A 72,089-nucleotide genomic window follows, 5' to 3' on the forward strand; every position below is an offset into this window, starting at 1 on the left:
GGCTACTGCCCCCCAAGCCCTTTTCCCCAAATACACCTGATAAAAAATTTGAAGAAACAATTTTGTTAAAAGTAATTCAATGATCGAATAACAAAAACTCCCTTATGTATGGTCATTTCGTTAAAAATAGTTCAAAGATCAGATAAGAAAAACTCCTGTGTTGACACCCCCCCCCAAGGCTGGCACTGGCGTTGTAAGTATTGCTATGGCGGCATATATGGTTCTTATGGAAGGTATACTTGTATAAACTTCAGAGAGGGCTCATTTGAATAAAAATTAAAAGTTGTAGTTCATTTTCTGAGAGTGAAAAAAGATCAGAGGGCAACTAGCTCCTCCCGCCTTCCACGTCCTTGGGTGTATCGGATGGATAAACCCATCCAATAAAAATTTCAGGTGACCATTTTGTTAAAAATAGTTCAACCATAGGACATTAAAACTCCAGGTTCGACACAACCCCCAGGGCCGAGGGATAGGCGTTGTAAGTTATACTCTGGGGATATATATGGTTCTTATAGAAATGATGCTTGCATAAACTCCAGAGAGGGCTCATTTGAATGAAAATAGAAAGTTCTAGTTCACTTTTAAAAAGTCAAAAGAGACTGAAGCTTAATCTTGTCCCACACGCCCTTTTTCCCCAAACCCATCTAATAAAAATTTTGAGATAGTAACTTTGTTAAAAGTAGCTTAAACATCAGATAATAAAAACCCCGAGGTTGACACAAACCCATTTTTTCACTTTGATATTGTTACTTTGATATCAGTTTTGTTACTTTGATGAATATTTTATTTTTTTTAAGTTTGATTTTGAAATAAGGATTTTTTAAAAACTTGAAATTTTTTGCAATCAAAAACGAACAAAAATTAATAAAAAAAAAATTTCCTAAAAATTAGTTTTTCAAAGAAAAGTAAAGACCATTTTAAACTTAAGATCAGCAGATACAAATACCTTTTAAAATTCAAACTCAAAACGACCAGAACTTACTATTAAAGAGTAAATGAAGCCCAAAACGAACAGAAATTAAATAAACATTCATAGCAAAAACATACAACAAGTAATAATATCAATGAATAAATAGATCTTAAAGCGAGTAATGCTTAGATTGAATATGAATATCAAGCTTAAAACGAAAAAAAATATTTTTGCTATTGAAGTATAAATGAAACTCAAAACGAACAGAAATTAAATAAACAATCAATGCTAACAAACATACAATAGATATTAATGTAAATTAATAAATAAATCTTAAAACGAGTGAAACTTAACTTGAATATGCAAATCAAGCTTGAAATGAGCAAAAATCACCACAAACAAGAGTTTGGGTATGACCTTCTCTCACTGTAAAAGTCTAAGACTTACTGAGTCATTGGCTCTTTACTGAAATGTATATGCGTCTTGAACAGTGTTGGAAAGTATAAACAACATCAAATTGAATATTTGATGTATAATGTTATTAATCGTTGAAAGATCCATCAGTTCAATAATTTATTTCACTGTAATTGTACTTTTATTTTAAATACTGCAAGAACTGGAAAAGAAAATATTTGCAATATAATCCGTTTTCAGTTAAGCGCCAATGACGCAGTAGGCTTTTGGTTTTTATTTACAGTTAGGAAAGGAGGCAGTATCCAAATACTTGTTTGTAGGGAAACTATATTTGTCTTTAACAACTTTAAAAAGAGCTAATAAACTAAACTGAATATTTGATGTATAGTGATATTAATTGCTGAAAGCTCATCAGTTCAAAATGTTACTATAATTTTAATGTTTATTTTCAATATTAAGTACAAAAGAAAATATTTGTCATAAAATTGGTTTTCAGTAAAGCTCATAAAATTGGTTTAAAGTTTTGGGTTTCATTTATTCTTTAATAGTAATTTCTGGTCGTTTTGAGTTTGAATTTTAAAAGGTATTTGTATATGCTCATCTTAAGTTTAAAATGGTCTTTACTTTTATTTGAAAAACTAATTTTTCGGAAATTTTTTAATTAATATTTAAAAAGAATAAAAAACATCTAAGCCAGCTGGATAATTTGACAGAACTAATTAATAGTGTTACACGATCAAAGCTGAAATTTCTCTTGAAGTAACATCTAATCGGCCTTGTTTTTTTAAAATTGTTTCAAGTCAAAAATTTAAGTCCTCGTCGGCCAAACGTCTAGTGCCAAACGAAAAAAAGGTCGTATTCGGATGGGATGGGAGGACGTCGTAAGGACAGATTTAAAGGAAATGGGGAATTCCTGGGAGGGTGTAGAGAGGGAAGCTTTGAATAGATTTGGATGGGAGGGGAGTTTCAGTACCTGGGTTGGTCTCAAGCGACTTGATGTTTTAGTGAGTTGTTGACAGTAGTAGTATTTCATGTCAAAATCGAATCTTCGCTAAGTAGGCCTGGATTAGCGTGGGAAACTCTGAGCAGGTAATTTCATTCCTGTCATTACGCCACTTTCTTTACTCTTTCCAACATTTAATGTATCCAATGTAAGACAAGTGGTCAAAATCACCGAAGTTTAGATGGAGTTGGTGATTTTCAGTTTTCGATGGGAAAGAGTGGGTTTTTTCCCTTGTGAAAAAATCATTTGTGCACTAAAAAGAGTACAGTGCTCAAAAACCGTACTCACTTCCCCTTGGATACGGCCTTGCCTGAAAATCTAATAATCTTTAGTTGTCATCCTTGGGGATCAATAAATTTGTTATGTTTGAGTTTTTTCAGACGAAAAACTTGGTAAAATTGAACTAATTAGCTTCGCTTATTCATTTACATGGCTCAAAGTGGATACACTCACAAAAATTTATTTTCCAAAAACTTAATAACCTGAAAAGACCAAAAGAAAATACAAGAAAATCCTTGTTCTCAGCCAGCTAACATGGGATAAACGGATAAAAAAGCATTTCTGTTTTGATGACCTTGGTAATTTAAAGTGTACCTAATCTTTTAATTTACTCTATTTGGTGAAATCGATTATCTCAAGGTCATGTGTTTTAAATCAGGTATGTATAAATGCAAGGGGAAGGGTCTTTTGGACCATGTACCGTCAAAATACTAAGATTTTAGAATTTCTTATTTGTTACACATAACAAATAAAAAATATTCATATAAAAATACATATTACATATGAAAATTTAACTCCCCTCCCCAGGAAACTCATTACTTATTCCTCCAAAACGCTCATATATAATTTATTGGGTCCTCTTCCGTATTACTATCACCCTTTCCGAAACTAATTCTTGTCTACAAGTTACAAGTATTACAAATATTGATGGCTTTAAGAAATTCATAGAAAAATTTTGTACGGATTGATAATGCTAAAATTAACACTATAATAATTTCACCCCTCTCTCACAGTCTGAGTTTTCAGCTTCTTCCGTCAACTTTGAACATGCGTCATTGCTGGCTGATGCCTTAAACCCAAGCTACCAATTTACATCATGTTCCCGAAAATGATATTTCACATCTTTGCTACTATTTGCCAAAGCTAACTATTGTTATAATACATGTTTGTTTAACCCTATTTTTAGTCATTAAATGGTCGTATTCCTTTGATGCCAAACTTACAACAACACCCTGTTTTAATGGTCTCTTTTTAGCAACATTCAAGAGTTCATTTTAGGACATTTGTAGATTCCCAAAAATATTTCTATTAGAACTGACTGGTTTTCCAGCTTTGAACTCACTTCCAAAGTATAAATCCACTCCTCTAAGTTATCAAACTTAAAACTGAAAATATCGTTTGCCAATTGATTGCTTCTATAATTTTTTCTAATATAAAAAAAAAAGATTTAAGGACTATGATTTTGGGCAAAATCACCTTTCCAATTGACTCAATCATTTTATCAGGGTTCTTTAAATAGTTCCTGACTTTCGGAAGAGTAAGTAGTAAGTATATGATAAGCTATAAGAATACAAAATAATAAAGTTTTACTTCAACAAGCTTTTCAATTTTTATTAAGATAAAAAGAAAATGAAACGTCTGTGTTTCTTTTTTTAGTTTCTTGACTCAGGAGGCGGTTTCTTGACTGAAGAAGAGAGGCCATACAAGAAGTAGAAGAGCTTAGATGAGCAGTAAATTCGTTTAGCAAGGGATGAGCAAAAAAGATAACAGATTCAAAAACGTTAAGGGTTCGATTTCTTTTAAAATATGAAAAGGGGAGATAAAAAAGCATAAACAACAGTTTTACTGAAAATTAATTGTACTTAAGGTTGAGAACCCTTGATTTTTGTTTAAACTTTACAATTAGAAGAAGCCATGTCTGTTGCAACGACTTTCTATGTAAAAATGAAGGCCATTGCACAAAAAGATGGCAACAGGATACAGACTTCACAGAATTAGGATCAAAATTTACTGCTCAACTCTCTATTCAACCTAAAAAAGAAAAAGGACGTTAATCGATTGGAGATAAAAGATGAAGATGGAGATAAAATAAGCTTTTTGAATCTAAATATATTTGGAAAACTTTCCTGAAAATGAGAATAAAGGTAAAATAAATGGAGATAATATTTTCTGATATGTATTTTGATAAGGCAGGTTTGAGTTGGGTTCATTTGAGTTTCAGAGGAACTCTTTAGTTCAGGGAGGACAGGGGCAACAAAATTTTCACAATTTCCGGTCAGAGCATATGGAACTGATTGTTTTTTGTCCTGCATTCAGAAGGCTCTTTGACTAGTTGGAGGATATTCTGTAGCAAGCAGATAAGAATTTCTGAAACAACGAAAGTTTCAACTTAGGGGATTCCAAAAACATGGTCACGAAGAAAAATAACGGCTAATTATTCTATTATTATATACCGCTTATCGTGAAGAGCATAGGAGAGAGGATACAACCTTGTCGTACACCATAATTGATCTGGAACCATTCCGTCAGGTCTCCATCATCAGTTCGTACGGCGGCTAGCTGGTCATAGCATAAAGCAACAATAATACTAATAATCTTGTATGTGAGTTCAAAATATCGTAGTATTCTCCATGGTGATTCCCTATGTACAGAATCGAACGCCTTTAAGAAATCAATAAACGCTATTAATATTTCAGTTTGCCACTCGTTTGATTCTTCTATTAGAATTCTTAGGCTGAATATCAGATCAACACGAGATGACCGAAAACTGCGTTGCTCATCTCTCAGGATCTCGTAAATTTTCGACTGAATACGATTCAGGAATATTTGACAGAGAAGTTTACTTTCTATGGAGTGTAGGGTAATACCTCGCCAATTGTTGCAATCCACGGTTCGACCTTTCTTAAAAAGTTTTGTGACGACTCCTCTCTTCCAATAAGTCGGGACGCTCTCGGTTTCAAAAATCTGATTCAAATTTCGTAGAGAGACTTCGTTAAGGCCGAGGTGCCATATTTTAATACTTAAGGCTGTGCGCCTTCAATTCCGGCAGCTTTGCAGTTTTTCAGGTTGTGGAGTACGGTTTTCACTTCCAGTACGCTAATGGGTTCAACGTTGATTCCAAGATTGAAGAGCCGAACACCGGGCGGAGGCTCCAAGGGATTTACAGGGGGAGAAAAATTTAGTACTTCGTTGAAGTGTTCTCTCCATCTGTTATCAATATCTCCTTTCCTCGTAAATAATTCGCCAGTCTTACTTTCAACAGTGCATGCCCACTTTCGGAAGCCACCAGTAATCTCTTTGGTTATTTGGTACACTGTTCTACTATGGTCTTTGCTGGCAGCCGCCTCAGCTTTGGCTGCTTTTGTCTCCAAAAAGCAACGTCTTTCATTCCTTGTAGACCTCTTTACAGCTTTGTGGATTTGTTTATATTGGGCCATGAGTTGGTCTTTGTATTCAGTCAATTACACCCTCAATACGGTCAGGCTGGGTATCTGGACTGATCGTCCTGACGTTCCAAAAAGCAAGGTGAAAAGATTGCTTCGGTGTCAGGAAACGTATACGGGGGCGGTCCATGGTTGCGTCTGTGAAGTCAAATCAGATCTGAGACAGTTCGTTGACGATTCGAAAATCGTTGTTTTTCTTACGGGTACAGATGATTGGCCTGTCACACAACCCTCCTCCTTTCCTGGCTTGGAACAGGCTGATCCCCCATACCCCGGAAGGCATAAATCCTTACAGGCGTACAGACGGAGTTAAAAGTATCTTTCTCTAACTGAAATAACCAATTCTCTTACATAGAATTATCATTCTCTTACTTAAGTGCCTACGAAGTTTTGCAAAATTAGTTTACCTTTTTTTATTATAATAAATATGAGAACAGAATTTAAACACAAGTGAGAATTGGATTAAGGATTGGTTGTTAGACCGCAGTCGTTTTCAGGGAGTAGGGGTTATTTAAATCAAATGAATGGTGACTTAACAACAAAAAAGAGTATGGTTACTGCCCGTTTCGCTAACGGTAAAAGTATAAGGCCTATTGCGTATTTGGCGCTTTACTAAAAGGAATTATATTACAAATACTTTCTTTTGTTCTTATTACTGCATTAAAAATAAACGAAAATTGTAGTGAAACCAGACCAGTAAAACTATTTACCAATAGGCTCACTAGGCCCTGCGGCTTTCACTATTCGTGAAGTTTTTGGGACTCCCCGAAAATGTTGCAAAAACAGAGCGGCAAAAACGCTTGGGCCTAGAGGCCTTGTGTAATCCTGGGCTCATCCTGGTCACATCAAGGTTTTCCATATTTGGCGATGCTCTTTTATCAACTAGATTCGAAATCCTGCACAGATGATCTCAAGCCTATTACTTCCGATTCATTATATATTCATGCCTACAAATATTATGCTACTGCAGGAAGGCAGCCCATTATATATAACGTAGCTTAGAGGAGGTTTTTAGAGGAGGATAAAAAATCCCCCCAAACCATACCAAACATTTTGCCAAACATCCTGCATTGCTGTTAGCAGTCATAATTTTGGTTAGGGAAACTCGTGTAAGGTCCGCCCTAATGCCACTATGATGCTATGTAAGCAAGATTTACCTGTCGGTGATAGGGACAGAGAAAGGAACATATGATGGAGCAGAGGCCTCAAACCGTCTCAGACTATCGGAACAGTTCCAACCTTTTATATTCAGCCTATACTCGTCAGGAAATTCATCAGGACTCATCCTGACGGTGGTTTGTCAGGGTGCCACCAAAAAGTCTAATGCTTTTCTAATTTTTTTTTTGGAGTCTAGGCCTACTCTTCATCTGTTAAAAAATACAGAAAAATTTATTTGAAAATAAATTAAAACTTTGTTCAGTTGTATATTTTTCCAATCTTACTAAAAACCTATGCAATTCTACTGTATCTACATAGGTGAGTTCAGTGGAACCCATTGAATGGAAGGTTTTGCCAAGAATGGACTAATGGAAAAAAGACAAAAAACTCTTTATTTTCAACGAACATTCAGTAAAAAATCGATTCATCTCAATTTATTTTCTTCACCTGACGGAATTTGTTTGACGGAATGGCACGAAAATGATTTCAAAGCTTATCACAATTTTTTCTATGTGGCATTCAGCTATAAGATGCTTGTAACAAACCATGGTAATTACGTCAAATTTTAAATGAGCTGAAAAAGATGTGATGACTCAAATAGAGAATATCCCAACCGAGTCCAAAAAAATAAACTAACGAAAAATTGTAAAATAAAAGCTCAGTACTGATTCTAGTTTACATGCATTTTACATTCTCGTGCATTCTCTTCGGGGAACTTGTGCACTGATTACGCTCCCTGTTGGTAAAAATCCCAGGGTACTTTGTTGCATCCTTATGTTCCTTATAGAAAATGGTTTTGATAAATCATGCTTTAAAAATTGTTGAAGTTAGATTAACAGTTAGTATCACAGGTGCATAACTTACAACGAAAAGTTAAAAAAAAAAAATGAAAGTTGACACACTTCTTTAAAAATTCTGAAATTGTGTCTTTATTCATCATTCCTAAGATTCCTAAGACTTCGATTGATCTTTCTTTTGGATCCTTATAGAGCCAGTTGCAAAGCGTTTCTAAGAATTCTGCATAGTTTTAATACTTAAATCATATTATAACTTGTTTCTACTTAAATCATTCAAAGCAGAGCAGCATAGTGTGGAGAGGGCAATGAAGTCAGGAATGCTAAAATCATATACAAAAGATGGGCTGTTATATCCTTGACTAAAGTGATCCTTGACTGAGCGGTGATGATCTTAACTAGAAGGACATAGGAAAATGATCGCTTATTGCTGATAAGAGACTAAATGGAAACTAGGTAATAAATAAACAATCTTGGAAGGAGTTCTCAGAGGTGCAAAATCTCCTGTACTTATTTATTTTCATCTGAAATACAAAAATTCAAATTCAAAATCTGAGTGCAATGACTATCAATAATTTCCATCACGTCTATTTTTTCTTAGAAAGAGCTATTTTTGAAAAAAAATCGATCCTGCACTGCTTTGAACATTGTAACCATAATTCCTAATTTTTCCATCATTCCTAAGATTTCTAAGACTTCGATTGATCTTTCCTTTGGATCCTTTTGGTGCCGCTTCAAAAACGAATATCCTCTATAGATTCCAGGTGTTTTTTTAAAAGAAGAAGAAGAAAATTAAAAGCATATTCAGCAAATATGCAAGAAGAAACAAACCAGAAACACTACCAGGAATCAATCCCTTAACCAACAAACAGGATGCACAACCAAAAATGCAATCCCCAAATATATGCTTATTCATTCTAAACTGTAATGTAGTTCAGGCCAAGAACATACATCAACTACAGAAAACAAAAATTATTGCAGAATTGGCAAAAATCTACATCCCAGATGATATGCTCATTCAAGCAAAAAAAGATCTTGCTTTACTTTTAACAAAGCTGAACATTGATACGCAGTCATATGAAGAATAAATCAACAACACAACATTATCAATACTCCAATGGAATGTAAGATCACTCACAGAAAATAAGCTAAATGAACTAATATCATTTATGAATAATAATTTGATTAGTATTGCTTGCCTCCTGGGAACTAATTCAACCCAAAATCAACAAATTAAGTCTCTGGGATATACAATCCTAAGACAGTATAGATCTTAAGAGAGAAATGGAGGGGGGGTAGCCTTATTAGCTAATAATAATATAAAATTTTGTCGCATTAATTTTACTGATTTTGAAAATGATTTTGATGTGATTGGTACCAGTGTTTGGATGAATAATTTAAAAACCTTTATAATAAGCTTGTATAACCCTAATGGTTAAACTACAGATGCCAAGGATTTCATTAATTACGAAACTAATTCTAATATGTTAAATAATATCATTATTTGTGGTGATTTCAATGTACACAGCCTTTTGTGGGGGAATAAACCAGCAAATAAAGCTGATAAATTTATTGAGCATATGACTTCAAATAATAATGAATTAGCTGTTGCTAACCCTCCAAACCTGAATACATATTTCAACCCCAAAAGTGGCAAATTCTCCACAATTGACCTACAAATTGTGTCATTAAATTTTTTGAACAAAATTTACATAAATAGAATGAATGGTCTTTGTACAGACCTCTTTAATATAGTTTCCTCCCTAAATGAACCTGCTGAACCTTCCTCTCATACCTCCAAATATATTAACACCAAAGCATATTGGTCTATTTTCCGAAATAAACTAAATGATGAAATTACAAGTTTCACCCAAAGTCCATGGATTTCTAACATAACAGTTGACACACAAGCAGAAGCTTTGAGGTCTTTACTAATAAATACAGCTAATCGTGCTATCCCCGGGACAGTAACTAGGAAAATATTCCATAAAAAAAATCCTAAACCATTGTGGACCAATGAGTGCGTAAAAAAATGGAGAATAAAAAAGGCAGCTAGGACCGAATTCATAAAAAAACCATCACCTTCTACATGTTTAAAAAAATTACAAGCAGAATCTAATCTAAAAAGGGCTATAATAGATGCTAAATATAAATACTGGAATAATTTTGCAAATAATCTCTCCAGAGAAACGCATGAGCCAATTATACACAGTTATCAGCCACATCTGTGGGAAAAAGACATCCCCCAACCCACTCCTTCATGAGCTTATACATAATAATACCCATTATGACAATGATAATGAAAAGGCTAACCTATTTGCAACTCTTTTTGTTAATAAGCTAACATCAGAAATCAAAGCAAACTGTCCACAATTCCTATGAATCCAAGTTACCAACCACGCCCAGGATACGAGTACATAACTAACCCATTTTCAATCCAGGAACTTAATAATGCAATACATGATATTAGAACCAAATCTAGCAGCAGCCATGACAATATACACCCTACACGGATGAAGAATCTCACATGATCCGACAAACAAGAACCGCCAAAATGTTATAATCAAGCTTAGGAAGCTTTCATGTTCCTCAATATATGGAAATTTTTATCCCTCCTACCAATCCTAAAAGAAAATGAACCAAAAGATAACCCTGAGTCTTACAGGCCCATAATGATTACATCTGTTATGGGGAAAATAATGGAGAACATGATTTATCACAGACTCCTCTGGTTTGTTTAAAAAAATAATATGATCCAACACACTCAAACTGGATTCAGGAAATACCATTCCTCAGCAGATGCTTTCATTTTGCTAAGAAATGCAATAAATGAATCTGTCTCAAATAATAAAATCTTAATGGCAGATTCCCTAGATTTTGAAGGGACATATGACAATGTGAACCGCCAAACCCTTTTAAATAAACTTGCAAACCATGAAGCACCCCCTAAGCAAGTATCTTTTATTAAATCATTCATAGAAGTGAGAAGTTTCACTATTTGTGTTGGTTCAGCCTATTCACCCCAAAAGACAATATCCAAAGGCCTACCTCAGGGAGCAGTCTTCAGTTGCCTCCTATTTGCTCTATATCTCTGGGACATGAACCTACACCACACAAATCTACAGTATGATGATGATCTGGTGCTATGGTCATCTGGCAACACCTTTCAGACAGCACAGTCAAATCTGCAAAAGTCACTTTTCCAGTTTGAAAAATTCTCTCAACATTCAGATTTACCCATTGCACCCATCAAGTCAAAAATAATCCAATTTCACCGGAAGCTAAACCATGTTAACTCAAAAATAACTCTAAATAAAACAACTATTCGAGAAGATAATAATATTAATTACCTATGTCTCATTCTTGACCAAAAACTTTATTTCCACCTCCACATTTCAAACACAATAAAAAAATGCTATAGAAAAGCAAATATACTAAATAGACTTCTTTCCACACCCGGTGGTTGTAAGGAGAAAACCTTACTCCAGTTTTATAAATCAAATATAAGACCCCATTTTGACTATGCCATCAACGTCTGTGGTACATGTGCAAAGACCCAGATGCAAAAAATTGAAAAAAAACGAAGTGATACAATACCTCTCATATTTGGTCTTGGAAAACCCACAAGCACCAAGTTCCTGCTTATGGATAGTGGATTAACAACAAACAGGGAGAGACGGCGCTTTCTCTTGACAAAACATCTTACAAGAATTGAATCAAATAGCTCACACACCTTACATAATTGGTTAAGAAATCCAGCCATGTATAGAGGTATTGCAGATGAATTTGCCAATATTCAAAAGAAGTTCCCTGTACCAGCAAAGTCTATTGCACTTACTTTCCCTCAATCCCCTCCATGGAATTGGTCATTTCCCATAATAAATACTGAATTTTCAAATTGGAATAAAGATTTAACCCCCATTGCTTTTGTCCAGAAAAAATTTGCAGAACTTAAAGCAATTACCTATAAAAATCACTTCCAAATATTTGTTGATGGGTCAAAATGAATGAAAAGGTTGCAAGTGGTGTCTTCTTTTCTCACCTGAAAATTGCAATGGGCGAGATATTATTTAATAATTTATCTATAATGTCTGCTGAGTTAAATGCCATAATCATGGCATTAGAACACCTTAAGCAAAACCAACCTTTGATTGAAAATTCGAATAATATTATCATCTATTCCGACTCTTTATCAAGCCTTGAGTTGCTCACTGTCATGGCCACGCTGGCATAAGTGGTAATCATCAGGTTGATGAAATAGCAAAAAATGCTATAAATATTGACCAGCCAAGTGGGAGACCAATCCCAATTAGAGATATTTACCGATGGAGGCTATCAGATATTAATTTTAATAAGATTAATCTTATCCTTTCCCTCTTTCCCAAAAAGTATCTTTCTAAAATTTATCATAGAATTCGTTCTGGCACAAATGGACTAAATTTCTTTGCATTCTCATATGAGCTTTCTAATTCAAGTGGTTCAATTCCCCTCTCCCCTCTTTGCAGGCATGGTAATATGAATAATGAAACAATTGACCATTGCCTATTTGAATGTAATATGCTGACGTCTGCACAACATACCTTGCTTTGTAAACTGTTAAAATACTTCAAACACCACAAAATCCCACTATCAGCCAAGAGCCTAGCCAACTATACCTGCACACAGAGCATAGAAATCGACATCTATCAACTGATATTTGAACTCCTAGAGTCGAAAGATCTGCTGAAAGATATCTGAATATATCTAATAAATATGAGGCAATCAAGCCAGTAGCTCTGTAGCCCACAGAGTGAAGAAAAAGGAAAAGGGCTAAATAGTTTTGCTGAAAAGCCCGCCTGCTGTTAAATTGAAGAAGAAGAAGACAAGTCAAAGTTTGACTTGTGCTCGGACAGTCAAACGAGCACAAGTCAAAAACAGCAACAAGTCCAAAAGGCAGACTCAGGTTGAAATTCAAGGGAGAAGGACCACTCCACTCCTAGGTAGGTGCTTCTAAATAGCAAGATTTAGCTAAACTAGAATTTTACCAAAATGGCATCCAGTGGTAGAATATGCTCACTTAATTTCGGGTAAGGTTTACATTAGCAGTCTCTTCAGGTAGGTTAGCTAAAAATAAGGTAAAATTCTACTTTAGTTACTTTTGACTATCTTGGAAAGGGGTTGAGTTAGGAAAATGAAACTTTCAGGTATGGGTCTACATGCTAAGGTAGCCTATGTCCCAGGAAGGTACTTTGAAGTACCTATCTCCACTCCTCCTCCCTGTATATAGCATAGAGAAAACAACAAGTAGTCATACAGATGGCTTTTTATAGCATAGACCTACATGATTTCATTTATAGAGTAGGCTAGCCTAAATAAAGTCATACAGATGACTTTTTACTATATCATTCTACTATAAAGCATCATGAATAAAGTCATACAGATGACTTTTTATACCTCCTGCTAGTGCATAGAGAAAACAACAAAAAGTCATACAGATGACTTTTCATAGCATAGGCCTACATGATTTCATTTATAGAGTAGCCTAAATTAAGTCATACAGATGACTTTTTAATACATCATTCTGCTATAAAGCATTATGAATAAAGTCATGCAGATGACTTTTTATACCTCCTGCTAGTACATAGAGAAAACAACAAAAAGTCATACAGATGGCTTTTTATAGCATAGGCCTTGTACTATATAATAGTACAAGGTATAAAATGTTATCTGCATTACTTTATTCATGTTTGCTCTATAATAGTGTAAGATATAAAAAGTCATCTGTATGACTTTATTCATGTTTTCTCAATAATAGTGAGATATATAAAAAGTCATTTGTATGGCTTTATTTTTGCTGGCTCTATAATAGCATGAGGTATAAAAAGTCATTTGTATGAGTTTATTTATGTTTGCTCTATAAAAGAATGAGGCATAAAGTCATCTGTATGACTTTTTATCATTCTACATAATAGGAGAAAGCAAGATATTGTCTTCTGTTTGACTTTATACTGCATTCTATATAAGAGCAAATGACAATTTTCTATTGCTCAGATATAAAGAAAATTTTTCCTATATTGTCATATGTAGGTAACCCATGAGAACCCCTTTGGAAACATGTTTATCAATAGCATGTTTGAATTTTGAAGCTGTCTTTTATCATGTACCTACCAGGTTCTACACACATACCGGTAAATTTTTACCAAATCATATTATTGACTTACAAATAAAGTGAACATACCACTCAATGCCTTTTCTTATGATCTTTCCAAATATAATAATGATTTCTGTTGAAAATGGATTTTACCCCCACCCCTATAGGCTATATACCAATTCAGGGTATATATTTGCACATTAGGGGGGTGGGGGTAAATTTTATTTTTTATGTAAATGAGAGGTAAGATTAAACTTTCCCCCACCCCCCTAATTTGCAAATATATACCCTGAATTGGTATATATGGGGGTGGGGGCTAAATTCATTCCCAACAAAAATGATTATTATATTTGTAAAGAGCATAAAAAAAGGCATGGAGTGGTATATTCACTTTATTTGTAAGTCAATGAAATGATTTCGTAAAAATTTACCCACATACCTTCATTTCTGCATGCATGTTAAACTTTGATTCAGGATGCAATTCTAACTAAAGAGGTATGCTCATTTCTTAGCTACCTGAATAGTCTATTAATATTAACCTTACTCTTAATTTCTTGGTCAATAATAGGCTATGAACTGCTCAATATTTACAAAAAACATCTCAAGGTGGAAAGTTTCCTAAGCATGGGATATTATGGTTAGGCTGATCAAAAATGGATATTGGTTTACTATTCCCACTCCTTATTAGGAAACACTATGAAATAGGTGCACTAAGATACTTTACAGTGATATCTGGCAGCTCTGGATAGCCCATACCCCTTGACTATCCAGGTATGGAACCCTCTTGCCCCCCCCCCCCCCAATAAAAAGGTAAATTTGCTGGTGGCACTATAATTTAGCTAATATGAAAATTTCATGGTAACTATGCTCTTTCATAATTCATATAAAATACCTTTGGGGCCCCTTTAATGGCTCAATATACAATTTGTAACAGAAGCCATTATTGAATTATGTAAGAGCATAAAAAAAGTAACAAATGATGTTTTCATTTTCATCCTAGCTAAATTATAGTGCCACCTGCAAATTTACTGATAAAAATTCTAGAGCTACTCCCCTGGCTGCAAATGAATGCATTGAAGAAGAAGAAAAATCTCCTGAAGAGCTGGCAAATATTGGAATGTGTAACATCCATGCTATGCACAACTCATTCATGAAAGGGCTCCAGGAATTTGGAGAGGAGTCAATCAACTTTGTTGATTGACATTCTATTTGCTTAGAAGTTAGAATTAGAGCCATTTCCATTTTATACTTACCGTGGCCAGCAAGATGAATGGATTTTCAAGAATGCCGGAAAAAGATGGTTGACCAATGCAATAGTTTCATTCAGCATGTCTTGACAAGGTGACTGACTTTGGGTACTGCTGTTTTGTGAGCAATTGATCAGGGTTCTAAACCCTATGTTTTCTAAAAGCCAGAATATTATTTGTACCTTACTGAAGAAAATTCTTTTAAATGTTTTCACTTTTATAACTTTAAGAAATAAAAAGTTAATTAAGATTTTAAGGAATATTATATAGCAAGCATATTATTTACTTGCTTAAAAAAAATCCTTAGCATAGTTTGGTTTTTGATTTGTCAGCATATTTTTACTCTTTCCCTTGCCCCAAAGCAAAAAAGATAATTAAACCCTTGTCTACATAAGTGTTTAAAAATTTGTTTCTTGACCCATCCCCCTTCTTTTACTGAAGCTTGACTCCATCACCAGGACAAACTCTAGTTAAAATGACTGATCAAAATCAAATGTTGAAAGTATTTGGAGACATGAGAACTAGGCCTGAAGAGATTGCATCTAGCTTCATGTGCACTTACTGGGTTTGTGGTGACCTTAAGGCCATTTTTTATACCAAAAGTAACTCTTTCAGCTTTTATGTGAGACATAATGTATAATAAACTAAGATGATTTTGCTGATGTTTTATTAAGCTAAGATGATTTTGCATGTCAATTTTGACTACCTCTAAAAAACAAAAATGGTGCTCAGCAATTACATTTGATATTGGCAATGAAAGAAGTATTGTATCAATTTTGAAACATTTGGAAACATTGCTCCTCCAGTGGCAGATTTTAGTGTAAGGATATGGCACCAATACACCACTATGTTAAAGCTGTCAAAATTTTCAAGATTCAAACCTTCAGATAAAGTTATACTTGATATGAACTGCCATTTGTGGTCCATCTTTGCCTTATTCCCTATGCCAGAGGTATATCTTCTTCACTAAAAGAAATACTGACAACTAGGAACATATGAGGGACCTTTCATAACAAAAGAGTCTCAATACAATGTATGATTGTCCCACAACTTGAGAATACGCCTTGTAGAGTTTTCAAATGAAGGCCAACAGGAGGGAGCTAAAGCAAGGAATATGGATTGTTCCACCTGAGTGAAGACTCAGATATATTTATTTCTATATGTATCATTTTGCACTCTGTTAAAAGTGATTGCAAAAATTTTTCTGCATAAATCTTCCAGACTCTTAAATTTTTTTTTACAATTATGACTGGCAACCAGGGCATACTAATTACAGCTAAATTGCACAACTGTAGCCCAGGGTCTTTTTTTTCAACAAACCTCTTGACTAAGTGATTTATTCCCATTGATGGTGCAATTTCCAATCTATTTGTATATGGGAACGCCTGTTTTCTTAACCTAGTCTGTCCCTTCAACTAATTGACTGAAAATAACCAATACTGATCCATGATGAAACTCTAACAGAGCAAGTAAATCTAACAGTAAATCCATTATGACATTACAAACTGACACAGACACAGTTGTTTGGCTGCAGTTGTTGGCAGCATGGATAAATATGTTCAAACGGACAGCGTCACGACATCCCCCTCATCACATGCAGATTTTACAAAAATTTTGACTTTAAAAGAAAAGCTAACGGATGTGTTAATGCTAATTAGAGATTTTTTGTCAATTTATGAAAATGATTCAAGAAGTCAACTTACAAATTATTCCATCACAAACAAGGTAAATAACACCTTAGATTTTCATCATCAAAACAGTGCATTGTCCCCAAGCTCAATGAATATTAATGAAGGAAGCGGAGGATTAAGTTCATCAACTTTAGCATTGTCCCCAAGTTCAATGAATAATAATGAAGGAAGCAGAGGATTAAGTTTATCCGCTTTAGCCACTACGAGTGACATTAACCCGAGTTTAGAAACTGTACCTAACCCCAGTGTCCCCTCTGTTCAACCTAATTATAATCCTGACCTTGAGAACTCAATCAGAGATGCCCGAATTTGCTTTGAAAGTACTGAAGTGATTCTGACTAATAATAAGGACTTCTCTGCAAATAATTGCAAATGTGCTAATATAATTTTAGCAGGTATTTGCAAATTAGGTGACAAATTTCATTTTGGAAATGATCGTGGTCCAAGCAAGCTGCAGGAAAAAAGCATTCCTGATAATAGTGTTATAAGAAATTGCAAGTTTTTTAAGCAAGGAAATTGTAAATTAGGTCCAAAGGTCCCCTATAATCATGGATATATTACCCGTAACTTTAACTTCAAAAAACAAAATGAAGCTAATCCAAGAGTTTGTTCTCAATTTTTATATAACAGGTGCGACCAAAAGAAGTGCTCGTTAGTGCACTTATGTCGTTTTTACCTCACTGGCAAGTGTACTAAAACAAAGTGTAATTTTCACCACGTTCCTTTATGTAAGTTAGCATCAAGTGGGCGTTGTTTTGGATGTTATAGCCTGCATATTTATGTCCCCCCTTCCTTTTTATGAAATAAATCGAGCTGCAAACAAAAAACAAGTGCACAAACTTGGGCAGTCCCAGCTGTTACCATTCAAGGTAACAAGGTAACCCAACGTTTTTTAGGGCGACGCCGAAAGTATTCACGACCCCCCCCCCTCCCCTAGTTCGTGTTCCATTCGACTTTCAGTCTTATCCCCCTGCATACCCAATACAGCGCAGTATACCTCAGGAATCCATCCCTCAAAATAATCCTCCGCCCCATGTACTTACGCCTGCCCAGTCAGTCCAACCCCCACCATCACTTTACTCAATTCGGACCATCCCCAACCCCAACCCCCCTCACTCATTTTCCTCCCAAAAATCCACTTCCTTTTGACTCCGTTCTTCTCCGTGCGTCCAAGAAGTTACCGACCAGTTCTGGACTCCACCCATTATTTGCCGAAACAAACCCAACCCCTCCCCTCTCAGACACCCCCCACCGTACTTACCTCCCTCAGCATCATCTTGCCCCCCCCCCCCAACCCCCATATAAAGAATTACGTGACATCGAATTACGTGACTCTAGTGTAAACCAGTGTTTTAGTTCTAACTTATGTCCCCACAAATCCCTACTTAATTATATCCCCATAATTTGTCTGCTGTCATCCTTTTCTCTCAAGCCTGGTCCATCCCTGCCTTTTAATCCTGCTTCTCAAATGAGTCCAAGCCTTCATCCCAAAAAAGTTGCTTCTCCTCTCCCAGATCCACGGTCCTTCTACCCCCCACTGCCTCCTAAAAGTAACAAACAAAAAACTGCCCTCTTTAGTAACCGTTTTACTTCCCAAAGTTGTTTGTTACGAACGCCGAAAGCCGAAATTTTGACAAATTGATCGAGTTACAGGGCCTTTGTCAAATACACAAAATTGATGTAATTTTTATAACTGAGGTCCAAGCACAGAACCCCGATTTATTGAAAATGAATAACTACTCCCAATTCATAAAATTTCGTCCCCATGATCACCCCCTAGGTAAAAAGGGAGGTGAAATACTATTATTTGTAAATAATTATCTCTTTCCTGAATTAATTCATACTCCCAACCTTTCAGATTACGATGATATCGTTTGGGTAAGTGTAAGACCCAAAGTTTTACCACGCCCCTTTAATTTGATTGTGTTTTGCTGCTTCTATTATTCCCCAAATCAAAACGCTGCACAAAGACAGCGATTCTACCAACAACTGCATAGTAGTGCCGACTTTGTCCTATGCAAATTCCCGAACGCCGGTATTTTCTTAGTAGGTGATGCTAATGATCTAAAGTTAAATCCCCTTTGTAGTTCCCTAAACTTAAAACAAATAGTAAAAATACCAACAACAAAAGGAAATTCAACCCTTGATTTGATGTGCACCAATATGCAGGCTTTCTATACCCCTCCTGTCCCCTTGCCCCCGTTAGGAGGAAGTTACCATTTTTGTTTATTAACGAAGCCTCTCAATAGCTTTAATCATACTTTTTCTGTTACTGAATTCTCTTATCGCCCAATTTCCAATGATGGCCTTTACACATTTGGATCTTGGATTACCAATGAAAACTGGCTGGCTCTCAAAGGAAAAAATGACATTAATTTTAAAGTCTCCGAATTCCAAAATCTGATTAACACAAAATACATAAAGTCCTTCCCTGTGAAAAAAGTAAAAACATGTTCTAATGACAAACCATACATTAATAGCCAATTGAAAAAACTAATTAGAATTAAAATGAATCTACTAAAGAGTGGTAAAACATCCAAAGCGAACTCACTGCATAAACATATAAAAAATACGTAAATCTGCTTCCTCATATTACAAATGCAAAGTCCAGGATTTATTTTCTACAAAGCCAAAACAATGGTATAATAGAATAAAGAAAATTTGTGGGAAAACACATAATAATATAGACTTCCATTTCCAAGAAGACCCTTCGGTTACAGCCAATGATCTGAACAGGTTTCTTTCTTCCATAGTTCAGAATCTCCCTCCCCTTTCTTTTGACACTCCTTATGATTTGTGCTCTCTCAATTTTCCCGCTATTTCGCCCTCGGATGTGGAGGCAAAAATTAAGAACATTAAAAAGTGTAGTACATGTCCATTAAACATTCCGATTGTACTAATTAAAGCCTTTGCCAACAATCTTTTAGAGCCTTTGTCCTTACTTTTTAATGAAATTACCTTTACTGGTAAATTTACAAATTGTTGGAAATTAGGTTTTATTACTCCCATAAAAAAGAAAGGTAATAATCAAGATTTTAATGGAGTCCGTCCCATTACTCTTACTCCAGTTTTTTCGAAGTTATATGAAAGCTTTTTAGCTGAGTGGTTGACAGTAAAAATAATCCCAAATGTTGACCAAAGACAATTCGGAAACCTACGCTCTACATCTACGACCCATTATCTTGTTCACCTTATGGACACAATATGCAACACACTCAAAAAACCCAATACCTGGCTCAATGTTATTGCTGTTGACTTGCAAAAAGCTTTTGATTTAATCAACCACAATATACTATTAGAAAAGCTATCTAATGACTTTCAAGCTGACCCTTATTTAATTAGAATAATTGCGTCTTTTCTCTCTAACAGAACGCAAGTCGTGAAATACCTTAATGTATATTCTGATCTCCTCCCAATTTATAATGGTGTGCCCCAAGGAACCCTCTTAGGTCCAATTTTATTTCTTACAATGATAAACAACCTTTGGGTTTATTTCCTGGATAGATGGAAATTCGTTGATGATCTAACTGTCTTAGGGACATGTTCCAAATATTCCAAAAGCAACCCAATGTACATCTTAGAATCAATATCAGCCGAAGCTCTTACTGATGATATGAAAGTCAACCCTTTAAAGTCAACTGTTCTTACTATTAATTTCCTTAAAACTCATCCTTCTTTCTCCTGTCTAATCCCCCTGAAATGTCTGTTAACACTATGAAATTACAGGGCGTTACCATCTCTAGCAACTTAAAATGGGATTGTCATATTAATAACATCTTAAAACGTGCAAATGCCGCATTTTCCCTCCTTAAACTCCTTAACAAATTTAAATGCCCTAAATCGCACTGTTTAAGGATTTTCCTGTCATTTGTACACCCAACCCTTGAGTACGCCTGTCCTGTTTGGCATCCTGGCATTTCCATTGAATTGTCGGACAGGATAGAAGCAGTACAAAAAAGGTGCCTAAGAATTATCTTCAATGAGGGTAAAGTACCTTATATTTACCTTCTTAGGAGAGCTAACCTTGTCACCCTTAAGGAAAGGAGAGCAAAAATTACCTTGCGTTTTGCTAACATTGCTCTCCATAACCCTCAAACAACTCCCCTTTTCCCCGGTCAATATTCACCCCTTCGACCCCGCCTCCCGCTTTCTGTGTAAAAAAAATCCCCCTTCTCGCCCCATTAAGAGTTTGTACTGAAAGATATAGAAGAACTTTTATCCCTTACATAGTTGACATTTTCAACCACTGAATCTCCGCTGCCTCCCCCCCCCGCTCACTCACTCTTTACCTCATAGTTATTAATTTTAATGCCCATTATGCAAATTTGGAGGTTTTATATTTATGTTTGTTAGTCACCAAATAACTTATGTTTTTGTTTTAATTCTACTTTATCCCCTTGTTAATTTTACGAGTTTTTTTTGTTTTTTTTGGGGGGGGGGGGGCATTTTTGCTGACTTGGCATTGGCCTTATATTTTTATCAGTTTATTTTGTACTTTGTTTTTGTTTTTAACGTTTTTACGTATTTGACATTGACCCTTTTATAATTTTCTGTTGTTGTTTGATTGTTTGTTTTTGTTGTTCTTTTTTCGCTGTATTTGACGCTAAAGTGCGAATTCGGCCCTTTTGGGCTTGTGATAGCCATTTTTCAGCAATAAATCTTATCTTATCTTATCTATTGTCTAGTCAATGTCCACTGAGAAAAGGCTAGTTTTTAGGTTGACAAAAAGCTTTTCATGAAATAAAATGCAAGAGATCAGACTAGATTGGCTCAGCAAATCCAGCCATGGCATACTTTTCACAAACTTCAGCAAGTTGTCAGTAGCTGAATAAGGTATATCATGTTCAGCAAGAAATGAGACAAGTTGCTGGAATAGTGGTCTCCTTTTCGTTTTTGGAAAAAGTGATGAACAAGTGGCAGAGTCTGAGAAAATGAAGCAACCCATGTATTTTCATTAACCCCTGAAAATAGAGGTTGCAGATGGGCTGCCCAATGGAACCATGAAACAGCCTAGGCTAGAAGTAGGAATAAGTGGTTTATAACCCGCTTCCTCTGGACTGCACCTCTGCAACTTTGCATTCACATTTGATTTGAATGAATAATATGCAATAAGAAATCAGGTAGAAGCTAAACAATAGATAATTTTCAAAATTTTGGAATACATGTTCTACAGGAATGAGTGCTAGCTTACATTTGAATACAGTATTAAGTTCTAAATGAAATAGCATTTTTATTTCTTTACCATTGTTCTGCATTCTGAATTTCACACATGTTTACAAGAACTTGTTTTACTGTATACTATTCAGTCTATTGAGCTGTAAAAGTGGAAAAGTAATGCCCAAAAGAAGCAAGACATGATAGCCAGGGACTATTTAATTACTCAATTCTAGTAAAGTATTCCCTCTGCTTTGCAGTGTCTGTACACCTTTATCATATTAATGGTTGAAAATCATTTTCATTCAGGCACCTGACTGATATGTAAAATATTTGCTCTTGGAAGCACATTAATTACTAGTTAGAATTCTTGCAAGTTCTGCAGTAGCCTATCCAGCCATATATCATTAGAAACAGAGAGCAAATATTTGTCTCTTTTCCTGTATGGTGACATTACTTAGTATAAATTCAGTGATAAGAGTCATTTCGCGATATAAATATACTGATCAAAGTCATTTTGCAGTTTAATTGCAGTATGATCAGAAAAATGTGCAGCATTTCTTTTGAGATTGCAGTATTATACTGCAAAATGCGGTATAAGCGGCAACACAGCAAAACACATCAAATAATTTAGATTCCTTAACTCATTTTTGGTGTGTTCAACAACACACATAATGGAATGGTAATAATAGGCTCCTCTTACGTCTGGATGTTAGGTTTTGTGTTCAAGCAATAATAGCTGCATTCTTTTTTGCCGTTCTATCAAAATCCAATCCTTGGTTTTACTATTAAGCCTTTTGTTTTTGCTGTTCAGTTTTAACCCATGTTAAAAATCAAATATTTCTTTTTTTTAGAGGAGGGGGAGGGGCTACATAAAAGCTAACAGTTAATATTTTTGAAGGGGATCATATATACTCCGAAGAAAAACAACCTCATTTTCCCTTGACTTGTAAAATACTTTGAATAGTGTGTGTTTTTAGGTCCTTTCCTGACACATTTAAAAAAAAAAAACAAAAAAAAAAATGTAATTTTCTGTAATTTTACATATTCTTCTTCCACTCCAAGCTATTTTTATTCATTTTTTGCAGTAGCTTTTTGGCTTATTGTCCATTTTGTCGAATCCTATATAAAGAAGACAAACTTAGCAATTGTTTGTTTTTTGTTAATTTAATCTCATTGTAGATGCTAAATATTACTCTAAATATTAGACAATAACCAGACTGCCAACTGTTGCAATCCAACCCTCATATTATGAAGTTGTACAACTTTGAACAGGATGTACGTATTTTCAAACTAATATGCTGGTCTTTATAGATTATGGAACGTATATTATAGCAAAATCACATGAAGAAGGTGTTTAGGTGTTTATAAATAAATACTTTTTTTTGACACTTTTAATTGAAATACACATGTAATTGAACTGAAAATCTTTTGAATCAAATTGCAGTTGCTTGAAAAACCTTATGGGTACCAACTACTAAAATGTATTTGCCTGAAATGGCAAGCTTAGCTAGTGAATCACCAATTCAAGTAAAGCCTGAGTTATGCTTCCTGCCTTGCGCTGCTGTTCCAGACAGATCCTCCACTATTTCCAATTTTTTCAGGTTTCCTCTCTAATCTCCTCAAAAGAAATCTCCCCAAAAATCAACGTTCATAACCATGAACATAAGACAAAAAAATATAATAGATTGTTAGTTTTTGTTGTATTGATTTTTGGTTACATGTTGGGAAACTCAATTTTCTTTCAAGGAAAATAAGGAAACACTGAACAAATTTTGGGAACCTATCCAAGCCTATCCTTGCACCCTGAACTCTCAAAACCTCTAAAAATTCACTCATTTTTCTTCATCAAGGATGCTCAAATCATCAGTATAATCTGATTCAAAGAGAGTTTTGGGTACTTGTGTAGAATCCAATAACACACAATAATTGTATTGCAGATCAGATAGGTTTTGGGGTTTAGGGGGGGGGGAATAAAAGGTACCTAGGTTTGGTTAGGTCGTGTATTTACTATATGCTCTTTCTTACCCCCCCCCCCCCCATAATGTGCAAATATATAGCCCAAATTTGTTCATAAACTATTCTATTTTCATCCTATTTTGTTTTATTTCATTAGCATTAACGAAACTTCACTTCTTGCAGGTTTATCTGATTGTAAACAAGTACCAAGTTTTGATTCCCCAACTTGTATTAAATTTGTTCAGAACAACAAGTGTCTTCAAAAACTAATAATTGCTTGATATAAGCAAATGGCCTTTTTTTATCTCTTAGTTTTTTGTGTCTTAGTTTCTCTTAGTTTAGTATCCTCAGTTGACCCTCTCCTTTTCAGATGAAGAGCCTTCTTTACCTGTTCAGCTTGGAATTGGGGGTTTGGACAAGCAATTTGATGAAATTTTCAGACGTGTGTTTCAGTCAAAAGAGATTATGAAAAATACACCCAGCCAGAAGCGCATTTTAGAACAGATGGGTAAGTTCGTTTTGTGATGCATTCCAGATGTACTCAATGTATTTAGATGTATCATTTAGGTGTTTTTTATGTTTACTCTCTATTTTATAATTAAATACATTATTTCCAGAACTAGAGCGTTATTGGTAGTAACTTAACAGAATTACAAGTAACAAATGTAGTGGAAATAACCTTAAATAATAAAAATCCAAATATTTTGACTTCATGTCTTGGAGCCTTTATCAACAGGAGAAAAAGTTAAATTAAAGGAAACACAACATATAAAGACAGAGACAAAAAAAAGTCACATATTAATTGATGTGAACTTTATTTGAGTTTTATTTATTGTTTTTTCCACTGTTTTATTTAACTCACACCCGTTTATCCTCTCTTAAATTCTGTAAATCAGTGCTAGTCCTGTATCAGAAAAGTTCTTGAGTAACTTTCAATTACATTATATAATTGAAGACCTGAAGTGCTTTGCAATTATTTGTTCTATTGGGCATGCAGCATGAGTACTCCCTGTTCTATGCAGAGTATGGACTATAAACTTGGATCAATATTTGGCACAAAAGCCTTGTACAAACTGCAAATAGGACAACATTTTTAGCATATTTGTACATTTGAAAGAAACTTTTAACAATTATTTACAGATTTTTTTTAGATATTTTGAAACTCTGCCAGATATTGTCGTTAATTAAATTTGAAAATCTTCCTCCCATTGGCTCTCTCAAACAGGGGCTTGTTCAATATTATTGGGCGGCCAAAAATGTTTTAACAGTTGAAGTAAGTATATATTCTTTGTTTTGGTTTTATTATCAGATTCTAGTAGTGCAAATAATTTCGGAAATTGGTATAATATTACCAGTAATCTAGCTAAGACTGTACCCAATTCATCTTTCAGGCATATAGGAGTGTTTTCATACATTTTGTGCTCTTAAAAGTCAAAGCTTTCTCAGGGTAATGAGCAAAAAGTTATAAGTTATGCAGACTTTATGTTTACGTTTGTCTATGCGACTAGATCAAAGAGTATTGGTAACTCACAAGAGTGGTAGCTGGCGCTAGTGTCGACAAATTTAACCTCAAAGCCATCTGGCGTTTGGCAACACTTCGCATTTTTTTCAGTGTAATAATAAGAAAATGAATTTAATTTGTGTAGTTGGTAACATTAATCTAGTAATAAGTGTTTAATCTCTGTTCCTGGCAAAAAAACGATTACAAAGCTTGAAAAAATGCCAAGTGTCGCCAAAAGCTAGATGGACCTGATAATTTTACCTTTGGCTTCCCTGAATTTCTACACAGAAAAACCATGGTCTCCAAAATGGGGGAATTGGGCTCTTGGATAATTTACGGTAATGAAAACTAATGATTAGTATTTCGTATTGACGTTCGCGTGTTTGCGAATGTTAAGTATCCGGAATATTTCTTTGAACCCAATCTTTATTTGGGGAATTCTGGGGATTGCGGAAACGCTGAGTGATTTTGCCCTTTTTATAGGCGCTAAGCAAGTGAAAGGCATTCTTCTTTTTGGGCCCCCTGGCACGGGCAAAACTTTGATGGCTCGGAAGATTTCGGAAAGGCTGAGTGATCGTCCTGCTAAAATTGTAAATGGACCCCAGATTTTCAACAAATATATTGGTGAATCTGAAGCCAATATTCGAAAACTTTTCACAGATGCAATAAGGGAAGGAAAGAGAACAGTAAGTAACTTTTCAGATGTAAGTTCTTTTTAACATTCCCCTTCTAAGGAAAGATTGGAGCCACGTCTACTGACTCGGATATCCACTGGCTGATACAATAAAAAGATCAGAGAGGGGATATCCATTTAATCTGAAAGCCCTCTCACTAGGTAGGCTATTTTTGAAGGTATATATGCAACTTCATATACAAAATTCTACAACGTAACTTTGTTATATAAAACTTCATGAATATGTAGGAATTTTACTCAACCATTAAGTTTATTGTTTATGGGTTACGACTCAGTTCTTACACGCCCCAATGTTTTTGAGTTTACGAATGCGTAGATGATTTGAAAATGCGTAGGTTTTACTAGTTTAGTATTCTCATGCAATGAATATTAAGAAATCTTCAAGGATTGAATTTTAGGCCAGTTATGCTGCTTAAAATTTCTCATGTCTAGCTTGATTAGTTTTGCTTGCTATTAAGGTGAATATAAAGTGAATACAAGACTTAAAAGAGTTGGATTTTTTGGCGACTCAACATCACCAATATTTTAGGGAAGAAAAAAAAATTAAAAACTGTTATTGCCCATTACAGTGTAGTGTCTGGTGACTCATTAAAAAAGTAGACGATTTCAAAGAAAATTTGATATTTGATATGTTTAATCTACAATGCAGTAAGATTAAAGTACAAAGGAGCTTAAAAATGAAGTCTATATCAATATCACAGAACACAACAAAACAAGGGAATAAAAATTAAATTCGCGAAGAAAGGAAGAAAACGAGGATAATTAACAGCAAGTGAAAAAAATTGAAAAATTATGCAAATATTTCGGTCAAGACCTCCGCTTGACCGTCTTCAGTGCAGAATAAAACTCATAAAAATATAAAAAACCAAACCTTAGATTATTATTTCCATATTATTTCCACTTAGATATTGTCTTCAGTTAGATTATTGTCAGAGATTCTATTTGATTGCACCCCCCCTGAGGATTGTGGCTGTATACTTGTTTACATGTGTCTTATTATAAGCTAGACTGGGACGTATGCATGATTGGATTACGATTCCACTTTCTTACCTTAGGAAAAAATGGAATTTTTTTTGTGTTTTTTCTGTCCAAGGGACTGCCCACTATTAGAAATCATGTGCACCAGATTGTGCGCGCCAAACGTCCGTGTGCCAAGCGTGACGGAAACTATGTACAAACATGTAGAGAATTGTGTCAGACTTGGCAGAAGTGTGTGACACAGGTGAGGTTCAGATATGTAAACCAGGTGGCAGAAAGTAAGCCCCCCTCGTTTCTTTCATTGCAAAAGTGTAATGTTTTTTTAGTTGTGGACAAATTTTCGTTGTTTAACTCGCTTTTGCTCTAGGTTCTATCTTTTTTTTTTTTTTTTTTTTTTTTTTTTTTTTTTTTTTTTTTTTTTTACTTCATAAAATTGCCTTGTTTATGCGTGTCATTGCAAAATCACTTATTGTTTGTGTATATCTTGTCTGTTGAGGTGAAATTTCATCATTTGGAAGATTCATTCTCTCAACCACTTGCATGCTAAACGAGCGCTCTACCATCTGGGCTAATGTTTGATGTTTCATTGTCCTAAATTAACGTTAATAACGCGTCAAAATAAAGGAGAAAACGAAGTATAACCAAGAAAACCATGGCTATTTAAAGCCTGTGAAAAAAGATACAAATATTTTGGCTGAGACCTTCGCTCAGGTGTTTTCAATGTAATAAGAAAAATAAGGTCCAAGGGACCTTATTTAGAAGTCTGTAGATAAAGGTCCAAGGGACAATATGAACAGACAAGACTTAAAACCAAAAGAGTTAAAGCTTTTTCAAAAGTAACGGTGTAAAGACTTTAATAAGGTCTATCTTTTTGTATTGCCCCTTGGAATTTCATCTGTATTTTATTTTTGCACTCAGGACGGCTGAGCGGAGGTCTTGGCTAAGATATTCGCGCTTATCTTCTTTTTACACTCGCTGCGAATAACTTCCTTTTTTGTTATCCTTCATTTTGCTTTGAGATGCTTAACCAGTTTGGTCTCAGAAATTATTTATAACATGTCAAGTCGTTCCTCCACGGGACACTGTGAGATCATTATGTTGCAGCAACTGCAGCAACCATTATTGGGGACTTTAAGCCTCCGGTTATGGTTTTCAGCCATGACACATAGATGGAAAATCTTGAAATATTTAGTCTTTGGCATGCTATTGTTTTGTGGCACAAAAAGACAGAAACAAGTATTTTACTATGTCTATGTCTAAGGTTTATATTTTATTTAGCATCAAAAGGATTTTACAACATTTCACAGAATCAAAAAACTATTCAAATGTTTCAGAATCTGTGTGTTTATAGTTTACCACACCCAGGGTACCTGCAGCCGACCAGCTGCACCTAGTTTCTTGATTTTGTGAAATGTTGTAAAATTCTTAGGCGCGTAACTTTTAATGAGTAAGACTAAACTTGATGAAACGTATATATTTGAAATCAGCATAAAAATCTAATCCTTTTGATGCATCTATTGGTATCAAAACTCCGTTTTTTAGAGTTTCGGTTACTATTGAGCCAGGTCCCTCCTTGATTGTTTTTCAAAAGATTTAAACTCAAGTTTTTCTTGTGTGAAGCAATAAACCTTTCCGTTAAAACTTCTTTCAAATTTCTTCTTGATGCAATCGGGAAACGTCATACTTTAGCGTAAAGAGTGGAAGATACAGGGGGTGTAGCGAGCCTTAAATACAGAATAGTTTCTGATTTGGGTTTTATTGTTTCTTTTGCTTTCATTTGAAAAGTTTTTTTTTATGCCTTTTCATTTTTAATATCGTATGCTATGCAGTATAAACGGTACGCAGCTCCCACCCAAACTGCCTTTGGCGTTTCCAATAAAATTGTATTTTTATTTACAATACTTTGAAACCGGAAGTAATTATTTTGTTGTGCATAAATATGTTAGTTTTAATTGTAATGCTTTAGTATATCTGCTGATGATGATCGCTGTATGTATGGTTGAAATATCCACACTTTTGTATCTCTTTCCCTGTCTGATAAATGGACTTACCCTATTTGAACATTTATTTGTTGGTCTCTTGTCATCTAAAAAGGGCACTAAAACTTCAAATTTTCATTTGAGTGAGCCCTCCTCCCATACTCTACGACCATTAATTCGGTTTGATCACCTCTGGGTGATCAACGAACAAGAAAAGAGACAAAATAGTATCTGTTATCAAACTTATGCCAAATTTTGTGCTTTTCTACATAAAAACTTAGAACGTCTCCATTAGGATTCTTAGAAATTCAGAATATAATGATGCGATTTTATTCTATCATTGTACTCCTTTTAGGGTGTGCTTCTCCTCTTTTTCTTAAAGTTTGGAAATTTCTCAGGCTCTGCAATTTTAATGGATTATTCCAAGTTTTGTGAATGATGTATATTTTTAAAAAGTAATTTTTTTTAGGCTGGTAAAAAAGGTAAAAAAGACTTACACATCATCATTTTTGATGAAATTGACGCGATTGCGAAGCCAAGAGGATCAGGATCTTTCGAAGGAAATTCCTTGGTCCATGATAATGGGGTCAGCCAACTTCTTTCCATGATGGACGGTGTTAAGGAATTGGACAATATCCTTATAATTTGGTTGACAAACAGAAAGGATATAATTGACGAGGCTCTTTTGAGGCCAGGTCGATTTGAGGTTTGTAATGGCTCAACTCTTGCCTACGAATTTCTGTATCTATGAATTTCTATGTATCTATTGATATCAAAATTCTGTTTTTTAGAGTTTCGGGTACTATTGAGCCAGGTTGCTCCTTACTTACAGTTCGTTACCATGAAGTATTATTTAATCATCAGGCTTCTAAGGACTGGCATCTTCAATTTAGTTTTTCGTCAGACGGGTATCAAAAGGACGTATCTCCATAGTTGTACATTTTCAGAAAGGCAAAAATAACCTCACCACTTTTTTATTTCCCCTCAGATTACTGTAAAACAAGAACGGATTGATTTTTATTGATTTACACATAGATCTGTTTTTGTTTCACGGTTATCTGAGGAAAAATAAAAAAGTTGTAAGGTTTTTTTTGCTCTTCTGAAAATTTACAATTATGGAGATATGTCCTTTTGTTACCCTACTGACGTTTTGCTACTGTTCATGCATAAAATTTGTGATGTGAATATGACCTGGCTAGTACACAGATCGTCTGTTGTTTATTCTGTAATCTTGGCTTCTTTCCTCGACATATTAAGGTTTTTCATTTCTTGTTTATTTCTATACTTTTGATATTTCTATACTTTTTTCGATTTTTACACGATTACGATATCGGTACAATTTTTATACTTTTTTTTCTTAGTCCCCTTCCTCATACGCAAAAATGAATCATGTGTTGCTACCTAAATATAACATGTATACGTCATTGCTGTTTCCAAACATCTTCAGTTCTTTCTATTCTTAATTCAAGATTCCATGGGATGGTAAAACAGAAACTATATTATTTTGTAAACGTTTTAATATTAATTGTCTAGTGAAGGCAGGTTCTTTGTGGAAATTGAGGTTCCCTTTTGAATTCCGTATCTCCTGGCAACCGAAATATAATGTCATTCAATTCTGTCATTAATTGACAAAATTGTCCACTTTCATCTTACTTTTTGTTTTCCTATTCATTTTTCATTAAAGGTGTGTTTAGGTATTAAAAACACCATTGCTGAGTACAATTCTTTGAAATATTTGGAACTTATACAATGTTAAAATTTTGAAGCAAGCTAAATAATTAAAATGGCAAAAATCAATTTCCACAGATATTTCTTGTTCATTTAGGTTTTTTCTCAGAGGAGGAACCTTCCCCCCTTGTCTCTTCTGAACTCCATTTGTAGTGGTTTTACACAATTGGTTATATATTTTCGTATAATTAATCTAATTAGTAATGCAACCGATTTTCAAAATAAAAAAATTCTAAACTAAAAAAAATTCCAAATGTATGATTCCTTTGTGGCTTCATTACGTATCGGAAAAGACAAGATAAATGTCGGGTTTTAAATTCAGTCACATGACAGGACGAGTGACTCCCGTAAGTGGTCTTGAGTGACTAAAGTTGTGTTACTAAATTTAAGCTACTCACAATATGTTTGTGACTAAACTTAGCCACTCACAAGCCATGGTGATACTTGCTTCATCAGGATGAAGAATTTTGATGCCACAGATAGTCGGTGCTTGTCTCCTATACTAAAGTTATGTTTTAACAGAAGTCGAATGCTGCTTCGACAGACGGATTTAACGACCTCCAACAAAAAAAAATTCCCTGGTGTAGTCCTCTGAAGTCTTTCTAAAAAAAAATTCTCAAAAAAAAAGAATCGTTTGAATCAAACAGTTCGTGGTAACAAACTGTATGTAAGCAGCAGCTTGGCCAATTGATAACCGAAACTAAAAAAACGGAACTTTTATAACAATTGATGCATCAAAACAACTGGCTTTTTCTGCTGATTCCAAATATATGGCTAAACTTGAAGTCAAAACAAATACCCAAATAAATGGCTAAACTTATAGTCCAAATTAGTATATCTTTAAAAACACATGCTTCCATTACCTCTGAAACCTAACACCCATTGAAAACTATTAAGTAGTTGAAGAGAAAAGGTGGAAAAAAGGTATGTTTATTTGCTTTACAGGTACTTAGGTGTTATTGCGACCAAACTTTTTGTTCTTGATCTGTAATGAAACTGTTTTTTTTGTGTTCACTCGGATATAATCATCTTAGCCTGAGCGAGATAAAATACTGCAGATATATTTTAATTAAATATTGAATATATAGAGGTAGTTCGGTGTTTAACATAATGCATTCTGGGCTGCCTAATTTCCATAATTCTCTGTTGTATTTTCCATAATTTTGTGACTAAAGTGTTATATTCTCATCCTATTTTGGTATATTTCATTAGGAATAACCTAACTTTACTTCTTTGGTGTGGTCGCTATACCACATTCACCACTCTGGTATACTTTAAACTTTTATGGGAAGTCTTATTTTCACTTCCGGACTAAGGTTTGGGATTATGTTTTGAAAATATATGCAGACAAAACCTTTTGATTGAGATCTGGATTTGCTTCGTTATAAATTATCAAATTTGTATTCTTTGTTTTAATCACATTGTATATGTTCAAATGGAAATGTGTCTTTCGACCTTATGACGAGAATTCAATTAAAAGCAGATTAAATGGAGAATTAAGAAATTAGATGCAATTGCATCCGTGAGAAAAAGCTAGTTATCACCATCTATCATTACCCAATAAAATAGCAATGTCAATTATAAGAACATAAATAAAAGTACTACTTCTGTCTCATTTATCTCCTTTTTTTACTTTTGCTTTACACTTTGCCGAACCTAATGAGCTGCTTTCGCTGAATGAACAAAATTTTAGAGGGCAGAAACAATAAAAGGTGCAAAGAATCCTTTATATGTTCTAGTAAATTTAGTACAGTTCCTAGTAAATTTGTTTTGCCCCCGCCCTCTCTACTCGCTCAGGTCTTCGCCCTTCGAAAATATTACAGAACTCCTTCTCATTTAGGCCTGGTTTTATCTCTTAGTTTATCAATAATTTTTTTTTTTTTTTTACTGTGCTTTAATCGCTTTGTTTAGATCGTAATGGAAATCCCTCTTCCGGATGAAGATGGCCGAGTGGAAATTTTGAAGATTCGCACTGCCAAAATGGAAAAAAACCAAAGACTTGCTCCAGATGTAAAAGTTAAAGTAAGTTTGTCTTGAAAACATTTTGAGATTCCTTTTTTTTTCTTTGTTTCTTTGCCCTCTTCACACTCACGTCCTTAGCATATTACATGGTCAACATAGGAAGAATAACAAATTACCTCAAGAATAACAATTTTTTAACTATAGAAATATTATTAATTGTTAATTTAGTAGTTTTATTTATTATTTTTTATTTTATTTTTTCAGTTTGATTTATTAATAAATTATTAATTTATCACTTATTTTCCTTTATTAACTGTGACTTTACTTTACTTTAAAACAAATAGAATAACAAAAATTACAAAATGACTATAACCGTTAGATTATTTATTTGAAATTTTACGGCCATAAAATATTTGCACCCGGGGCAAGTGCCCCCTCTCCACCCTCTAAAATATTCTCTGGTTCTTGATGAGGTTATCATCCTTTTGGAAAGTAGTTGAGCTGAACAGATAAAACTTTCAGGGATGGGTTCAGAGCCTAAATTATGTCCCTGGAAGGCGTTTTGAAATATATATCACTACCTGCTTCTTTCAAAGGACACTGAACATCGACGAAACTATTTAAAAAATTTTTGTATAAATGTTAATTTTATGAACATAGATTTACTGCACAAATGAAGCCCCAGGAAAGTTTTTGTGTCTCATAACTTTGCTATATCTTAATTTATGAGGTTTTAAAGAATTACGAAAAATGTACCTTAAATAAAAAAAAAAACTCCTAATATGGTTTTAAATCCTGCTCGATTCATAGCAATTTGTTTTTCAAAAAAGAAAAAAAAATCATAGATAAGTAGACTTGAACCAAAATTGAGAAAAAATTCCCTTATTTTCAAATTTAAGACCTGTCTTCTGTGCATTTTCCTAAGCCTTAAAAATAGGGATAGAAGAAAGATAGGAGCTTGGAAACACCTTTCTGGGGCGTAATTTAGGCTCTAAATTCATTCATGAAAGTTCTATTCTCCTGATTCAACTACTTTCCAAGATTTTCAAGTTCAAGTTCAATGGGGTTTATTATTAAATAAAAAAAAAAAAATTACACCTAATAACAGGTTCCATGACCTTGTACAAGTTACATTCGGAGCAAAATCCTATCGTAAAGTCGGGGTGAAGGGTATTTGCAGTTTTGATGATCGTTGGGTATTTTCATTATGCTGATACAAATACATTATTGAAAAAAAACCTCATCTAGTATTGTGCCTCAAGAATGTAGCATAAAAGACTTCTGAAAACGAAAATGCAGAATTGTATTCTGCATAATAAAAAACAGTAAAAAACAAATAAAATAAATAAATAAAAAACAGTCGACTTGTGCTAAAATAAAGCGTAACTTGGTCAGTTTGTAAACATCTTGAGATTTCTAGAGGATATGTTTTGATGGCTACTTATATTAGACCATAAGATTTAGGACAATTTTTTGCGAGTCATATGGTTCACAAATTGCTTTGAAGAAATCACATGGGCACCTGCCTAGTATCCATGGTGTGACCGATGGGACTTTTTCATAGCTGAGTCATATTCCATGAGCCAGATGCCTGTCTAGCATTCTGGAGGTTGTAGGTGTCACAATGATAGAAGATTTTGTCATGGTTTTGCTATTTTTGCAAGGATAAATTAGTTTTGACTTGATAAACAAGTAAAAAAAAAATGTCAATTAGATGTTTAATCTCCTGATATCATTCGATCTCAAATCTAATACTGTTTATGTAAACCAAATGGGGATTAGATATAATACATCATTGCTTCTTAGTAAGAAAAGCTCTTAATTTGAATTTTATTTTGCAATGCCAAGTTTTGTTTAATAACAGAATTACTAAGTTGAAAACTTTGCTTGGATGGATATATAATGTTTTTTTTATCCTTTAGAGCAAAATAAAATGTATTTTGTTGTATTTTCCCTAAATCCTGGTAAATTATTTTATCATTGGTAAGTAAACATGCCATATGTGAATTTTTTTTTTATCGAAACGAATGACATTTAAATTTTAGTTTTTTTTATCTAATGGGCAGGGGCGTCCCGAGACTCATTTCATAGGAGGGGCGATCTTCGTGAATTTTACCGAATCGCTAGCTGATTTATGCCGAATTTTCTGCAGAAATCAAGAATTTTGCTAAATTTTGGGCAATTTTGCAAAATTTCTGCCAAAATTTTGCCTTCGGTTAAATTTTTACCGAATACCAAAAATGTTGGAGGGGCGGCGCCCCCCCCCCTCGGGACGCCCCTGCTAATGGGTAACCCTGGAACATGTTTTTTTTTTTGCTTATTAATACATTAATGTAAACAAATGTTTTGTTTGCTGAGTAAATGTGTCATTTTAGGAATCTTATACAGTTAAAATTGCCTCTATTTAACGTGCTCTTTAAGACTTTGTGTACGGGCTTAGTCATTAAATGAATAATTCCTTCACCCCTCTTAAATATGTTGTTCTTGAGGCAAGTTTTTTCAATAGCATCCATGTCTCTCTATTGCTTATTTTATTTCCCCTCTGTATTACGACATATTTATCTTTAATGAAATAGAGGTTGATCATCTGAGCTGCACTGTAAAGGATATGGGAAAACATTTTCTGCTTAAAAGTCTTTTTTGGGGGGTTTATAGGCATGACTGTTCATGATACATAAGAAATGCTATGGCTTTTTGGTGTTCTATAGAAAAAGTAGGCGCTTGCACTGTACTCTCTTTTTTGCTGCATGTGATTCTGCTCGTTTTTTGTTGTTGTTTTTCTTCCTTACGCCTTTTTGTGTTGTCATGCTTAGCCAGTGCAGAAATTATTCCCAAAAAATACTTTTTTGTTTAAGAACTAAGCTGGGTGTAGGCGAGGTCTAAAGTTCAAATAAGTTTGGTTTTATTTTCATAGGGGTTTTGATTTGTTTTTTTTTTCTTCTTTTTTTTCTTTTTCTCACCGCTAAGAGGGGAGGTGGGATGAAAAAAAGGTTTTATCCAATGAATAATATATGCTGTCTGACAGATGCTAAAAACTTCTACAAAATTGTGTACTCACATTTATGTTGTACGTTTTTCTAATGTTTTTTTTAAGGTTCCACCTAATGTTTTGACTTTTTTAATTTGTTTTATTTATTTTTTCATTTTATATGTTTTTTTCAATTCAATTTATTTATTACTTTATTTACGCTTTTAATTTATCAATTTCTGGGGTTTTAAGTATTCAAATATAATGGATAAACAATAATTTCTTACTCTTGTCGACGAATTTGCCCAAAGCGCTGTAATGTTCATAAGTTTTATTACTAAAGTTTAAAATCTTTCAAATCAAATATAAGAAATCAATTATTACATAAAAAATACAAAAAACTAATTAAAGCACCATAGATAGTGAAAATGAAGTTTAATTGTATGGTGGAAACTTAGAAACCATATATATTTTAAAAATTAGAAAAAAAAGAATTCAATTTCTAATGAAAAGCATTAATTCGGAGCCCTAATGCAGTAATTCGGATTTTGTCAGTAGTGGGTCTCAAATTTTTTACATCTTGGCTTGACATCCGAAGTCTACTTCGTCCCGCGCTGTACAGATTGTATCGAATATGACATGTTGCCCATATAAAAAGTCTTTTTTTTAATTTGCTATTTTAATTCGTTCTAGGAAATTGCCGAACGTACAATCAACTTCACTGGAGCTGAGCTTGAGGGTTTGGTTAAGGCCGCTACGTCACGCGCGGTAGAAAGAGAAAAACTTGAATCGCGAGGTAATCTCGAAGGACTCTGCTTAACACAGGAGGATCTTATAAATGCTCTGGAGAACGATATTAAACCAGTAAGTTTTTTTGGTCTCATAAAGCTTGCTTTATTGAAAGGTTTAAATTAAAGTGCAGGCTACCTTATATTGAGAAAATCCTATTGACGTTTAAAGTGACTAAAGCTAATTTTGAACTGTAGAATATTACTACTTGTTTGACGGGGAAGGGGGCCGTTTTAATGTTTGAAGTGCAAATTTTATGGCATAGACTTCTGTGATTGAAATGTTGAGTTCTTGTGGGAGTTTTTTGGTTACCCTTAGCTTGCATGTTCAAAAGAATGTTCCACATCCAGTCAATCCTGCTAATTTTGATCATCCACAGAGCTAGAATTCCTTGAAATAATGAGAGCTGCATCATCAACTTATCTCAAACCAACTCTCCTATTTGTTAGTCAAACCAGTAGCAAAACCTGTTGAACGAAAAGGATGAAAAAGAAAAGGCGGACAAATATAGAAGTCTGAGAAATTAATTAACTATCAGAAAATAATAGATTATCAACTAATAAGGGATGAAAAAATAGTCTCCCAATCTTGACATTGAAGTTTCCTCTTCCGAACCCATCCCCCCCCCCACCCCGAAGAAAAGAAATATACTATCAACTAAAAAGGGTACACCCCCAAGCGCAAAATTCCTCTTGCCCAAGAAATTGTCAACTCAACCCCCAACCATGAAACATAGCAGGATACGATTATTAAAACTACATACCAAATACGACACAACTTTATTGGAGTCTACATACTTTATAATGAGAAAGATTGACATGCTAGGCTAGCTTCAACAGCCTTTTGTATTACACTGTATGATTGTTTCAGAGCTGAGAGCTCATAGACATAATCAATTATTTCATAAAACCGTTTGAACCAATCTAGAGGCATAGTTACATGCTTATGAACACATTGCTCGAGGAACTTAAAACGAGAAACAATGCGAAAATATGTCTCGATAAAGGACAAAATCAAACGGTTCTACGGTTTCAAAACAGAAAAATAACGTATATTTCGTTAGTTAGCTTTTTACATTGTGCTATTTACACTGTTAAAGTTTGGGCGATAATTAGTTTCGGGAGCTTTGTTATGGAATAGTTACTACAGTGTTGTGATTAAGTAATACAACCTGATCATGGTTTTAAGTAGTTATGTTTAACGTATTTATTACCTTTGATAGTTAATTCTGATTTACTCTCGCCGGTTCCAGAAGCCAAAACTTAATTCAGGAATCAAAAATAAAAAATTTCGGAGCGGTACGTAAATTAGTTATCTGTGACCAGCTTTCCCATTTTAGAGAGTCGGACATTCTGTGTTCAACCTCCTTTAATCAACAATACGTACGCTTCAGCTCTAACTCATCTGATCAACAGACTCGTACCCTTTGATTAATATGGCGAAGATGTCAAACCTTTTTGAAGTCAGAGTCACGCAAGAGTTTTCAAAATGGTCAATTGGAGGGCTTAGAGTAGGGTCCTTGACCATTGCTCTTCCAATTTCTGCCCAATTTTGAACATCCCACTATAAAGAACACCCCTCTCTTTTGACTCATGATCATTTAAGGATTATTTGGGGAATGGCCTGCAATGATTACATGCTAATTATTAAAAATATTTCAGACCGCATTATCATTGACCTAAAACAAAACATATTAAGTATATGTCTGTAAATGGTGTTAGAGAACGGAGGCTAGTATTGAATAAAGATGTCTGAAGTCAAAACACGGTTAGTACTTATTTCACAAAAAGGGGTCCTGCCACATCTTGAGTCATGCAATGGTTTATAACAAGTGATTTTTAATTTTCGTTCTGTTTAGTAGTTTAATGTTATTGATGACTTAACTCGAACCATGATCCATCCTGAATAACTAGTACAGGGTGTCCCAAAAAGAACGTCGGATTTAAACCTACTATAAGTCAAATTTACTTATTTGATAGAAACAAAAAAACACACCAGTCTCTTCAGAAGACGTTGCAATTGTACGTGAAACACAAAATTGAACATATGCCCCCTCCCCAAGCTAGCCCTACAGGCACTTCTTCCGTCCATGAAATATAGCCTGAGAAAATTTGCCTGTTTTTCGAATTAGGGGGGAAACGCCCCAAAAAAGTAGCGGTGTCTTAGTGAAAATCCCACCATCATATTCAGCGTATCAGAAAACTCCGCATTAGAGGTTTCAAGCTCCTATCTGCAAAATTTGTTTAATTGTTCCTTAATAAAGAGCCGGTTATATTTATTTTGGAAAAATATAAAAAAGACCAATTTTTTACAGATGGGAGCTTGAAACCTCTGTATTAGGTTTCTCCGATATGCTTAATATGATGGTCTGATTTTCATTTGGATTCCAAGACTTTTTGAAGGTATTCCCTCCCCCCTAAAAAGAAAATCAGGCACATAATTTCATGGATAGAATAAATGCCTTTAGGGCTAGAAAGAAGGGGGGGGGCATGCCCGATACTGTGTTTCAGATATAATCTCAATATTTTCTGAAGAGAATTGTGTGTTTTGTTTTCTACTTTCAAATAAATAAATTTGATTTATAGTAGATTCTTTGTGATGCTCATGATGTCTCTCCTCGCCTTTTCCACCTTTCTGCTGGTACGCTTGTGAATATATTTTATACTTTATAGAAAAGACTGTAGCGATGGAGGGAGAGCACTTTACCCCCCTCCCCTGCTCCTTTAGCTCCTATAATTAAGGCGTAGACCAACAATACTCACGGGAATCAAGAGGGATCAAATATCAGTTTCCAGGCCCCCTTCAGTGCCACACACATTCTATGTTTATCTAATGCCTCAGTGAGAGTTAGGACTTATGGGCATTAAAATTCACATTTTGAAGCATCCCCCGCCCCCGTGCCTGTAGAATAACCAACCGCCCCTTCTATACAATAGTTGAGGCGCACTTACACATCCAGTTTGTAATTTTATGAGACATGAAGCAAATCAGTTAATTTAAGCTTTAAGAAAAATGTATGAAACATTTTTCTGCAATAAGAAGGGAGGTTTCAATCCACAGTACTCTTATTAGGGCTCAGTCTAAATGAACGGAAATAAGAGATTAATTCTACCTCCTCTTTCCATACACCTTTCTATATTTATCTGAAGGCTCATGGAGAATTAGACCATTTGGGAGTTGAAGTGCTCTCTTTTAGGCATCTGCCCCCTCCGCCTTCACAACGACCCACTGCCTCTCCTTAATAGCTGATACGCAATTGTACCTAACTAAACGTAAGGCAACGCTATAGCGTTGCCTATTGTAAAGAGCCATAAGGCTTCGATGTTTTATAAAAACTAGTGCAAATAACGAAGCTGATGATATTTCCCTGTGTCTCTATGATTATAGAAAACTAGCGCTGTACTGAAAACACAAAAAAGTATAGGAGTTTTGGCACAGTAAAAACAAACCGATCAAGGACACTTTTTAAAGTATAATAATAAATTATTTTAGGATTATTAATTTTTTTATTATTTTTTTTTTCGTGTAATTTGGTATCACTTCTGCACAATGAGCTTAGTCTAATGATTGAATCTCGTTTTAGTTCTGAAAAGGACATTTCATGTTTAGTTCGTTAACAAGTCCGGAGTCAGGCCATCTTGACAGTATTAGGACTATAGACTAGCTATCATAATTCAAAATTCTTCTTTATATACAGAGAAATAACCGGATTTTCAGAGTTCATATTAAAGCTTATTTGATCTTCATTTCGAGCAATACTAAAGGTTATTTCTTATAATTAAAAATTATATATTCCTCACTATTGGTAGTATAGCTGGTGAGACCAAAATGTTTCCTGATAAACCAATCCATCATTTTTGTATGCTGTTTAATGACTTTGTGGCTATTAAAATAATATTTATTTTTATGCTAATTTTTTTTAAGATTGTTGTTTTCAGGTTATTTACTCATTTTTGACTCCTAGATCAATGTTCTTGTTTTTTATACTTAGCTTTTGTGTTTTCAGTAAAGCGCTAGTTTTCTAAAATCATGCAGACATAGGGAAGTATCATTAGTTTGGTTATTTGGGCTAGTTTTATCAATTTATGTAAGAGATTATGAGGCTGTAATTTTTGTTCGTTGTAAGTTTCAACTTCGCTCTTTACTTCCCTTAGAAAAAACTTTTTTGTAATTAATCTTTGTCCGTTTTTAAGTTAAGTTTAATCTAGAAGCAACCCTGCCAGGGTCTTTTTTATTTTTTCTGAGGGAGGGGGCAGCCTCCTTCATGTTTAGAATAATTTCTGTTCGTATTGTTCCTTACTTCCAGTTGACAATTTATTTTTTCATTTAATCTAAGTAAAATGTCCTAGCTTCGAAGGTAAACTTTTTAGACATTAAATAACTGAATATTGATAGAAATTCATATTTACTCTTCAAAAACCTAACCAAAATTTCCGTATCTCTCATACATTCTTGTGAAATAATGCCGTACATCCCTATTTCGAAAAACAGTTGAACACAAAGACGTATTAATTTATATGCGGTCTGGGCGGGCCGCCCGGACCGCATTATGTTGCACACGTAACCTAAACTAATTTAACCAAAATACCAACTAGATATTTAATTGAAATGTTGCTACAATGTAGTTTCCCACCCAGTCGAAGCTAATATTGTCTGGTATAAAGACCATGAAAACTGGTTACTGTCTCATATTCGCGATACAAGATCTTGAATGTGGTGGCTATAAGACAAAAATACCGTAAACTTGTCCATCCAGTACTAAATCAAGCCTACACCGTGCCGCCTTGTAAAGTTGCCGACACTATTTAAGTTTTTCCTCTTTTTTTGGTGGTGGTCTCTTAGTATCCGCTTTTTATTGACCCATAAAAATGAACCAATTGTGAGCTTTTTGGGGTTCAAGTCCTCAAGTTATAGTGCACTTTTAGTTTCTCAATTATCTTTATCTGTAGACTTGCAGTATTTTTGGCAACGATACTGTCCAACTGAATGAAACCAACTAGTTTTTCGATTGAATGTATCAAAAGAATGTTAATTTAAGTTTTCCTAAAATTCATAAACGAAACAAAACTACGATTGTGGTCACACTATCTAAGAAATAAACATGGCTCAATGTGTAGGAAAGTATTGGCAAAAAGCTGACCCTAAGTAACTATCATGATGATAATTAACATATATACATGCACAATTATTGCTCTCTTAAACAGAGTAGATAGGCTACACCTATGTTTTAACTTCGTGAATTTGATTGTTAATGGCTATGGCTGCTCCATCGTGACTTTTGTTTTTTATTAATAATCCTACAAATAAAAATAATAATCGAATCTTCCTTTTTTCACCAGCCATTTAATGTTTTTTAATTTTTTTTTTCTTTTTTTTAAGCTTAGAACCCAAAAATAAACGAGAATAAATTATAAAAAATAAATTAAAATAAAATTTTTTTCTTTACAGTTCTTTATACCGAAATAATACGTGTCGGAATATTTTTATTGACCTTACACTTTAAATTGCGCTCCCTTACATATCTTCCCACATGTTCATTATCTGCGTTTTCTCTTGTTTTGTCTTCTCAGTTTCAGTGCTATAACGAAACCCGATAAAATCAAGTTATTACTGAAAGCTCAAGAGGCCAAGGAGAAGCTTGACGCAATCTTTCTGTTAAGTTTTTCAGAAGCTAATCTAACCTAGATCACTTCTCCTTTTTGATTTATTATAATGTTTTAACGTAAATAGCGGTTGATTGACTCTCATCTTTATACAGTTGCAAGAACATTTCTTGAAATAATCCCGCAAAAATGGTAGAAAAAAACTTGCTGAATACGGTGCACTGAATCATGATTCTAAGTAGCTTAAGACCGATTCACGATGAGGTTTTAGTTATACCGAGATTTAGCTAGAGCTAATTTGAGCCAATCAGAAATTTGAATATATATATATTTTTTTTTAATCAGAAGATTCTATGAAAAATATGATTGGCTCACATTAGGTGAGCTAAGCCTCAATGTTTGTAAAGTCTCATTGTGAATGAGTTTTTAGCCAATCCATTCTATAATCCACTTCAGCATTCTTTTTGCTCAGGCAAGAGAGTAAAGATAAAAATTTGAGAAATTTTTCATTGGTTTCTAACCTTGAGTTTTCTTTGTAAGTGAATCTTGGGATATTGTTAAATTCTCAGAAGTACCTCTGGTTTTGTGGACTCTGTCAGTAAAGTTAGCCGTATATTTAGCTATAAATTGTAATTAACCTCACTGACAAAATTAGTCTTGCTGATAAACTGGCTTACTTGAAATAATGCTCCTGATCGAGGTCCAGCCTAGAGAAAAATGCTAATCCTTACTTCCTGTCTGAATGTTCACGGGCCAGTGTAATGACTTGTTCTAGTGCGTTAATTATCATTGACAAGTACTATTCGAGGCTATCCCTTAATCTGGAGCCAAGTTTTAGATTGAGGGATCTAACTGGAAAAGTGTAAATGGCAGGTGTTAAGCTGGCATGTGGAGAAGGTGACCAAATCATGCCTGGACTCCTACCGAAAGCTGACGAGAATTAAGATTTTATTCTTAAATGTCAGTGTTTCCTAAATCAGTTTTTTTTTTAGATTAGTAGCTTGTAAAGGATGGTCTTTTCTTGCTAACTATTTGTTAAATATTAATCTGTTGGAATTACTTCATTTTTTTTCTTCTTTTTTTATTTCTAAACTTTACTTACTTCCTTACTTAAGATGAGACACAGACTATTCAGCCCAACTCGGCATCAAGAAGCTGCTAAACCAAATGCTTCCATTGGGTTCTCTTTTCTGTGAGCGGTGGAATAAACTTCAGCCACGCCTTGTCCCACATTTCAAAACCATATCCGGAACATAAAAGAACTGATTTAAAAGATGTGAGGGCTGGCCACAGCAAGTGTAGCAATAAGCTGAGTGTCGCCTTTATAGCGCTCGAGTGACTAATGTACCTCTATAAGAGCTGTATTAAATGGGGTTATCAAATCTGGAATTGCTGCCTCTCCTTTTTAATTGTTCTAACAGCTTTTGTTGCTCATTCTCTTATGTAACGATTTCTTAAAATTATTAAGAAAGATCTCTCGCAATATTCTGTTGATTTCTTTATTTAAAGTAGCTGAACTATTTAACTATTTTTTTATACTTATTTTAGGCATTCGGATCAACCTCTTTAGACGAATATCTAAGCAGAGGTATAACTATATGGAGTGATGGTATTAGAAGAATCATAGATCAAGGGAAGCTTCTAATAAAACTAGCTGAATCTGGTACTGCTGGTGTTATTAGCCTTCTTCTTGAGGGTGCCCCCAACGCTGGGAAAACCGCTCTTGCTGCTCATATTGCCAAAACGACTAATTTTCCATTTATTAAATTTTGCACGCAAGAAGAAATGGTTGGGTTTAGCGAAGTTGAAAAAGTTTTCTCAATTAGAAAGGTAAGTTAGTTCAAAGAAAGAATTGGTCAGACTATTTTTGAAAGAAAAAAATGAGTTTTTTTTTCATATGATTTATATATGTTTTAGGAGTCGTTTTTTCCTTGTCCTTGCTTCTTTTTTTCCCTTTTTGTTATGTATTACTTAGCCGTTCCAAACGTCTAACATTAGGGGCAGCAAATTACGAAAATGTAGGGAGGAGGTAAGGATTTTTTAAATTTTCTTTCTGTAAAATCAAAGAGAAATTTCAAACCTTGGTGGTAAGAATTTTTTCTAATATATCAATGAAGATGCCAAAAATGTTTTCTTAGCAATCTAGTATGTACACTGCCCCCCTTCTCCCTCTAATTTTCACCCCTGCCTAGTAGTGGATTATATTGTGGGGAAGCTGTCCCCTCCGCACAGCCTCACTCCTTGCGCTAAATTTTGACTCTGTATCACAAAATTATTTTTTTTAAAAAAGAAAAACTTGAGCACAAAGAGTGAGGCAGTGCGGAAGAGACAGCCCCTTTCATATACGGAATAATTTCTGTTCGTTTTCGGTTTTAATGTCGCTCCTTACTTTCAGTTAAAAAAAACTTGTTTTTTTTTAGTTAATTACCGGGTAAGGTTGACTCATCTATTTGAATAGAAAAATGATTTGTTTGCAGATAATTACATAAAGGCTGTTAATATCAGAGCTCATTTCATCAATACGTCTTTGTACAGTGTTGTTACTCAAAGGAATTCTTTTGAGTGTGTCGAAAAAAGATTCGACAGTTTTTAAAACCTCTTCAACAGCGGGTAAAATTAACTGCTCTCCAATGGTGTGCGGTTTTCCAGATTTCGCAATAATTAATGAGATATTGTAAGATTCTCACAAGCCATCATCGTTTCTTTCAGACGTTGAAGCAAACTTATGCACAGTAGGTCTCTTTTCATATTTTTCCTTCAGTTTTTGGAAATATTCCAAATTTGTATCTATTTTATCAGGATGACACCTTCTTAGAATTATCTTCGAGCTGATGCTTTCATAGAGTCATTACTCAAAACTTTGTTGCATAAAAGGCATATGGCCAACCGTTTGTCTGCTTTTGATGGTAGAAAACTAAATTTAAATAATCAACACTATTGTCGACATTTCTTCTTGGATTCAGCCATGTTTCGTATCAATTACCTACCTATACATTAAAAAACATTGTGTTAGTAACTTTATGGCGGTCCTACTTAACAGGATATGGCTATTCGAACAAGAAAGGAGCAATGAAATTGGTAAATTAATTATTGCAATGAAATAAACAAAGGTCCGTCAGCAAACTAATTCTTTATCTTAAAAGTAATAAATTGCTAAAATCAATAATAGAATTTTATGAAAACGACTGAGCCTATTTCATTTTCTTTTTTTTACGTGTAAAATAAATAATTAAATAATAAATTAGAAGTATGAAGTTATAGCGTATAGTGTACATATTATAGCTGGTGATTACTTACTTCTTCCAACCCTGACAAACACAAACATCGATTCACTTTACTTTTCTTTTCAAAAATTTGGAAACAAATGAAAAATATTTATCCTTAGCATTCGTGTTTATATTGGTGAAGAATCAAACAAGTTCATGTAAAATCGCAAGCACATTCACCACAAGTCATATTTCGTCCCTTTACGCGTATAGACAAGCGTTGCGGAAGGCGGTGACGGCAGTGGCAGTGCTTTTCAAGTTTTGACATATTGTAGAGAATATAAAATATGCAAGTTTTTAAAGTAACTGTCGCTTAGCTTTTTAAAATAATATCTACCTATATTAATAGGTGAAGTCAAACCAACATTTTAGCTATTCACTATCGAAACCAGATAAAATTTTGTGGACCCCCTTATACTAATTATGAACCCCCATTTTTTTGTCATACCAACTTAGACCCCCGTCGAGTTTTCCGTGAACCCCTGGGGATCCACGTGGACCACTTTGTAAATCACTGGTGCATACCATAATAAATCCAAGTTTTTAAGCTGAAATTTAATTCATTATTTCTCCTGGCATCGCTAATTGTTGTATCTACGCCGATTTTCTTTTTCCAGATTTTTGAGGATTCTTATCAATCAGAAAAAAGCTGCATTATTGTAGATGATGTTGAAAGCATTAATGGATTTTGGTCACATTGGACCTACTTATTCGACCCGTATTTTTCAACTTCTAATAGTTCTTTTGAAGAAAAAACCTCTGAAAGGAAGGAAATTGATGGTCATTTTGACAAGCAGTCAGAGGTACAGTTTTCGTGTTTTGCGAAGTTGATGCTTTTTTTTTTCTTTTTTTTTTGTGAAACGTCAATTTAGGTGCGAGTAGCGCCAAGTACCCCTAAATTATTAGAGTAATATAAACCTCATTTATTTTTGTCCTTTTTTTTGTTTTTATTCTTTGTGTTTTTTTTGTTTATGTTTTTTTTTTTTGCCGGATGTTGTTTTTTGGGCGATGAGCGTAGCATGGTGGAAGAGTAGTTATTCGTTGTACGGAATTTACTTGAAAAACTGGAGCTCCAACGTACATCTTGTGATGTATATTGGATAATCCTTATTTATTTATGTGATAAGAACAGCTGCTTTGTTTTCCTCATTTTATTTCTTTTTTTTTAAATGTCCTTGTGCAAACTTGAGTTCCTTTGAAAGTTTTCTTCATTCCACCGCGGTGACATTCGCACCGTTGCGTTAGCTGTTCTGACGGTCGGACTAGGCCACCGGTAGAATGTTGCAACTTATGACTGTCCTATAGTATTGCTAGGGACGTGAGCGTGGCCCATAGCTACGAGCTTCCAATCTTAGCTTGCTAGCACTTGAGCTTATCAGACCTAATTTTGATCCCAGGATAACTAGACATCGGAGTGAAAGGAATGTTGGATTTAAAGGGAATGAAATTTATGAATAGACCCAAGATGGGCTTGAGTGGGGGGGTTATGATGACCTTGGAACTTTCAGCGAAAAATTATTTACAAACCGTACAGTTTAATCGAATAATGTGGTTTGAGTCATATATAGGATATGTATAATCACGGTTGGTTGAGTTGAAGGTACCGAAGTATTTTTTATTTCAATTATTTCTAGTCTCCTCTAACTCATTTAAGCGAATACATTGCCATAAATGAGGTGCAAGGAACCCCTTGAGGTATATTTATAAATCGTTTAGAAAAAAAAGAAAGAAAATGAGTCATTTTGTTTGTGGAGCAATGACATGTTAAGAAAACCTGAGTTTGGGTAATTAGTGTTTCAATGGAACACCATCAGTACCTACTTAAGACACGTCTTTTTTCTGATTTTTGAAATTTTTCAGATAACATTTTTCTTGAGAAACAAGAGCGACTGTCTCCTTTACATTTCTGAGATGAAAAAAATTAGCGTAAAATAGATTTAAAAATTCAGGTACTGTTTTGGTTTTAGCACTGCAGTATATGCCTGTATAATTAACACGAATTTACGATCCTCGCTTTGAATAGCAGGAATGTTATTGAGACAGAGAAATTCCTGACTATCAAGATTACCGTTTAGTAGCCGGACTTTCAATGATGACTGTTTTCTTATGCTTTAATTTACAACTTAAAACGTATTTTTGACATAACTTAAAAATATTTAAGTGTGTCTCGGCATCAGAGATCGTGCAGACTTCTTTAGACTAAGCTCTGCAGTCTGCTGCCACCTTCTCTCATGACAAGCAACCGAGCTGACCATATGCGGTGATTTATTTGTCACTAATGTCTTTCAAGTATATTTTGGCCGTGTTTCAGCAGTTCTTTATCCAGTTTCTTCCTGTAGCTCAGTGGTTCAGTTTTATAATCCTCTACTAAATTGTACTTGAAAAAGTATAATTCACTGGTTCGCCGGTAAAACTCGAGAAAGGGCACAGGAGGTCCGTAACCTTTACAAAAACTTTGGGACGAAATCTTTTAGTTTTTACGAGTTGTTTTACGAGTCAAGGTAATCAAGGTTTATTTCTGTTGACATCTTGGACCATCTCTAAATTATGAATCGGATTCGGCCACTGAAAAGTAATTTTCAGTTAAATCCAGCGTTGCCACTCTGAATTTATTCATGTGAAAAAGACATTTTACGAAACATTTGATTTCAGTTTGGTATTCAATTGAGTTTATTTATATATACTTTCTTTATATGTGAGTAATAATTGTGCATGTATGTTCTCGAACATGGCCCGATACATTTTTAAGAAAGTTTGTATCTTGGAATATTCTTGCATAAAAAAACGATCTAAATAAGTCAGAAGTTTAAGAAAATCGGTTAAGGGCATTAATTTGGGTTTTTTGCAAATGACGTCATGTACCATGTTATTCATCATATAAGCTTTGCTTATGACATCATATAAGTATTTTCTTATATGATGTCATGCATAGCACAAACAAGATTGCTGAGTTTCCAACGCAACAGTTATTTATATAATATATGTCTGTTGAAAGGCCCAAAAAACGAAAATTTGCAGTTGCAGTTACTATAGATGATGATTCTTTGGACCTAACACCTGAACTATCAAACGTGATAAGATGTGAAATTTGATGACCTGGACCAAAAATTGCGACAACGCCAATATGGGGAGGTAAATCAAAGGCCATTGTTAAGCTGTTTTAAGTAATCAAAATCCAAAAGCGTGTCAAAAATTAATTTGACGAACAGAGATACAAGCGGTTGGCAGATGTGCGAAAGCGACAATTAGAGCGTGTTAAAAATGAAAATGAAGGGCAAAGACACATGTGATTAGAAGACATACGACACCGAACAAGTGAGGGAGTCCAAAACTAAAATTAAGAGTAGCGAGTCAATGAATATCAACCTGCACAGCGAGAATCAAAACGGGTCAAAATTGAAAATGATAGCGATGATGGTTGGGTTTGGGATTTTGACATGGATAAGATCATCAATGCCTAAAATATCTTTGTTTAAAAAACAAAGGTTCGGCTATATTTATTTAATAATGACGAAAGATGAACAGAGTTTTAGCAAAGTAAAAAATTTGACAATAATATCAATGATGATTAGGTTTTGGATTTTGACGTGGATAAGGTCATCAATTCCTACCATACCCCTAAAAATCAAAAATATGGACTGGATAAATCGTTGGAAGAAAAATAAGTTTTTGTCCCTTCACCTGAACCATTAAAAGAAACAGATGTTCGGTAATATTTCTTTCGTAATGAAACAACGCAACCCAAGGCAAAAGAGAAAGATGTTGTCCAACCACCTGAACAATTAAAAGAAACAAAGGTGGTCGTCAATGCCTTCCATAGCTTGTAAAATCAAAAACCTGGACTAGATAAATCGTTGGAAGAAAAACAGTTTTTGTCCCACCACCTGAACACTTAAAGGAACAAAGGTTCGGCAATATGTCTTTCATAATGACAATAGACAAGCCAAGGCAAAAGAAGAAGTTGTTGTCCTGCTACCTGAACAATTAAAAGAAACAAAGGTGGTCGTCAATGCGTTCCATAATGACAAAATGACAAAAGACAAGCCGAGGCAAAAGTTAAAGGTCCAATAAGAAAAATGTAATTTTACAAAGGCGCCACTTCTAATTTTAGGTCCATTTGGACGTCATGACATCAAGAAAAGGCTCAAATTTTTTGCTTTTAGACTAAAAGCGACAGTGAAAATCTATATATAGAACCTGCCGCGTGCGTCATACCTTTGTAAAAAAAAAAACAAAGGTTTTGATATAGGTATTTCATAATGACGAAAGATAAGCTGAGGGTGAACGAACCAAACAAATTGAAAATGATAGCGATGATGATTGGGTTTTGGATTTTAAATGGATAAGGTCATCAATACCTCCCATACTTTTGAAAATAAAAAATATGGACTTGATAAATCGTTGGAAGAAAAAGAAGTTTTGTCCCACCACCTGAACAATTAAAAGAAACAAAAGGTTCGGCGATACGTCTTTCATAATGACTAAAGACAACTCAAAACAAACGAGGAAGTTATTGTCCCACCACCTTAACAATTAAAAGACACAAAGGTGTTCTTCAATGCCTTCCATACCTTTGAAAATCAAAAACCTGGACTAGATAAATCGTTTAAAGAAAAAGAAGTTTTTGTCCCACCACCTAAACAATTGAAAGAAACAAAGGTTCGGCGATATTTCTTTCATAAATGACAAAAGACAAGCCGAGTTAAAAGTTAAAGGTCCAATCAAAAAAAATTAATTTCACAAAAGAACCACTTCTAATTTAAGGCCCATTTGGACGTTATGACATTAAGAAAAGGCTCAAATTGTCTGCGTTTACAAGACAAGTGACAGTGAGAATCTATATGTGGAAGCGTGCCGATTGCCGTGGCCCAAAGCCGCCAAAGTGGCCCGAAGTGCCGACCCAGTACTATTCTCAACATATATATATATATATATATATATATATATATATATATATATATATATATATATATATATATATATATATCCCCTGGTTGTCGGAAAAGACAATGAATATGGTCTTCACCTTTGACTTTGTCACTCTTGCCTTCTTGGGGCGCGGGGACCCCTTTGTGTGCCTCTGGGAGGGTTTGAAACCCCCCCACTCTCCCCCCCCCCAAAAAAAAAAATTCCGACTTGAAAATGTAGCAAAAATGCATATAAAACAAATTTTATGCGTTTTTTAAAGTTTTTTTTTTAAGTAAACAGTTGAGTCTGACAACGCTTTTAATCCGTAAAACTCAAACATGAACAATCTTGATTCCTGAAGATTGAATCTATTGATAACTTGATTTTTTTTGCTGATTTTTTCACCCACGTTTCTTTTTTTTAAATTTGACGCCCGGTACTGCCTGTCTAACTGCATATAGAGGTCTTCTTAATTAAAAATAACTAAAGCATTTTATTGGGGGGGGGGAGAGGGGTCTATATCTGGAAAGTCAAAGGCCATGGGCTATATAATATTTTTTCTTCAAATTTTTGGGGGGACAACAGCCCCCTCCCCCAAAACGACGCCACTGGTTAAGTAAGCCTCCACTTAAAACAGTAAAATTTAATTTTCTCTGTCCTTGAAATTGTAAACCCTTTTAAACAAAAATGTTATTGATTTTGTATTGCTTCTGTTTTCCAGGTTGTTTTTGAAGAAATTAGAAATGGTGCCTGTATTTACTGATGTTCTACATATCCCGAATATAAGAAATGTTGATGAATTTGCCAAAGCCATTGAAAAAAATGACACATTTAGTAGTACGGACATCGAGATAATAAAGAAAAAACTTCAGCCTAATCTGTAAGTCCTTCTTCTCCAAATGATTTTAGGTCTTGTGTTGGACCCTCTTGTCTCCAATCAATGGCGTTGGAGCCTATCTATGAAGTAGAAATAGCCAGAATTGTCAATGGTTTGAAGGGCTGTTCATCTTCTGGTCCAGACCGTATTTCTACTAAGGTTGTCAAGTTCATTCTTTCTGTCATCGTTTCTGCTTTTACGAGACTTGTCAATATGTCTTTTGAAAAGGTAGTCTTCCCAAGTGCTTCAAAGGCTCCTCGTGTTACTATTCTTTTTAAAGGTGGTTCGCGGAATGACCCTGCTAGTTATCGTCATATATCTCTCTTATCAGTGTTTAGTAAAATTTTTGAAAAAGCTATTCTTTCTCGACTTCTCGATTTTCCAAATTTTAAACATCTTTTTCATGATTCCCAGTTTTGTATTGGGGCAAAGCACTCAACTGAGCATGCATGTGTGAATCTTTTGAACTATATAAATACATCTCTGGACTCTGGTTGGACACCTGCTGCTCTTTTTCTCGATGTGCGAAAAGCATTTGATTCAATAACACACAAGATTCTTCTTTGGAAACTATACTATATTGGAATCCGAGGGAGTACTTATTCTTAGTTTCCATCATATCTATCTGGTCGAGTTATCTCGGTTGATCCTCTCTTTTCCAATCCGTCTGAAATAGAGTTTGTTGTTCCACAAGGATCTTTGATTGGGCCGATACTCTTTAATTTATGTTAATGACCTTATAAATCCGGTTAAAAAATCTAAAAACCTACCACTTGCTGTCGTGTTTGTCAACCTGCAGCTGTCACTAATTGTGACAAGAGTTCATCCTTCCCTAATATACTTATAGCTTTTGCGGATGACAGTACACTTGGTACAGATGGTAGAACTGAGTCCGATCTCTGTTCAAACATGGTTCCCCTTTTTGAAAGAGTTACTAAGTGGTTCGATGTTAATTATCTTTCCTTAAATATTGGAAAATCATGTTTTCTTCTTTTTTCAAGAGTTTCAAGGACTTATTCAGGTTTAGATGAAATACATGTATCGAAGGGTTCCCTTAATAGACCTAGGGATCGTTGCGTTCGATTCCTAGGCATCTTGCTTGATGAAAATCTCTCTTTCAAGCATCATATTGACCTTATTAAAATGAAAGTCTCCAGAAGCTTCGGAATCCCTAAAAAATGTAAATACATTTTTCTAGGGTCAGTTCATCGAATCCCATTTCACAGCTTGATTTAGCCTTTTCTTTTCTACTCTTTTATTGTTTGGATGTCAACTTTTCCCTCACCACTGAAGCCACTTTTATAATTAAATTATAAAGCAAGGAACCTTAGACAAGATACTAACTGTTCCCTACTTAAACCTTTGCTGGACTTGAGATCTCTCTATTTTCTGTCTTGTGCTTCGTTTAATTTTTGAGGTTACATGGCCAGCTTCCTGCTGTCCTGTGTAATAATATATTTTTTATTTCTGAGCAATTTACTTATATTTTCCCCACCTCCAATAATTTACAAATACCTAATATTCCATCAATACGGCCTGACTTTAACACTCTGATAGCGTGTAATATGATTTGGGACACTCTCCCGTAGTCTGTGCGGGGCTGCCACTCATTTGGTATCTTCAAAAAGTACGTTAGATATTTTCTTGCAAATAAGTAATTTTTTCCCGGTTCTCCGATGAGTTGATGTCTCCGGATTGGGTCTGTAATTTCTGTGTGAGGATGGTTTCATGTATTACTCCCTTGCCTAGCTTAGATTTTTTTTTGGGGGGGGGGGGATGGGTTGGTTTGGTGATGTGAATTTATTATTTAAAAAATCTTATGATGAATGTATTTGTTTAATTGTTTTTAGTTTTGTTTCTCCCCTTTTTTTTTTCTGGCCATAGAGCCTTACGGGGCAGAATATATTTAAGTATTTGTTAGTTTTTTTATGAAATTTACCGTTAATCTAGGTATTTAGTGATATATTTCTGGTTTTGTCTTTTTCAATCAATTCAATTCAAATTCAATAATTCAGATATTGACTGGGCAAGGAGATACAGTAAAAAAAATCAAATAATATTGAGGGACTCAAGAGTTTCTGGCTTCTGGGAGTTTGTCCGACAATTTGTCTGAGAAAATTTCCAAAAGGGTAGGGCATTTGAGGTTTTTTAATGGCTTGACATCTTGACTTTTTGACAATACTGCTGAGAAGGCTCAATTTGTTACAAGCAATATTTTTATGCATCATTTTTGAAGCTCCGTCACTGAAAGACATAACTCTTAAGATAAATTTAATGAGAGAACTAGCCAAAGAAGTGATGTATGTTTATAATAGATGTACTAATAAACATATATGAAAAGAATATAAGCAAATAAACAGTATTGCTCCAAGGAGCTACCCTAACCTCAGATTAACTTAAGTTTTTTTTAACAGCTTTTTGATCATTTCTTCTTTAAATTCTTAAACTAAATTTTAAAATCCTTGTTCTAAGTTTTTGCTGTATAGAAAGTAGCTGCTTAATATTTGGATTCTTTACTGTAATTTTCAAATCTTGAAAATTACATCCTAATTAACTGTTCGATTCCAGGTTGTGTGTTGGAATCAAAAAACTGCTCACCCTCCTAGATTTCGTTGGTCAAGCTGAAGCAGGAGATCGCGTAAAAACATTTATTAACATGCTTGAAAAGGAGGATCTTCTGAAGCCGGCCCACGGAGGTTCTGGAGATGTTTAAGGGATGTTCTTTTTCTTTCTTTAAGTTTGTGTAGGTTTTAATTTGTACCTGATTGCTTTAAATGTTGGCTATGCCCATATTTTAGTGTTACTTAATTAATGAAGATGCTTTTTTGTTGCCTCTTTATATTCAAATTTTTATACTGATTAATAAAAGTCCATTAAAAACTATACATCATATTAGCAGCAGATTTTTTTTTCTAAGTTCTAGAAATCGTAGTAGAAATTCCTTCACAGAAACAGATATTCTATCACCGTAGTGCTGTAATTGTAAATTAAATTTACTTACGCCTGAATTTTGTTCATTATGACTGGTCACAAGACAGTATTGTGTGTGTGTGTGTGTGGGGGGGGGGGGTATTGAGGGGTTTGAACCCCCCCCCCCTCCTCCGAAAATTTTGCCCGACTCGTAAAAACCTAGCAGAAATGCATATACACAAATTTTTAATGGTTTTTTTAATATTTTTTATTGTACCCCTCCCCGAAGAAAAATCTTGGATGTGCCCTTAGCTGGTATTTTGTTACTGATTGACTTTGGTTTGATGCCTCTCTGATTATTCTAAATTATCTTTATCCTTTATTAAGCAGTTTCGTGATAATTCCTTTATTCCAATTCGAAAGAGCTATCTTATCCTCCCAGACTTGCCTAATAAGTTTAAGTGCTGGGTAAAACCAGTAAGAGCTCTTCCCCCATATTTCAGTCACTCGGGAGGGACGCCATAGCCTCCAAAGGTTATGGGTAACTTAAGAGGGGAAGCTGGTGCCAGTGTCAACAAAAATCATCAATTACATCTATCTTCTGACGTTTCTCGGCATTATTGCAAGGTTGGTAATTCCTTTTTTCCGAAACTGAGATTCACATACTTATTGCTAAACTAATTTGGCTTATTATTATATTAAAAAAAAAAAAACTCCAAGAAACGTGAAAAGCGCGATGGTATTATGGCTTTTTATGGCGGCGACAGTTTCCTCTACTTGCCAATTAACCATATTTTTTGCTCAAGCTGTTTTCTTATTCTTCAGCTACGTCAGAGTAGTGTCATCGTCTTTGTTATAGAGGTTTCTGACGCCAAAACACTGTACGCTCTGCTCTTAATTTAACATTATTTTTGGAAACTCTGTAGAGTTTGAATTTAAAGAAAATTAAATCTTTGTGAAAGACGTTGTTTTTTCATGCCACCAAATTCGTCAGTGTCATAATAGAACATATTATTTGAAAATACAACTGAGTAAAAATGTTTGCTAAATTAAAACATCTGAATCACTGTGTACTTTTGGAAACTCCAGCTGTTTTTAAATGGCACAAGATTGCCGTTAACGCTAAATAACGAAGTTCAGAAACCTTTTCTACTGGGCTTGATATGAATTTCTAGCTGAATAGGGATGTGCCAGGGATGACAAGCAGTTCTTGGGGTATTGCCTAGTTTAGAATATCCGTAAAATATTCTCTCCAACGGTCCTCAATATCTCTCTGGTTCCTGAGCGTTTGGACATCTTTTGTGTTCATCTTTTAAACTACCAATCACAAGGCAGACTGGACATATGCATATTCACAAGAACTTTCGGTCCTGGATGAGTTTCTAAGATTAAAATTTACTCTTCTTCCTTCTTTCGTTTTCAAAACTTCATCTCAGCTTCTTTCAATTATTCAAATAGCGATTTTCAGTAACTGTCAACACTAACATCATCAGGGTTGTCTGACTACCTGTCTTCTATCACCATATGTCACTCTTAAAAGAGCCCCCCTCCCTAGTGGTCATTCTTTTGGTAACATGTCTCCACCCTCTTTTCAGGAGATTTCTGGTTTTCTTGTCCTCTTTCACTTTCTCCTTTTTCTCCTGCAATTTAGCGTTTTTTCTTGCTTTGATGTCTTTGATTTTAATGTTCTGGTACAGATTGACGACAGAAAATTTAACTGCTTTGTTGGTAATGTTGAATGTAAGATTAGGCGCTTGTGGAGCCATCTCTGTCTCTTCATAGGACATTGAACTACTTGGTGACGCCATTTTTTGGGTTTGCTGGAAAAAGTCAATGAATTAAATTGGGAGACATCAAAATAAGTTAAAAAGAAATAAACCTGCCTAAACATAAAATTAAAATATAATTAGTATATATATATATATATATATATATATATATATATATATATATATATATATATATATATATATATATATATATATATATATATATATATATATATATATATATATATATATATATATATTCATGTAAATATAGAAGAGGATTTTAGAACTCTAGGAACATACGGTGCAAACCTGACAGTTGCATGGCTTTCTAGCTTGTGGAGTAGTGGCCTTTAATGTAAATATAAAAAAACAGATTGCTTTCCGCTGTGTTGGCCTCTTGGGCCAACGTGTTATAATAAGATAATAGAAGTAGTTGGCCAGAAGTGACGAAGAAAAAAAATACAAAAGATATCAACGGAAGTAAGCTGGACTACAGAAAAAAAGGAAGTGACAGATGTTTTTGGATCGACATCCATAGGTAAGAACAAAAAAAAACTTTACAGTAAACTGTAAATATTTAACCTTCCCAGTACATACGTCATAAACATAACCCTTATAAATTAATAAAAAATATGGTGTCTATTCTGTAATTTGTAAATGATTTTTTAAATTACGCAAGCTTCGTATTTATTTTTATTAGACATTATTTTTTTTTTATTTAATTATTTTAATTTTATTTATTTTTTATTTTAATTTTGTCATGCTATGGTAGTTTTTACCATTGAAACTGCTCACATGTGCGGCACAATCGGACAAGGGGTGGCCAACCTGAATTATCTTGCGGGCCACTTTGGAAATGCATCATAACTCCGCGGGCCATATATAAAATTATATATACCCATATTATATTTAGACCTATTATAGATATTTTTTTTGGAGTGACAAATTGAAAAATAATGAATTTTCATTAATTAGGGTTACTATTATTTTTACTTATAAACATAGATAAACAATAACAATAATGATACTAAATGCACATTGTAAAAAATATATAATACTTAAAATAAAAAAATAACGAAATTAAAAAAAAATTATTCCACTAGTGCAATATTTGTTTCTCCCCTTTTTCACTTATCTTTTGTAAGTCGATATCAATTTGGGTATTTGCACATCGTAATTGCTGTTGAAGATTAGCGTCCGTTATGTTTTTTTCGTGTTTTGTGTTGCTCTGTTAAACTTTAGAAAAAAAAAACGATTCGCTAGTGTGAGTTGAACCAAAAGCGCTAACAACTTTTTTTGACATAAATGTTTAAAAAAAAATCTATTTTTACTCTGGATTTTCAAACATGCGTTTTAATTCATTATTGCACTGTATGTCAATCAGATCCATTTCGATTCTGGGACAGACTCAATTTCAACATGAAAAGGAGATAAATATATTTCAAAATTTTTGTGTATTTTGTCCAACTCTAAATTATTGAATCGGCTTTCAAAAACATCTGCAAATTTTCTTATTTCTTTCACATATTTGAGATAAGTGTTAAATTTTGACTTCTTAAATTCTTCCTCCAATGGAAAGAGCTGAGCATTATTATTTTCCATAGTGATTCAAATAACAACACTTTCTTCTGAAGTACTATGATGGGATTAAATGTATCGACTATGAGGTTATCTTTTCCTTTCATCAATATATTTAATTCATTGAGTTTGTTGACAACATCCACTAAAAAGCATAAATCCAATAACCACTCATCATTTCTTAATTCTGGCAAGGACCTTGGGATGAAACAAAATCAAAGGAAAAGTGTATTCAGATTATCAAAAAGCATCTGCACAATATCCCAGGATCAGCTTTAGAATCTTTTACTGGACGGAAGGGTTGAGGGAAACAGCAGGAAGGGAAGGCTACCTCGAACTTTTAGGGCATGATGTTGAAAATGTTGAGCTAAATCAAATACATTTAATGCATTCAAGTTCTTCAAAAGGTTATATTTGCAACATCTTAGTAGGGCTAAGTCTAATAAGTTTAAACATTTCAGGGTATGTTGAGAGGGATGTTAAACTAAATCGAATGATACTACGTGCTTCCAAATAAACAAAAGGACATAGCTGCAATACCTCATGAATGGCTGAGAGCAATAAGTTAAAAATTCCAGGACATGTTGACGGGGATCTGGAACCAAATCAAAAGACATTATGTGAATCCAAGGAAGTCAAGAGGGTTTATATGAGATACATCAGGAACGATTAAGGGAATTAAGTTGAATTTTGTAGCATGTTAAGGGGGTATATTTGATTAATATTCCCCCCGTCAAAATTATATCCGTTTATATGTAAGAAATATTTTTGAAAGCTATGGAAAAGCTAGTAATTGTTTTGTTCTTTTTAAGTTTTTTTTTTCAATTGAAATTAAGGAGCAACATAAGAACCTAAAACGGACAGAAATTATTCTGCGTCTTGTTCTAGTCTTATCCCAATTCTTTAAGAACTTTTGCTCAAGCACAAAAGCCGTTTATTTAAAATAAGACGCATTTGTTAAACACTAAAAAGTTTAGGCGTAACGATGGGGGGTTGAGGAAGTTGCACACCCCCTCATATACAGAATAGTTACTGTTCGTTGCAAGTTTCAATGTTGCTGCTTATTTTAAGCTTCAAAAGCTTGTTTTTTTTAATTCTAATTCTTCAATATACAATTCATCTGTACAAAATACATGATTAACACAGACAATAATTTCTAATCTTCATTAAACCGAATTGATTCATTTTAGGCTACGTAAAATTGAGTACTGGTTTATAGTTACACATAATCTAGAAGGACGATGGTTAGGTTTTCCACCGCATTTTCTGTTTTTGTATATGGGACGCTGTTTGTTGGACTCAAAAATACTTTCAGTGCTGCACTATGGTGGGAGGTTATGAAGGAGGATATCCTTCCTCGTATACAGATTCATTTATGTTTTTGTTTTATTTTGAAGTAACTCTTTACTTTTGATGTAAGAAACCTGTTATATTTATTCAATAACTAGAAAAAAAGTTCGAAAAATTTGCTGCTCTGTTTTTTTCGCCTTGTGTGACACAAATAATGGGCAATACTAATCAAAAATGTCTTTTATTTGATATAAAACAAATATCAGTTTAAATTTAGTAACTTAAATGCAAGTAATAATTTAAATACTAACCCAATAATTTACTTAGGAATTGAATGTCTAAGTAATTAAAATCCACATACGTCACAATAAGAAAACTATTAACATACAACGAAGGATAAGACTTACAACATAAATTCCAGATTGAAAAAAAGGAATAAAAAAAAAAAAAAAAAATAACATTTTAATTATTTTTCTGGGTAATAAAAAAAAAAACGAACGAAAGAATAAAACCAAAAGAAATTAAACAAAAGTAATGAAGGATTTTTAAACCTGCCATTACAAATAAGAAGAATACAAATGCCTTTTCAAACATTAAAAATAAACATGTTAATTAAGACGAATTATTCATAACGCCATCTAAGGGAGAAAACAGAAATAATGATTATTATGTTTCAAGCAGGTACCCAAGGGTTAATGCAATAAGGGAACATGGAGATCAGAAATAAATTTGAGAGGATCTTGTGACAGTATAGCAAAAAAGTAGCAGGGAGCTTCTATCCAAAAGCAGCATTTTTTTTTCAGTGTAATAATAATAATAATTAATTTAATTAGTTTAGTGGGTAAAATTAGGATATTGATAGGTATTTGATCTCAGTTCCTGACAGGAACATGATTACGGAGCTTGATAAATGCAAAGTGTCGCCGCACGCTAGATGGCTTTAATAGCTGTTTTTGTCAACACTAGCGCCAGTTACAAGTCTTTCCGTTACCCATGCTCTTCGGTTTCCTTAAAAAAATTGATTTTCAAGAGTTATAACTTGGCGTCAAGATTTTGACCGAGCTGGTAAACAGGTATCCTTATGAATGCGTAAGTACAAGAGCCGATACTGCATGGCTCAAATACATTGTTGGCAAGGAGAAACCTAACCCAGCATTTCTTTTTTGGAAAATGTCCTTTTTTGTGGCTACTTTCTGTTAGTGGCCACTTTTTTGTGGTTATTTTGCAATGTTTCTTTCCTAAATTACAACATATAAGAATTCACACAAAAAGGATTTAGAGAACCTCTCCCCCTCCCTAGACCATCTAAAAGCCAGAGCGTCATTTGTGCTTTGGTGAAAAGTAAATATATTCTAAAAAGTAAAAAAAAAAACATAACATACTGTTAAGGTACGGGGGGGGGGGGAGGGGGAGTAAAAAATGACAACTTTTTATAGTAAAGTTGTGGAGAAATCGAGTTTCTGTTGTCAAAAATTTTGTTACTGAAAACAATTTGTATATTTTACATTCTTGTTATATCTCACAAAAGAAGCAAGCCGGCTTTAAAAAGATGGAATTAGTTGCCAGCCCCAAATTGGGCTCATTTTTCACTTGTATTTGATGCAGGTACACCAACAAGTGGAGCTATTTGGCTTCCTTTTCTGACATACTGTTCTAAATAATGTGACTGGTTTACGAAAATTAACCAATGGAATTATAGCACTCTTTTTAACACGAAAATATAGGTCAGTAGTCTCTCCTTTTCTCTTTGGTAAACCTCATAGAGAGAAAAATAAACATAATTAAATCTAAAACTATTTGTACATACAAAGATTAGTGTAAAATTATTGCTTTTTTTTATTTAAAAAATAAATCATGCTGATCATATTCAAAATCACCATATTCATCAAAATCATCTGACTCATCTTTATGTTTCTTGATAGCTTTGATAACCTGTCGAAATCACTTACATCTGAGGGAAGATGAATTTTGCAAGTTTTATTATTAATGTGATAGTTTAAGCAATTATAGCAAGCGTTCTATAACCAAATCGATTCCCAGTTGATTCCCACGTTGTACAATTTACTAAAACACAATCTCTCCTTGATATGTAGTCATTGTTGCAAATAAATGTTGCAGAAAATAGTACCAATTTAAGCTTATTACGCATCTCTGCTAATTTAGATAAGGTAAATGCGTCCACATCAGATTTATCCTTAATTGCTACATTTATTCCAGTTACCCCTGACATAAGTTGTATTTCTTTCAGTAATAAGGAATAAATATCAAGTTTTCTAAAGTAGGCATGTGGTATATCTAATATAACAGATGTATTGACAGACGAAGCAACTTCTTGAATTTCCTTAATATTTTTGATAAGATCCTTAGAATTTTTATCGTCTAAATCAGGAATTTCAAAGACTGCAACATTGCCATCTGTAAATTTCAAATTCCACAGTTGTCCGTAAAGCTTAAGTCTTGAAAATTTAAATTTTTTTGGCTTTAAATATTCTGGTGTTCCAATTCTGGCTTCAATGAGGAAAACAAATTTATTGTTTTTGCAAAACTTTCCCTCAACAATATTTAAAGAAGATCCGCTGCAGCCGATTTTACGGTTCACATTTTCCAAATCCTTCTCAAACTGATCAAGCCTTTTCAGTATTTTTCCTTTTTCCATTGTTATATTTCGCCTCAACTCCTGAAAACAAACACTAAATATCAAAACTATGGACTTATTACCTAACTAGATAATATGTAATACGATTAAAAGGTTAATGGTCGGATTAACCTACCATGACAAAACCAACGAAGAAAATCTAAAAAAAAGGAAAAAATAATAGATACTAATAGGTAATATAACAATAAAATAGAAATGTAAAGATACCAATAAAATGATATCATTGGGAGAAAAAGAAGAACAATCGATCGAGTATTTCACCTCGATACAGCAAGCCATCCTCAGCGTTGCGAAAGAAAAATATAAACTAAGATAGATAAAAGACACAAGAAATCTGTCATTATACATTATAATTATTAATTATAATGAAATAGGAATAAAAAGAGTAGCTACTTCATAAATAAATCACGAAGGTAAATTGTATTCTTTGGCTGTGTTAGCAACACAAAATTAAACTGGTTATCAAATAATAAAAACAAACTGGTAAAAAAATAACCACGTTTCTGTTGAGAAATAATTCCTGTATTGACATTTAGTGCGGGTATTCGAAAGGATTTTACATTTAATTAATTAAAACAAGATATTTTACAAAAAAAGATTTTCAGAAAAAAAAGGCTACAATAAAACCAAAGACGATTAAAATAAAAACCAAACGTTTAACGTTAAACAAACACAAATCACTATTAATGGATATGTGAAACCCGAATGGAACAGAAATTAAATGAATAATTAAGTCAAACATAAAACGAACAAAAGATACCACACGCAAGAGTAGGGCTAATGTCCCTTGAGCATTTTAAAGGCCGGATCGTCATTTGCACTTTATGAAAAAGCAAAACTTATTCTAAACATTTTTTTCTTTTATCATCGGCAGCGCTGCCTATGACAAAGAGCAAAGTGGGCTCTATTGTATGATTTATTTACTTTTCACCATAGCACTTAGTGTGAAAGAATTGTCATATAAACTTTGGAAGGGGATCATTCAATGGGAAGTTAAATTTTCTCGTGCTGTTTTTAAGAGTTTAAAATAATTGGAGGACAACCAGCCCCACCACGCCCTTCGTTCCCCAAAAGACACCAGATAAAAATTTTGAGATACCCCTTTGGTTCAGCAAATTGAAACGTTCAATAAATATACATCTGAGAATGAAAAGGCCCAAAGCCTTTAGGGAAAGCAATGTACGAGTAAGTTATGCAGTTCTCCCGTTTTTTACTTATATAGTTTGTTATTGGGAAAAGGTGGCATCTTTGACCCTTGGTGTGGAAAAAAATTTCAGGGAATATTGAGTTGATTTTAAACTAGATAACAAAATACAATGTGCATCAGTGACATAATTTTATCAAAATCCTGGGGGGGGGGGGCAAATTGAAGCCAATTTTTCCAGATAAAGTGAAAATGACAGTGAAGGCTGAAAAACGAGCCATATAGTACCATAAAGGAAAAGATATACTAAAGATAACCGGACCGTTATTGTTGATGCTTGATTTAGGCAAGCTTATCTTAGTTTTGACAAGTTTTTGAAGAATCTAAATTTCAGTTTGGAGCTAAACTGGGGTCTGGGGAGGAGGCAGTTGCCTCCTCTCTGCTCCATAGAAAATTACTCCCCTGATGTGCATTCAGGTTGTCAAAAAAGCGTACCACAAGATGGGTATTAAGTTGAAACTTTCAGGGAATGGTGAGGGGGAAGATCAACTGACCAAATGACAACGTATAGACGCTTATGCCGTTGTTACCGCTACTGGTAGTACTACTACCAGAAGTGGTTAGGCCTCATAATCTGAGGGGGGGCAAGATAGACTATTGAAGGGTAAAAATATAAAATAGAAGAAATTTAGTTTCAGATGTCAGAAAAATGTGGGATGGGGTAGCTGCCCCTTCTACCCTGGCTTAGATCCGCCACTGAGTCCTACTACTGTTATTTCCACAGCAACTACTTCGAAATATAAAGGTATTAACGGGAAATTATCAGGGAATTTTGAGGGGTTAAATCAAAAGACACTATATGCATATAGGTTGTCAAAAGGGCATATCAGCAAAATCTTAGGAATGGCTTATAGTATTAAATTGAAACTTTCAGGGCAAAAAGAGGGGGGGAGATATATTCGGCTAACCAAAAGGCAATATATGTATGCTACTACTGATACTGCCGTTACTGCTACTACTACAACTACTGTTACTACTACTACTACTATTACTACTATTGCTACTACTACTACTGCTACTACTACTACTACTACTACTAGCACTACAACTACTGCTACTAAGGCTAATGGAATAAAAGTAAAATTTCAGGGAATATTGAGGGGGAATGTAACGTATCAGCAATGCCTTGGAACGACTAAGGACATGAAATTCAAACTATCATGGCTACTATTGGAACTGCTGCTTCTACTACTATTAAACTAAAATAAAAAGGGTTTAAGAGAATACAGGTTGTCAAAACAGCATGGCTGGAATGTCGCAAGAACAGAATAGGGTATTAACGTTTATTTTCAGGAGAAGTTGACGGGGTGTAAAACTACACCAAAAAGGTTCTATGTGTATGTAGATTGTCATAAGGGTGTATTTTTAATACCCCAGTAACAACTAGAAGTGTTACTATTAATAGTAACAACTAGAACTATTAATAAACGAAAAAGAATATTAATAATTGGCAAAGGAAAAAACATTTCTTAGTCAACGTAAACAACCTAAATTTTGGGCTAGTTTTACATACAGATGATCAGAATGACTATGGCAAAATAGCAACTCATCAAGTATAATTCCCAAATAACTATATGTCTTAACGCTTTTGATCCTATCATAGGCAGCGCAATCGCACTGCTTATAGAAGTAAAAATATATAAGTTATAAAAGTTATGCTGCTTATAAAAGTTATAAAAGTACAAATATTTACATTTTTTTTTAGTAAAGGGGAAATTTTGTTCTGGCCTTGGGAAGACATAGGGGTTTTGCGCCCAACTTAAGTTAATTTCTGCTCGTTTTGAGTTTGACTCGGCTATTTATTGTAATTTCTGTTTGTTTTGGGTTTCATTTATTTATCGATGCTGATCTGTGGTAGTTTCACGCTTGGTAGATAATTTGATTTTATTTTTGCTCATTTTTTGTTTAATGGAGTTCTTTACCTTTCTTTGAAAAAACTTATTTTGTGGAAAAAGGTTTTTTAATTAATAAATAAAAATAGCAACGGTCCTAATATGGTGAGATTGGGGCACATCAATATCACCTGAGTCAGATAGCTTTGATCCAGTGTTGCCCCTCAAATGGTCCCGAAAAACGGTACTGATCTTGTGAAAAAGCGGTGTTTTTGCAGTATCCCTCCTATCAAAACGCAGTATATTTAGATGTCTGTAATACAAATACGATTTAAAGCAATTAATTAAAACAATTTTTTGTAAAGTAATTAGTTTCTTGTAACCTTTTCTTGCAAATGGATATTGAAGTTTTTTTCCTTTTTAAGAGGTAGATTTTACCCAAATTTCCGGCAAGAAAGGTCGAAAAGAACAAGGAATAGTGACACCCCTCAGATCCCTCATAAATGAAAGGGAAAAATGGTCCTCGATGATAAATATACAAATATTTCCCACTTTCCAACCCTCTCATCCGTTCTTTATACCTAATAGCTCGTCCAGACCATCTGTTGTTTTCTAAATTAGAAGCAGGACAATCTACTTTTTTGTGTTTTAAACCAAATTAAAATTATATTCATCACTATTTGTACCCTTTTCTGGCTCTTTTTCAGGAAAAGTGGTGCACACTATCATTTTTTTCTATTTTTTTCTGATCCTCTGATTTACAGGTCTTGAAAACAAAAAAAGGGACAAGCGTATTATTTGCCAAATTTTTTTAAAAGAAAGTTTAAAGTCTGAGCTCTGCAAATCAAGTCACCTGCCAAAAGAAGACTCGTTTATTTTCAAAAGAAAATAAACGAGTGTTTGAGTTACTCCCGTCAAGAGTCATAGTTACTCCTGCCGTTTACCCACGCCGTAAACTCAAACAATGTGAAAAATATGAGTTGCCCCTTTCGCCTGCGAGTCTAGCAGACTAGTCGGTCAGAGTCTAGCGGACTTGTTGTGCAGCTAGCCGCAAAGGTCTGTTTGTGACTGGTTGATTTGTAACTGGTGGTATTCACTAAAATTAGATTTCATACCAGTAGACATTAACACAGAACCAGTCAAAATAGACCTTTGAGGCTAGCTGCCAAAAAGGTAAGATTAGCAATAAAAACATGTTTTGAATTATTTTTCTTTCATTTCAATGAATTGACTTGTTTCATATCACTTTATTTATCAGTCCTGGTTGGAATTCACTGAAGTAAGGATGCTGGGATTGTTTCTAAAAATGTTCATTTTAGTTTTATTGGTCGTAGGTTGTTTTAAGTTTTTCTTCTTTTATATTTTTATGTTTTGCTGATGACGGCCCATGGACATAGGACCGAAGTATTCATTCAAATTAGATTTCCACTGTCTTACGAAAAGAATTCGCTATTGCTCTTCTTGTTTATGATGGAAAGGCAGTATGGTCTTCGTTGCTATCTACGTTTATGGTGACTTTTTGGCCATTTCTTCATATGTAAAATTTCTTTTCGAACTTTTATGGGAGATATAGCTTACAATGACCCTGACATATAGCATTGTCTGAAGAATGGATTAGGAAATGGCTAGCAAAACAGAATTACTATGATCATCACTAAGTTTTAATGACAATTTTTTACGAAAGGAAATAAAAATGTTAAAAAGAATCATTTGCATTGGCAGACAAAGGTCAGTCGGTATCAGACAGCGTGTTATGTTCGTCACTAAAGAGTCCCAATACAACTTATGAGTGTGCCACTCCTCGAGATTACGCCTTGCACAGTTTTCTAGTGAAAGCCAACAGATGGGAGCCAAAGCAAGTAATCTGCATTGTTCCACCTCGGTGAGGACTTATAAATTTATTCCTATATGTATTTTGTCTTTTTGCATTGTGTCAAAAATGATTGCAAACGATTTTGCATTAGTCTTCTAGACCCTATGAAACTATTTTACAAGCTTGATTTGCAACCAGGGCCCATGAATGGCAGCTAAATTTCACAACTGTACCCCATGGATACTTCTCTTCAAAAAGACTCTTGACTAAGTAATTAATTACCATCATAGCATTGGTGGTGCAAGACCCAATCCAGCTCTGTGAGGGAATGTCCTGCTTAACATCATCCATCACTCCAACCAACTTACTGAAAATACCAGATGTTGATCCATCACTACACTCAATCAGAGCAAGTAAATCCACTTGTAAATTCATTAATATACAACAGAAACTGACACAACTAGAAAGTTGTTTGGCAACAGACTGATTAGTTATCTTGTAAATATCAAATAAAAAAGGTTAGTCCTTAGGTTGTTAAGAAGCTTCTCATCGAAATGAGGTGCAAGAGCCCGTTGAGAAATATTGATTGCTTTTGTTTACTCAACCTGACATAGCTCAGCAAATTTGGGCATGGAGTACTTTTCACGGGCTTCAGGAAGTCGTCTTAAAAAGAATAAGCTAGATCATGTTCAACCAGAAACGAGACAAGCCTTGCTTCGACAGTGGTCCCTTCGTTTTGGGAATAGCCAGAAAAGGAAAGAACAAATAGCATAGTCTGAGAAGACGAAGCTATTCATGTTTTTTCGCTGACCCCATGCAATAAAAGGTTACAGATGGGCTGACCAGAAAATAGCCTTGGCTACAGTAACAAATAAGTGGCTTATAGCCTCCTTCCTTAAGGCAGCATCTCTGATATTTTGCATTACATCTCAATTGAGTGGGTAATTTGCGATAGGAAATAGGGTAAAAACTAAACAGTAGATAATTTTCAAAAATTTTGAAAAGGATGTTTTGCACAAAATGAGTGTTAGCCGACATTTGAATACAACACTGAATTCTGAATGAATTAGTATTTTTTTCTACTATTCCCCGCCCTTTAACAATGAAACAATTATGAAACCCGCAAATGATATAACATGAAGATGAAAAGGTGACGTTAGGTAATGAAAAGATTGATAAGGTGGGCAGCTTCACTTGCCTTAATAGTATTATTAGTAAAGACAGTGGGAGCAGTGAAGATGTTAAAAGTAGAATAGCCAAGGCTCAAGGTGTTTTTTCACAGTTGAAAAAAGTTTGGAAGAATAGGAAGATAAGTCTGCATACCAAGATTAGAATATTAGAAGCTAGTGATGACAGTGGTCAAATATGGCTCTGAAGCGAAGACGCTTTGAAAAGTGGACAAAGATTTGCTAGATGTTTTCCAGAGAAATTGCTTACAGATTGTTTGGGGTACCTGGCTGACTGGCCGTATTTCAAACAGTAGGCTGTACAAAAATGTGGTTCAATACCGCTTTCAAGCGCTATAATGAAAGAAAGGTTGAGGTGGCTAGGGCACATTGTGCAAATGAAGGATGACAGATTGCCAAAGATTGTCCTTTTCAGCCAACCGTCTAAGGCTAAATGGAAAGCAGGGCGTCCTCGTCTGGGGTGGAAGGACATCAAAAAGAAAGATTTAAAGGAAATGGGAATTTCCTGCAAGGGTGTAAAAAGGGAGGCTTTGAATATATTAGGAGCGTGCGTAGCTTTTTTGACCTCGGGCGGCTTGGTGCTGTGGTGAGTTCTTAGTAGTAGCAGCAGAAAGCTACCATACTTTTATTTGTGAGAAGACAAGAATTGGTTGCAGGCTGATAGGGGGCTGTTTCTGGCTAGCAGATCTAGTGTTAAATTAAAATAATATTCTCACAATTACAAAAAACCTTTAGTTTTGAATTTTTCCTTTATTTAGTAATTAGCAACTCCAGGAAATTAACAATTATTTTTTTAAAGACAGCAAAATCATGACCGAGGCCCAATTAACAACGCTAATGTGCTTACCTGTTTATTAACCCCTTGCAAAATCCAAAGAAGAGGTTTAAAAGCATATGGGTAAAGGCACAGGATTGAGTCTTTTTACTATGTTGGAAAGTTGTCTAACTAGCTGTGGTTTGAGTGAACAAATTTCACAGATGCCATTCAATTTTCCCTGGTACGATTGTCACAGCAGTTGCTCCAGCCTAGTAAAGAGCTGCCAAAAGTAAAAATCTGGTGTTGTGATTTTCATCAACATTCTTTGACTTTTATGGGATGATTCTTGCTTTTTTCGAAAACCTGGCAAGTTTTCTCAGTTTCGTAACAGTTAATGAGTAAGAATAAACCTAATGAAACCTATATATTTGAAATTAGCATAATAAGTCAATTATTTTGATATAACTATTGGTATCAACATTTAATTTTTTAAAGTTTGGGTTACTACTGAGCTGGGTCAGTCCTTACTTACCGTGTGTTACCACAAACTGTTTGATAGTCTTTTTCATGGGGCAAAAATTACATCTTTTTTTTTGTATTTGACTTCATCATTTTCAATTTGTCTATATTTTTAGAAACACATGAAAAAGCTGAAGTCTAGATAAAAATACAGTAAGAAAATTTAGATGAATAAAGGAATAAAAAAAGATTTTAGAACCTTTATCAAGATTAAATACAACAGCATAACTTCACCATAACCTACGAACATTTTCCATACCAGTGTTTTGAGGAACTGTCAAAGATAGAGTTTTTTATGTGTTTATGAAAGGACAAATCTCTATCCAGAATAACACAAAATATTGAAATGATCAACCTGTTGTATTTCAACTATAACCAACCCAAGCCAGTTTGCCAAATAACATAACTGACATCCAGTTTCATTGAGAAATAATAATTTTTTTGGAAGTTCAGCTTTTTTGTCATCTTATCAATTTGTTTGTCAAAGTTGGTCAACTTTTACAAACTGGTAAACTCAAGATGCCCCAAAAGGAAATAAAATGAAAACATTCAAGTTGGTGACTCAGGTAAAAGTCTATTTCTGTCAAGTTGGTTGTGGCTTTAAGGCCTGAAAACCCTCATGCTAGGATTTTAAAATACAAAGAACAAGCAATAAAAGTTTTTGTCCATTGTGGCCCTTCCTCTGCTGGTGTTTCCAAAAATTTCAATTATGCTTCAAAAAGGTAGTTTAATACTTATTGTGACAACTGTAAATTTTCTCCAATTGGAATTGTGCTGTAAATGCTTCTCACAGTACCTTGTAAAACATAATTTATATTTTTTGCTTTCACTTTACCACTCATAGCCAAAACAATAACTTGTGGCTGCCTTTCTGCTATCTAATTTATTCACAATTTTATGAACAAACAGATATGTTGAAAATCTACTAAAAATGCAGTGAAATTGTAACAAGACTGACTAAAAAGCCTTAACCAGTATCAAACCTAATTAAAGTTTGTAGCTCAAAATAAAATGGCTTGGCAGGGGATTCTATTTCTTAAAGAGGTGGTAATATATATATATATATATATATATATATTTTTTTATATATATATATATATATATATATATATATATATATATATATATATATATATATATATATATATATATATATATATATATATATATATATATATATATATATATATATATATATATATATATATATATATATATATATATATATATATATATATATATATATATATATATATATATATATATATATATATATATATATATATATATATATATATATATGTATATATATATACATATATATATTTTGTTGAGAGGTATTATTTAGAGAGGTCTGAGCACTGATAAGTAAAATGAACAGCCAATGAGCAAAATCAACTCCTAGTCACCCCCTCCCTGCTTCCCCTCCATCTGAAGATGTTCCTTCTGGCACCACAGGCAAATCAATAATAGAGACAAACAGAGGGTTGATGTGACAAATTTTTGAGTAGTCAATAATTGAAACATAAATGGTGGCCTATAACAAATCAATCTAAATTTATTTAAGAATAAAAATGCTTAATTAGCCCTTGTAAAAGTGAAGTAGCAAAGTATTAAATGTTAGGCTATATTTGAAAAGAGTGGTTGATTAATAATTTATATATTTTTTTTTGCAAAACGTAGCAAACTTTTAGTCGTTTTATGTAAATTTTTGAACCATTCAAACATTTCTTTTGTTAAAATAGTTTGTCTCATAAATAGCATACTAAATATCATTTCATTTTTAAGGAGATCAAGTATATGTTGAAAATACTTTTGTCCAAAGAGGGATTGACCCACAGTTCATCATCAATACGACTAACTCCCAAGAATTAAGAACTGGAAAGCCAGATGAAGTCTTTGAGGTACCACTAGGAAGTGCAGAACCTACTGAGGTACAAAAACTCTGTACAAAAGATTCATCAATAAACAATGATAATGTAGCAACACATTTATTAATTTCAATAATACAGAGGGAGGATATCCAGTTACAGTTCAAAGGGAAAAAGAAAACCAATGATTCAATCTAGAAATCCATAGCTCATGAAATGAACAACAATGGAGTTTACTTGGGAAGATATCCAATGAAAAAATAGCTGACGAATAGGGTAATTAAAAAAAACACATAGAAAATACAATGATACTTACTGGCTGATAGTGTCATCTCCTGTTGATAAACCCCCATTTTTCAGGAAATTGATGCAATCAGGGGGAAGAACACAGTATTAACCCTCTGTTACTTCTTAACAGTAAGGAAACTCCTAATATAAATTCACTTAAAATCCTGTGTCCAAAACTTGTACAAAAAATGATGCATTGATTTTGGCCACTGATACTGCAGCATCATCTGGTACTGAAAGTAGGAAACATTTAGAAGGCTCAGCTTCAACTTCTACTATTTCAGTTAATTTTGAAGCCTCATCTTCAAATTCTTTTAATTTTGAAACCTTGGCCTCAACCCCACCAGCTTCAGTCACAATAGAGAGACAAAGAGGGCAAATAAATCTCCAAATACAACTAAAAAAGAGAAAATTAATGAGTTGGCTGAAATGCCAAAGAATGTGAATGAGATGGATACAAAATTTTCCAAATTATAGAAAGCTTGTTCAGAAAATCTTAACAAAATGAAAAATGACCTAAACAAATGCTTGAGCAAGGCAATCAATTTTTAAGAGTATTTCGAGCCTTTTGTCAGCAAAAAGAATCTAAATTAACAAGAAAAAGAAACCATCCCATATCTTCTTCAGATTCAGAATAATTTTTGATCTTCCTGGTGTTGTTAGAATTTACTATCATGCTGAGAGAGTAGCACTGTTTATTCACTCATCAATGTGCTAAGATCTTACATCTTTTGTCAGAAAACACTTAAAAGTGAAATCTTTGAACAAACATCTTACATATTTGGTCGTTTTTGTGCAAATTTCTTTCATCATTCTACTCTGATCAGCGGTCTGAGAACAATAATAAGTAGATCATCAAAGATTTCCCATCATTGTTCTATTTGGCAGAAGATTTAATTTTAAGCAAAATGCTATAAAATAAACTTTAGCCTATTTGGCTAATTTTTTTTTGAATTTATTATAGAATCAGTTTTTTAGTAAATTGAGTCTTTACACATAAATTCATGGCAAAAATGTTTTTTAGTGCCAAAACTTTATTTTAAGCACAGCTGTAGCTTTGTTTAGAGTCAAGAAAGTGTTGCAGCAATTGATCAGAGATTGCATTGGTAGAAGTATAGTACAGTAAATCTTCACCAATTTGATCATTAAATAGCGTAGCCTATAGCTGTCTTAGGCTAATGGATGCATGTAGCTTCGTGTCTACGGGGGGGGGGAGGAATTCTGTGATAAAGGGCAGGGGGAGCTGGTTATATTGG

General features: G+C 34.2%; 2 pseudogenes across 1 annotated transcript; one reads left to right on the forward strand and one right to left on the reverse strand.

Annotated features, from left to right (window-relative positions):
• Nucleotides 1-12,615: 12,615 nt before the first annotated feature.
• On the forward strand, nt 12,616-51,266 carry LOC148940615 (vesicle-fusing ATPase 1-like; annotated as a pseudogene). The gene is made up of 9 exons (XR_016143349.1): nt 12,616-12,701; nt 24,274-24,411; nt 25,888-26,090; nt 29,525-29,761; nt 32,695-32,805; nt 36,407-36,577; nt 43,654-43,935; nt 45,989-46,174; nt 51,001-51,266. The product of XR_016143349.1 is annotated as a vesicle-fusing ATPase 1-like (transcript).
• A 19,723-nt stretch (nt 51,267-70,989) lies between these two features.
• Nucleotides 70,990-72,089, reverse strand: part of LOC148940616 (uncharacterized) — a 16,542-nt pseudogene continuing 15,442 nt past the window's right edge.

This window comes from Artemia sp. Qi Xiang Cuo, chromosome 19 (genome assembly GCF_049724085.1).
Source record: "Artemia sp. Qi Xiang Cuo chromosome 19, ASM4972408v1, whole genome shotgun sequence".
NCBI lineage: Eukaryota > Metazoa > Arthropoda > Branchiopoda > Anostraca > Artemiidae > Artemia > Artemia sp. Qi Xiang Cuo.